Genomic DNA, 72,089 nt, shown 5'->3' with positions numbered 1-72,089 from the left:
CCCAACAAGCGCTATCGTTTAACGCCCCTAGCTAGGCATAAAAGCGAGGATAGATCTAGGTATTGCCATCTTTGGTAGGCAATCCATACGTGGCTCTCATGATGGTTTCATATGGCAATTTTATTTTCTTTCTTGGAAAGTGTTCCATGCCTTTTTTTAATGGAAATTGAAATCTAATATTTCCTTCCTTCATATCAATAATCGCACAAACCGTTCTAGGGAAAGGTCTACCAAGGATAATAGGGCAAGAAGGATTGCAATCTATATCAAGAATGATGAAATCTACGGGCACATAATTTCTATTTGCAACAATAAGAACATCATTAATCCTTCCCATAGGTTTCTTAATAGTAGAATCCGCAAGATGCAAGTTTAGAGAGCAATCATCAAAATTACGGAAATCTAGCAAATCACACAAAGTCTTGGGAATAGTAGAGACACTAGCACCCAAATCACACAAAGCATAAAACTCATGATCTTTAATTTTAATTTTAATAGTTGGTTCCCACTCATCATAGAGTTTTCTAGGGATATAAACTTTCAACTCATGTATTTCTTCATAAGATTGCATCAAGGCATCAACAATATGTTCGTTGAAGGCTTTCTTTTGACTATAAGCATGTGGAGAATTTAGCACGGATTGCAACAAGGAAATACAATCAATTAAAGAGCAACTTTCATAATTAAATTCCTTGAAATCCAGTATAGTGGGTTTAGCAACATCTAGATTTTTATTTCTTCCAGTCCCACTTTCATCAATTTCATCATAAAGATCTAAATACTCCAAATTTTTAGAACGCCTTCTAGGTAAAGGAAGATCATATTCAGTTTCATCAAGATTCATATTGCAAAACAAAGATTTAATAGGAGACACATCAATAACTTTTAGATCTTCATCTTGATTTTCATAGGAATTGGAAGAACACGCTTTAATAAAGGCATCTTTGGAAGCACGCATCCTAGCGGTTCTTTCCTTGCACTCATAAATGGAAATTCTCATGGCTTTGAGAGACTCATTGATATCATGCTTAGGAGGAATGGATCTAAGCTTTAAAGAATCAACCTCAAGAGAAATTCTATCAACGTTCCTAGCCAAATCATCAACTTTAAGCAATTTCTCTTCAAGCAAAGCATTAAAATTCTTTTGTGAATTCATAAACTCTTTAACACTATTCTTAAATTCAGAGAGCATCTTATTATAATTTCCATAATAGTTGTTGTAGGAATTCCCATAATTATTAGAAGGATTACTAGGATATGGCCAAGGATTAAAATTCCCTCTATAAGCGTTGTTCCCAAAATTATTCCTACCAACAAAATTCACATCCATAGATTCATTGTTATTCTCAATCAAAGTAGACAAAGGCATATCATTAGGATCAGAAGAAACATCTTAGTAGCAAATAATTTCATAAGTTCATCCATCTTTCCACTCAAAACATTGATTTCTTCTATCGCATGCACTTTTTTATTAGAAGATCTTTCAGTATGCCATTGAGAATAATTAACCATAATATTATCTAGGAGTTTAGTAGCTTCTCCTAAAGTGATTTCCATAAAAGTGCCTCCCGCGGCCGAATCTAAAAGATTTCTAGAAGTAAAATTCAATCCGGCATAAAAAAATTGTATAATCATCCACAAATTCAAACCATGAGTAGGGCAATTACGTATCATTAATTTCATTCTCTCCCAAGCTTGTGCAACATGTTCATGATCAAGTTGCTAAAAGTTCATAATATCGTTTCTAAGAAAGATGATCTTAGCGGGAGGGAAATACTTAGAGATAAAAGCATATTTGCACTTGTTCCAAGAATCGATACTATTTTTAGGCAAATACGAAAACCAAGCTTTAGCACGATATCTAAGTGAAAAAGGAAATAGCTTCAATTTAACGACATCATTATCGACATCTTTTTTTCTTTTGCATATCACATAAATCAACGAAGCTATTCAGATGAGTAGCGGCGTCTTCACTAGGAAGGCCGGCGAATTGATCTTTCATAACAAGATTCAATAAAGCAATATTGATTTCACAAGATTCAGTATTGGCAAGAGGGGCAATTGGAGTGCTAAGGAAATCATTATTATTGGTATTGGTGAAGTCACACAATTTGGTAGTATCTTGAGCCATCGCGACAAACAAGCAATCCAACACATGAGCAAACAAAAGGCAAGCGGGTAAAAAGAGGCAAATAGAGAGGGAGGATAGAGAGAGAGAGAGGGCGAATAAAACGGCACGGGTGAAGTGGGGGAGAGGAAAACGAGAGGCAAATGGCAAATAATGTAATGTGAGAGATATGGATTGTGATGGGTACTTGGTATGTTGACTTTTTGCGTAGACTCCCCGGCAACGGTGCCAGAAATTCTTCTTGCTACCTCTTGAGCTTGCGTTGGATTTCCCCGAAGAGGAAAGGATGATGCAGCAGAGTAGCGTAAGTATTTCCCTCAGTTTTTGAGAACAAATGTATCAATCCAGTAGGAGGCCACGCTCAAGTCCCTCGTACCTGCACCAAAACGATAGCTACTCGCAACCAACGCGATTAGGGGTTGTCAATCCCTTCACGGTCACTTACAAGAGTGAGATCTGATAGATATAATATTTTTGGTATTTTTGGTATAGAGATGCAAAGTGAAAAGTAAAAGGCAAAGTAAAAAAGCAAAGTAAGATTAAAGTGATGGAGATTGATATGATGAGAATAGACCCGGGGGCCATAGGTTTCACTAGTGGCTTCTCTCAAGAGCATAAGTATTCTACGGTGGGTGAACAAATTACTGTTGAGCAACTGACAGAATTGAGCATAGTTATGAGAATATCTAGGCATGATCATGTATATAGGCATCACGTCCGTGACAAGTAGACCGAAACGATTCTGCATCTACTACTATTACTCCGCTCATCGACCGCTATCCAGCATGCATCTAGAGTATTAAGTTAAAAACAGAGTAACGCTTTAAGCAAGATGACATGATGTAGAGAGATAAATTCATGCAATATGAAATAAACCCCATCTTGTTATCCTCGATGGCAACGATACAATACGTGCCTTGCTACCCCTTCTGTCACTGGGAAAGGACACCGCAAGATCGAACCCAAAGCTAAGCACTTCTCCCATGGCAAGAACTACCAATCTAGTTGGCCAAACCAAACGGATAATTCGAAGAGACTTGCAAAGATAACCAATCATACATAAAAGAATTCAGAGAAGATTCAAATATTATTCATAGATAGACTTGATCATAAACCCACAATTCATCGGTCTCAACAAACACACCGCAAAAGGAAGAAGATTACATCGAATAGATCTCCACAAGAGAGGGGGAGAACTTTGTATTGCGATCCAAAGAGAGAGAAGAAGCCATCTAGCTAATAACTATGGACCCGAAGGTCTGAGGTAAACTACTCACACTTCATCAGAGAGGCTATGGTGATGTAGAAGCCCTCCGTGATAACGGCCCTCTCTGGCGGAGCTCCGGAACAGGCCCCAAGATGGTATCTCGTGTATACAGAAAGTTGCAGCGGTGGAATTAGGTTTTTGGCTCCTGTTCTGATCGTTTGGGGGTACGTAGGTATATATAGGAGGAAGGAGTACGTCGGTGGAGCACCGAGGGTCCCACGAGGCAGGGGGCGCGCCCTAGGGGGGTGGGCACGCCCCCACCCTCGTGACCGCCTCTTTGACTCCTTGAAGTAGGGTCCAAGTCTCCTGGATCACGTTCGGTGAGAAAATCACGTTCCCGGAGGTTTTATTCCATTTGGACTCCGTTTGATATTCTGTTTCTCCGAAATACTGAAATAGGCAAAAAAAAACAGCAATTCTGGGCTGGGCCTCCGGTTAATAGGTTAGTCCCAAAAATAATATAAAAGTGGAAAATAAAGCCCAATATAGTCCAAAATAGTAGATAATATAGCATGGAGCAATCAAAAAATATAGATACGTTGGAGACGTATCATCCACCCATAGTGTTGGGGAACGTAGTAATTTCAAAAAAATTCCTACGCACACGCAAGATCATGGTGATGCATAGCAACGAGAGGAGAGAGTGTCATCAACGTACCCTCGTAGACCGAAAGCGGAAGCGTTAGCACAACACGGTTGATGTAGTCGTACGTCTTCACGATCCGACCGATCAAGTACCGGACGCACGGCACCTCCGAGTTCTGCACACGTTCAACTCGATGACGTCCCTCGAACTCCGATCCAGCCGAGTGTTGAGGGAGAGTTTCGTCAGCACGACGGCATGGTGATGATGATGATGTTCTACCGACGCAGGGCTTCGCCTAAGCACCGCTACGATATGATCGAGGTGGATTATGGTGGAGGGGGGCACCGCACACGGCTAAGATATCAAGAGATCAATTGATGTGTCTATGGGGTGCCCCCTGGCCACGTATATAAAGGAGTGGAGGAGGGGAGGGGCCGGCCCTCTCTATGGCGCGCCCTAGGGGAGTCCTACTCCCACCGGGAGTAGGATTCACCCATTCCTAGTAGAACTAGGAGCCCTTCCAATTAGTAGGAGTAGGAGGGAAGGAAAGGGAAGGGAAAAGGAGAAGGAAGGAAGGGCACCCCCCCTCCCTAGTCCAATTTGGACCAGCCCATGGGGAGGGGTGCGGCCACCCTTTGAGCCCTTTCTCTCCTTTCCCGTATGGCCCATTAAGGCCCAATACGAATTCCCGCAACTCTCCGGTACTCCCGAAAATACCCGAATCACTTGGAACCTTTTCGATGTCCGAATATAGTCGTCCAATATATCGATCTTTACGTCCCGACCATTTCGAGACTCCCCGTCATGTACCCGATCTCATCTGGGACTCTGAACTCCTTCGTTACATCAAAACACATAAACTCATAATATAACCGTCATCGAACTTTAAGCGTGCGGACCCTACGGGTTCGAGAACTATGTAGACATGACCGAGACACGTCTCCGGTCAATAACCAATAGCGGAACCTGGATGCTCATATTGGCTCCTACATATTGTACGAATATCTTTATCGGTCAAACCGGATAACAATATACGTTGTTCCCTTTGTCATCGGTATGTTACTTGTCAGAGATTCGATCGTCGGTATCTCAATACCTAGTTCAATCTAGTTACCAGAAAGTCTCTTTACTCGTTCCATAATACATCATCCCGCAACTAACTCATTAGTTGCGATGCTTGCAAGGCTTATAGTGATGTGCATTACCGAGTGGGCCTAGAGATACCTCTCTGACAATCAGAGTGACAAATCCTAATCTCGAAATACGCCAACCCAACAAGTACCTTCGGAAACACCTGTAGAGCACCTTTATAATCACCAGTTACGTTGTGACGTTTGGTAGCACACAAAGTGTTCCTTAGGTAAACGGGAGTTGCATAATCTCATAGTCATAGGAACATGTATAAGTCATGAAGAAAGTAATAGCAACAAACTAAACGATCAAGTGCTAAGCTAACGGAATGGGTCAAGTCAATCACATTATTCTCCTAATGATGTGATCCCGTTAATCAAATGACAACTCATGTCTATGGTTAGGAAACATAACCATCGTTGATCAACGATCTAGTCAAGTAGAGGCATACTAATGACACTCTGTTTGTCTATGTATTCACACATGTATTATGTTTCCGGTTAATACAATTCTAGCATGAATAATAAACATTTATCATGATATAAGGAAATAAATAATAACTTTATTATTGCCTCTAGGGCATATTTCCTTCAGTCTCTCACTTGCACTAGATTCAATAATCTAGTTCACATCGCCATGTGATTTAATACCAATAGTTCACATCACCATGTGATTAACACCCATAGTTCACATCGACATGTGACTAACACTCAAAGGGTTTACTAGAGTCAATAATCTAGTTCACATCGCTATGTGATTAACACCCAAAGAGTACTAAGGTGTGATCATGTTTTGCTTGTGAGAGAAGTTTAGTCAACGGGTCTGCCACATTCAGATCCGTAAGTATTTTGCAAATTTCTATGTCAACAATGCTCTGCACGGAGCTACTCTAGCTAATTGCTCCCACTTTCAATATGTATCCAAATTTAGATTTAGAGTCATCTGGATCAGTGTCAAAATTAGTATCGACGTAACCCTTTACGATGAACCTTTTTGTCACCTCCATAATCGAGAAACATATCCTTATTCCACTAAGGATAATTTTGACCGTTGTCCAGTGATCTACTCCTAGATCACTATTGTCCTCCCTTGCCAAAAACAGTGTAGGGTATACAATAGATATGGTACACAGCATTGTTGGGGAACGTAGTAATTTCAAAAATTTCCTACGCACACGCAAGATCATGGTGATGCATAGCAACGAGAGGGGAGAGTGTGATCTATGTACCCTCGTAGACCGACAGCGGAAGTGTTATGACAACGCGGTTGATGTAGTCGTACGTCTTCACGGCCCGACCGATCAAGCACCGAAACTACGGCACCTCCGAGTTCTAGCACACGTTCAGCTCGATGACGATCCCCGGACTCCGATCCAGCAAAGTGTCGGGGAAGAGTTCCGTCAGCACGACGGCGTGGTGACGATCTTGATGTTCTACCGTCGCAGGGCTTCGTCTAAGCACCGCTACAATATTATCGAGGATTATGGTGGAAGGGGGCACCGCACACGGCTAAGAGAACGATCACGAAGATCAACTTGTGTGTCTAGGGGTGCCCCCAGCCCCTGTATATAAAGGAGCAGGGGAAGGTGCGGCCGGCCAGGAGGAGGGCGCGCCAGGAGGAGTCCTACTCCCACCGGGAGTAGGATTCCCCCCTTTCCTAGTTGGAATAGGATTCGAGAGGGGGAAAGAGGAGAGAGAGAAGGAAGGGGGGCGCCGCCCCCTCTCCTTGTCCTATTCGGACTAGGGGGGAGGGGCACGTGGCCCAGCCCTGGCCACCTCTCCTCTCTTACACTAAAGCCCACTAAGGCCCATACACCTCCCGGGGGGTTCCGGTAACCTCCCGGTACTCCGGTAAAATCCCGATTTCACCCGGAACACTTCCGATATCCAAATATAGGCTTCCAATATATCAATCTTTATGTCTCGAACATTTCGAGACTCCTCGTCATGTCCGTGATCACATCCGGGACTCCGAACAAACTTCGATACATCAAAATGCATAAACTCATAATATAACTGTCATCAAAACCTTAAGCGTGCGGACCCTACGGGTTCGAGAACAATGTAGGCATGACCGAGACACGTCTCCGGTCAATAACCAATAGCGGAACCTGGATGCTCATATTGGCTCCCACATATTCTACGAAGATCTTTATCGGTCAGACCGCATAACAACATACGTTGTTCCCTTTGTCATCGGTATGTTACTTGCCCGAGATTCGATCGTCGGTATCTCATTACCTAGTTCAATCTCGTTACCGGCAAGTCTCTTTACTCGTTTCGTAATACATCATCTTGCAACTAACTCATTAGTTGTAATGCTTGCAAGGCTTATTTGATGTGCATTACCGAGAGGGCCCAGAGATACCTCTCCGACAAACGGAGTGACAAATCCTAATCTCGAAATACGCCAACCCAACATGTACCTTTGGAGACACCTGTAGAGCTCCTTTATAATCACCCAGTTACGTTGTGACGTTTGGTAGCACACAAAGTGTTCCTCCGGCAAACAGGAGTTGCATAATCTCATAGTCATAGGAACATGTATAAGTCATGAAGAAAGCAATAGCAACATACTAAACGATCGGGTGCTAAGCTAATGGAATGGGTCATGTCAATCACATCATTCTTCTAATGATGTGATCCCGTTAATCAAATAACAACTCTTTTGTTCATGGTTAGGAAACATAACCATCTTTGATTAACGAGCTAGTCAAGTAGAGGCATACTAGTGACACTCTGTTTGTCTATGTATTCACACATGTATTATGTTTCCAGTTAATACAATTCTAGCATGAATAATAAACATTTATCATGATATAAGGAAATAAATAATAACTTTATTATTGCCTCTAGGGCATATTTCCTTCAAGCATGGCATATTTTATAGAACCTATGGCCAAGGCATAGGGAATGACTTTCATTCTCTTTCTATCTTCTGCTGTGGTCAGGCTTTGAGTCTTACTCGGTTTCACACCTTGTAACACAGGCAAGAACTCTTTCTTTGACCGTTCCATTTTGAACTACTTCAAAATCTTGTCAAGGTATGTACTCATTGAAAAACTTATATAGCGTCTTGATCTATCTCTATAGATCTTGATGCTCAATATGTAAGTAGCTTCACCGAGGTCTTTCGTTGAAAAAACTCCTTTCAAACACTCCTTTATGCTTTGCAGAATAATTCTACATTATCTCCGATCAACAATATGTCATTCACATATACTTATCAGAAATGTTGTAGTGCTCCCACTCACTTTCTTGTAAATACAGGCTTCACCGCAAGTCCGTATAAAACTATATGCTTTGATCAACTCATCAAAGCGTATATTCCAACTCCGAGATGCTTGCACCAGTCCATAGATGGATCGCCGGAGCTTGCACATTTTGTTAGCACCCTTTGGATCGTTAAAATCTCCTGGTTGCATCATATACAACTCTTCTTCCAGAAATCCATTTAGGAATGCAGTTTTGATATCCATTTGCCAGATTTCACCAAATGTGGCAATTGCTAACATGATTCGGACAGACTTAAGCATCTCTATGAGTGAGAAAATCTCATCGTAGTCAACACTTTGAACTTGTCGAAAACCTTTTTGTGATAATTCTAGCTTTGTAGATAGTAACACTACTATCAGCGTCCGTCTTCCTCTTGAAGATCCATTTAATCTCAATGGCTCGCCGATCTATGGGCAAGTCAATCAAAGTCCATACTTTGTTCTCATACATGGATCTCATCTCAGATTTCAAGGCCTCAAGACATTTCACGGAATCTGGGCTCATCATCGCTTCCTCATAGTTCGTAGGCTCGTCATGGTCAAGTAACATGACCTCCAGAACAGGATTACCGTACCACTCTGGTGCAGATCTCACTCTGGTTTACCTACGAGGTTCGGTAGTAACTTGATCTGAAGTTACATGATCATCATCATTAGCTTCCTCACTAATTGGTGTAGTAGTCATAGAAACAGATTTCTGTGATGAACTACTTTCCAATTAGGGAGCAGGTACAGTTACCTCATCAAATTCTACTTTCCTCCCACTCACTTCTTTCGAGAGAAACTCCTTCTCTAGAAAGGATCCATTCTCAGCAACAAATATCTTGCCTTCGGATCTATGATAGAAGGTGTACCCAACAGTTACTTTTGGGTATCCTATGAAGATGCACTTCTCCGACTTGGGTTTGAGCTTATCAAGATGAAACTTTTTCACATAAGCATCGCAACCCCAAACTTTAAGAAACGACAACTTTGGTTTCTTGCCAAAACACGGTTCATACGGTGTCATCTCAACGGATTTAGATGGTGCCCTATTTAACGTGAATGTAGCTGTCTCTAATGCATAACCCCAAAACGATAGTGGTAAATTGGTAAGAGACATCCTAGATCGCACCATATCTAATAAATTACGGTTACGACGTTCGGACACACCATTACACTTTGGTGTTCCAGGTGGCGTGAGTAGTGAAACTATTTCACATTGTTTTTAACTGAAGGCCAAACTCGTAACTCAAATATTTTACTTCTGCGATCATATCATAGAAACTTTTATTTTTGTTGCGATGATTCTCCACTTCATTCTGAAATTCTTCGAACTTTTCAAATGTTTCAGATTTGTGTTTCATCAAGTAGATATACTCATATCTGCTGAAATCATCTGTGAAGATCAGAAGATAATGATACCTGCCGCGAGCCTTAATATTCATCGGACCACATACATCAGTATGTATGATTTCCAGCAAATATGTTGCTCGCTCCATTGTTCCGGAGAACGGAGTCTTAGTCATCTTGCCCGTGAGGCATGGTTCGCAAGCATCAACTGATTCATAATCAAGTGATTCCAAAAGCCCATCAGCATGGATTTTCTTCATGCGCTTTACACCAATATGACCTAAACGGCAGTGCCACGAATATGTTGCACTATCATTACTAACTTTGCATCTTTTGGCTTCAATATTATGAAAATGTGTATCACCACGATCGAGATCCAACAAACCATTTTCATTGGGTGTATGACCATAGAAGGTTTTATTCATGTAAACAGAACACCAATTATTCTCTAACTTACATGAATAACCATATTGCAATAAACATGATCCAATCATATTTATGCTCAACGCAAACACTAAATAACTTTTATTTTAGGTTTAACACTAATCCCGAAAGTATAGGGAGTGTGCGATGATGATCATATCAATCTTGGAACCATTTCCAATACACATCGTCACTTCACCCTTAACTAGTCTCTGTTCATTCTGCAACTCCCGTTTCGAGTTACTATTCTTAACAACTGAACTAGTATCAAATACTGAGGGGTTGCTATAAACACTAGTAAAGTACACATCAATAACATGTATATCAAATATACCTATGTTCACTTTGCCATCCTTCTTATTCGCCAATTACTTGGGGTAGTTCCGCTTCCAGTGACCAGTCCCTTTTGCAGTAGAAGCACTCAGTTTCAGGCTTAGGTCAAGACTTGGGTTTTTTCACTTGAGCAGCAACTTGCTTGCCGTTCTTCTTGAAGTTCCCCTTTCTTCCCTTTGTCCCTCTACTTGAAACTAGTGGTTTTGTTTACCATCAACACTTGATGCTTTTCTTGATTTCTACCTTCGTCGATTTCAGCATCACGAAGAGCTTGGGAATCGTTTCCATTATCCCTTGCATATTATAGTTCATCACGAAGTTCTACTAACTTGGTGATGGTGACTAGAGAATTCTGTCAATCACTATTTTATCTGGAAGATTAACTCCCACTTGATTCAAGCGATTGTAGTACCCGGACAATCTGAGCACATGCTCACTGCTTGAGCTATTCTCCTCCATCTTTTAGCTATAGAACTTGTTGGAGACTTCATATCTCTCAACTCGGGTATTTGCTTGAAATATTAACTTCAACTCCTGGAACATCTCATATGGTCAATGACGTTCGAAACGTCTTTGAAGTCCCGATTCTAAGCCGTTTAAGCATGGTGCACTAAACTATCAAGTAGTCATCATATTGAGCTAGCCAAACGTTCATCACATCTGCATCTGCTCCTGCAATATGTTTGTCACCTAGCGGTGCATCAAGGACATAATTCTTCTGTGCAGCAACGAGGATAAACCTCAGATCACGGATCCAATCCGCATCATTGCTACTAACATCTTTCAACTTAGTTTTCTCTAGGAACATATCAAAAATAAAACAGGGGAGCTAAACACGAGCTATTGATCTACAACATAGATATGCTAATACTACCAGGACTAATTTCATGATAAATTTAAGTTCAATTAATCATATTACTTAAGAACTCCCACTTAGATAGACATCCCTCTAATCCTCTAAGTGATCACGTGATCCATATCAACTAAACCATGTCCAATCATCACGTGAGATGGAGTAGTTTCAATGGTGAACATCACTATGTTGATCATATCTACTATATGATTCACGCTCGACCTTTCGGTCTCAGTGTTCCGAGGCCATATCTGTTATATGCTAGGCTCATCAAGTTTAACCTGAGTATTCCGCGTGTGCAACTTTTTTGCACCCGTTGTATTTGAACGTAGAGCCTATCACACCCGATCATCACGTGGTGTCTCAGCACGAAGAACTTTTGCAACGGTGCATACTCAGGGAGAACACTTGTACCTTGATAATTAGTGAGAGATCATCTTATAAAGCTACCGCCGAACTAAGCAAAATAAGATGTATACAAGATAAACATCACATGCAATCATAATATGTGACATGATATGGCCATCATCATCTTGTGCCTTTGATCTCCATCTCCAAAGCATCGTCATGATCTCCATCGTCACCGGCATGACACCATGATCTCCATCATCTTGATCTATATCAATGTGTCGTCACATGGTCGTCTCGCCAACAATTGCTCTTGCAACTATTGCTATCGCAGAGCGATAAAGTAAAGCAATTATTTGGCGCTTGCATCTTATGCAATAGAGAGATAACCATAAGGCTTTTGCCAGTTGCCGATAACTTCAACAAAACATGATCATCTCATACAACAACTTATATCTTATCACGTCTTAACCATATCACATCACAACATGCCCTGCAAAAACAAGTTAGACGTCCTCTACTTTGTTGTTGCAAGTTTTACGTGGCTGCTACGGGCTGAGCAAGAACTGTTCTTACCTACGCATCAAAACCACAACGATAGTTTGTCAAGTTGGTGCTGTTTTAACCTTCTCAAGGACCGGGCGTAGCCACACTCGGTTCAACTAAAGTTGGAGAAACGGACACCCGCTAGTCACCTGTGTGCATAGCACGGCGGTAAAACCAGTCTCGCGTAAGCGTACGTGTAATGTCGGTCCAGGCCGCTTCATCCAACAATACCGCCGAACCAAAGTGTGACATGCTGGTAAGCAGTATGACTTATATCGCCCACAACTCACTTGTGTTCTACTCGTGCATATTACATCAACGCATAAAACCTGGCTCGAATGCCACTGTTGGGGAACGTAGTAATTTCAAAAAAATTCCTACGCACACGCAAGATCATGGTGATGCATAGCAACGAGAGGGGAGAGTGTTGTCCACGTACCCTCGTAGACCGAAAGCAGAAGCGTTAGCACAACACGGTTGATGTAGTCGTACGTCTTCACGATCCGACCGATCAAGTACCGAACGCACGACACCTCCAAGTTCTGCACACGTTCAACTCGATGACGTCCCTCGAACTCCGATCCAGCCGAGTGTTGAGGGAGAGTTTCGTCAGCACGACGGTGTGGTGACGATGATGATATTCTACCGACGCAGGGCTTCGCCTAAGCACCGCTACGATATGATCGAGGTGGATTATGGTGGAGGGGGCACCGCACACGGCTAAGAGATCAAGAGATCAATTATTGTGTCTATGGGGTGCCCCCTGGCCACGTAAATAAAGGAGTGGAGGAGGGAAGGGGTCGGTCCTCTCTATGGCGCGTCCTAGGGGAGTCCTACTCCCACCGGGAGTAGGATTCACCCTTTCCTAGTAGAACTAGGAGCCCTTCCAATTAGTAGGAGTAGGAGGGAAGGGAAAAGGAGAAGGAAGGAAGGGGGCGCCCCCCCCCCTCCCTAGTCCAATTTGGACAAGCCCATGGGGAGGCGTGCGGCCACCCTTTGAGGCCTTTCTCTCCTTTCCCGTATGGCCCATTAAGGCCCAATACGAATTCCCGTAATTCTCGGGTACTCCCGAAAATACCCGAATCACTTGGAACCTTTCCGATGTCCGAATATAGTCGTCCAATATATCGATCTTTACGTCTCGACCATTTCGAGACTCCTCGTCATGTCCCCGATCTCATCCGGGACTCCGAACTCCTTCGGTACATCAAAACACATAAACTCATAATATAACCGTCATCGAACTTTAAGCGTGCGGGCCCTACGGGTTCAAGAACTATGTAGACATGACCGAGACACGTCTCCGGTCAATAACCAATAGCGGTACCTGGATGCTCATATTGGCTCCTACATATTCTACGAAGATCTTTATCGGTCAAACCACATAACAACATACGTTGTTCCCTTTGTCATCGGTATGTTACTTGCCCGAGATTCGATCGTCGGTATCTCAATACCTAGTTCAATCTCGTTACCGGCAAGTCTCTTTACTCGTTCCATAATACATCATCCCGCAACTAACTCATTAGTTGCGATGCTTGCAAGGCTTATAGTGATGTGCATTACCGAGTGGGCCCAGAGATACCTCTCTGACAATCAGAGTGACAAATCCTAATCTCAAAATACACCAACCCAACAAGTACCTTCGGAGACACCTGTAGAGCACCTTTGTAATCACCAGTTACATTGTGACATTTGGTAGCACACAAAGTGTTCCTCAGGTAAACGGGAGTTGCATAATCTCATAGTCATAGGAACATGTATAAGTCATGAAGAAAGCAATAGCAACAAACTAAACGATCAGGTGCTAAGCTAACGGAATGGGTCAAGTCAATCACATTATTCTCCTAATGATGTGATCCCGTTAATCAAATGACAACTCATGTCTATGGTAAGGAAACATAACCATTGTTGATCAACGAGCTAGTCAAGTAGAGGCATACTAGTGACACTCTGTTTGTCTATGTATTCACACATGTATTATGTTTCCGGTTAATACAATTCTAGCATGAATAATAAACATTTATCATGATATAAGGAAATAAATAATAACTTTATTATTGCCTCTAGGGCATATTTCCTTCACATAGTGCTATGTCCATGGCTCACGCCCATGTATTGTGTGAAAGTTAAAAAAAAGTTTGAGATTACTAAAGTATGAAACAATTGCTTGGCTTGTCATCGGGGTTGTGCATGATGGAAGCCTTTTTGTGTGACGAAAATGAAGCATAGCCAAACTATATGATTTTGTAGGGATAAGCTTTCTTTGGCCATGTTATTTTGAGAAGACATGACTGCTTAGTTACTATGCTTGAAGTATTATTATTTTTATGTCAATATTAAACTTTTGTCTTGAATCTTATGGATCTGAATATTCTTGCCACAATAAATAATATTACATTAATAAATATGTTAGGTAGCATTCCACATCAAAAATTCTGTTTTTATCATTTACCAACTCGAGGACGAGCATGAATTAAGCTTGGGGATGCTGGACACGTCTTTAATGTATCTATATTTTTTTATTGTTCTATGCTATTATATTATCAACCTTGGATGTTTTATATGCATTTATATGCTATTTTATATGATTTTTGGGACTAACCTATTAACCTAGAGCCCAGTGCCAGTTTTCGTTTTTTCCTTGTTTTTGAGTATCGCAAAAAAGGAAAATCAAATGGAGTCCAATTGACCTGAAATTTCACGGAGATCATTTTTGGACCAGAAGAAGCCCACGGAGTACCGGAGATGGGCCAGAAGAGTCCCGAGGCCACCACGAGGGTGGGGGGCGCCCCCTACCTCGTGGCCGCCTCGGAGACCCCGCCGACTTGTCCCCAACGCCAACACCTCTTATATATACAGAAACCTCCAGAAAATAACCTAGATGGGGAGTTCCGCCGCCGCAAGCCTCTGTAGCCACCGAAAACCAATCTAGACCCATTCCGGCACCCTGCCGGAGGGGGGACTCCCTCTCCGGTGCCATCTTCATCATCCCGGCGCTCTCCATGATGAGGAGGGAGTAGTTCACCCTTGGGGTTGAGGGTATGTACCAGTAGATATGTGTTTGATCTCTCTCTCTCTCCCTCTCTCTCTCTCTCGTGTTCTTGATTCGGAACGATCTTGATGTATCGTGAGCTTTGCTATTATAGTTGGATCTTATGATGTTTCTCCCCCTCTATCTCTTTGTGATGAATTGAGTTTTCCCTTTGAAGTTATCTTATCGGATTGAGCTTTTAAGGATTTGAGAACACTTGATGTATGTCTTGGATGTGCTTATCTATGGTGACAATGGGATATCATGTGATCCACTTGATGTATGTTTTGGTGATAAACTTGCGAGTTCCGTGACCTCGTGAACTTATGCATAGGGGTTGGCACGTGTTTTCGTCTTGACTCTCTGGTGGAAACTTTGGGGCACTCTTTGAAGTTCTTTGTGTTGGTTGAATAGATGAATCTGAGATTGTGTGATGCATATCGTATAATCATTCCCGTGGATACTTGAGGTGACATTGGAGTATCTAGGTGACATTAGGGTTTTGGTTGGTTTGCGTCTTAAGGTGTTATTCTAGTACGAACTCTAGGATAGATCGAACGGAAAGAATAGCTTCATGTTATTTTACTACGGACTCTTGAATAGATAGATTAGAAAGGATAACTTTGAGGTGGTTTCGTACCCTACAATAATCTCTTCGTTTGTTCTTCGCTATTAGTGACTTTGGAGTGACTCTTTGTTGCATCTTTAGGGATAATTATATTATCCAATTATGTTATTATTGTTGAGAGAATTTGCACTAGTGAAAGTATGAAACCTAGGCATTGTTTCAACACATATCAATACCGTTTGTGCTTACTTTTATCATTAGTTACCTTGCTGCTTTTATATTTTCAGATTACAAAAACCTATATCTACCATCCATATTGCACTTGTATCACCATCTCTTCGCCGAACTAGCGCACCTATACAATTTACCATTGTATTGGGTGTTTTGGGGACACAAGAGACTCTTTATTATTTGGTTGCATTGTTGTTTGCGAGAGACCATCTTCATCCTACGCCTCCCACAGATTGAGAAACCTTAGGTCATCCACTTGAGGGAAATTTGTTATTGTCCTAAAAACCTCTGCACTTGGAGGCCCAACAACGTCTAAAAAAAGAAGGTTGTGTAGTAGACATCAGTATTTTACTTGCCCGAGATTCGATCGTCGGTGTCTCAATACCTAGTTCAATCTCATTACCGGCAAGTCTTTTTACTCGTTCCGTAATGCATCATCCCGCAACTAACTCATTAGTCACATTGCTTGCAAGGCTTATAGTGATGTGCATTACCGAGAGGGCCCAGAGATACCTCTCCGACAATCGGAGTGACAAATCCTAATCTCGATCTATGCCAACTCAACAAGTACCATCGGAGACACATGTAGAGCACCTTTATAATCACCCAGTTACGTTGTGACGTTTGGTAGCACACAGAGTGTTCCTCCGGTATTCAGGAGTTGCATAATCTCATAGTCATAGGAACATGTATAAGTCATGAAGAAAGCAATAGCAATATACTAAACGATCAAGTGCTAAGCTAAAGGAATATGTCAAGTCAATCACATCATTCTCTAATGATGTGATCCCGTTAATCAAATGACAACTCATGTCTATGGCTAGGAAACTTAACCATCTTTGATTCAACGAGCTAGTCATGTAGAGGCATACTAGTGACACTCTGTTTGTCTATGTATCCACACATGTACTAAGTTTCCGGTTAATACAATTCTAGCATGAATATTAAACATTTATCATGAAATAAGGAAATAAATAATAACTTTATTATTGCCTCTAGGGCATATTTTATTCAGTGGAAGCCGTGGAGAAGGTTGATGACAACTTCAAGCTGAGGAAGGATTATTTGCAAAAACGTCCCTTCTCTCCTCCACAGTTGCCCTCATGATGCTTACTTATGCTAAATCAACAATTGCAATTGATGCTGAAATTTGGACGGGAGATACCATAGTCCTGAACTCCATGGTGAAATTTTCACGCACTATGGTGAAGGTGTTCGGGTCAAAGTACCTAAGAGATCCAACTGTGGAGGACACAGAAAAACTGTTGGTAGTTGGAGCATCAAGAGGATTCCCAGGTATGCCAGGTTTAGTTGATTGCATGCACCAGCAGTGGAACTGCCCAAAAAGGTTTGCATTGGCAATACCAAGCCACATCAAAGAAGCCACCATCATACTTGAAGCAGTGGCAGCGAAGGACTTGTGGATTTGACATGCTTTCTTTGGCACGCCAGGTTCGTGCAATGACATAGATGTGTTACAACAATTTCCTTTGTTCAAGAGACTTTGTGATGGGGACTCTTCACATATGGCATCTTCATGTGTATCTAAGGTGAGATAGGAAAAATAAGAGCATCACACTGCATGCATGCAGTAGAGGACAAAAAAGTTCAAGATTCTTTCCTATTTGAAAAATTAAAATATTTTATCTCTTGAATGACCAATCTGGTTTAAGATATGTTTTCACCACTAGATTCATCGGGATAGGATCTTTAAAATTAGACCCTTCCGATATAATTTTTGGGGTTGAAAATTCACAAGGTAGAGTACGTGATTTACTAGGCTAATCATCTGTAATTCTAGCTTCAAAAATAGTATGTCATTTGAAATGTTTTTGCAACATTTTTTGAGCTCATAAATTATCACATAGTATTCTGTGAGTCACACGTCACCGACTTAAAAAACTCATAAATACTCACATCCATGCCAAATATAAGGTACCATTAATTTTCGCCGTTAAATTATTATATGCACAAAAATTAGTTAGGAAGTGGAATAATTTTGCAAGACGAATGCAACAATACCATTTATAATTCTCAATACATATCATTTAGTACACATTAGTGGTCAAAGTCGTGCATCAAACACCATGCTAAAAACACACCATATATATTTTCGGACAAGTGGAGTAGTTTCTAGTTTAAAATATCATTTAGAATGTTTTTAGGACATTTTTTCGAGCTTATAAGTTATCACCGCCTAATGTGTGAGTTACCGTACTATTCACACATTGTTATTGGATTATAAAACTTATCTTGGTCAGGTGTATCGGTGACTTTTTTGGTGCTCCGAAGTTACCAAGTTGCAACATGGATAACTGAAGCAAAAATATGGGCCGTAATTGCAACATGGGTAATTGCACCAAACATGGTAGTGCTGTATTTGAGATAGCAAGCCATGGACACAATAATGTTTTCACTGTTTAGAAGACGAATATTCCACCTGGCCTTACTCAACGCCTTCACGATGAAGAAAGGTAGGTCTAGGTCGAGAGGGCTCTCCCTGCACCCATAGGCATATGCATTTTAAGCATGTTTTGAAGTGTCAAAAAATTCAAAATAAAATATCACTCATACATGTTCACAAATGTGTGCACGCAGCACAAAGTTTTGCGAAAGAATGTCTTTCTGTTTTGTCTCCATAAAAAAGACAAATTTCAGTGCTTTTAAATAGTGTTCCACGACACAATTTTTTGTCTTTTTTGCACAGGCCACAAAAAAGTTATTTTTTCATGAAACTTTATGCACGCAAATAGAACATGGAGACATATCCGTGCAACTTCTTTGCAGAATTTTTTAGCATTTATAAATGTGTTTTTCAATGTGGATTCATATGTACCCGGATTCATCCATGCACTTCCTAGTCTAGGTCCCCTTTCTTAATCGAGATCCAGCGACTCGCCAGACCGCATGAGTCTCTAGAAAAGAAACCATAACGTAGAGTTGAGCAAGGCCAGGTCGAAGGCATTTACTCCCACAGTAAACATCTTCAAGTGTTGGCCATAGTCAGCCTGGAACACGGTCGAGAACGAAGATGAGACTCCTTCTGTGCGACGCGCACACACACACCACACTGAGCACCATGCTACCACTTGCACAGCTCACGTTGCTACAGTGTTGATTATTCCTTGTGTCCTCCTCCATTGATTGTGCTGTACTGTATAGTTTCCATTAACTGATACAGATCGATCACGCGGTACGATCTCCTACTTCACTGAGATGTACAGCAGTTTCCATTAAGTCCGGATCGACCTACTAGTGCACTGAGGTGCTTAATACAGACATGGATCGGTCGTATTAGATGTTTTATTATCTGCATGCAAGAGAAAAAAGAGAGTGGAGATGGGGGCTCTCCTCTTCCGGCAGCAGCAGGAACGGCATGGTTCGTCTCGCTCGCCATCCTTGGCGCTCTGCACGTCGCTGCATTCCTCCTCTATGTAGTCTTGAGATACCGTGCAAAGGTAGTCTTCCCAGACCTTGCAACACCATATATGCCAATCACCGAGTAACATGGACTAGTACCCGAGCTCAGTGGTATCTCACGGAGCTTTGCCATGATATTATCACGCAGCACCTCTTGACCAAATACCTTCCAATTGCTATTTCTAATTCCGCTCCTGTTCTTTTTAGCAATATCAATCAGTGCACTCTTACTTGCTGTTCCAAAGAGTAGATACTTCACTTCACTAACGGTGTTTTCTACCTTCTCTATTCTTTTCTTTAAGTTCCGTCTTGGGATCGCAGTAAGGACAAAGTCAAATTCTATGCCATTATCCTTCAAGAAGCAATATATTGAATGAGCGTTGCCAGGCACACCAGGCACATCTTTATTGAATTTATTAGACATAGGTGATTGTAATGCACAAAGAAATAGATACCATGGCGAAACGAAACAAAAACGGCCATGCAGAAGAAACATGTAATAATGATATCCGATATGGTTTATATTCCAAATCTAAAATGGTATGCATAGAATGCTCCCTATTAGAGGCAAATACAACCATTTGGCGACTATACACAAATAAGGTAATTACAATGGTTAGCAATTTAGACAAATACTATAGTGCCATTTGAAAAGCGCATACATATGACATGACATGTTTGCCAACATAAATATACAATTTAATTTTGAACATCTGCTTAGAAAAAATTCAAAAAAAGAAGCATTTTATTATCAAATGTCCACGAAGGGACAAAGAAGCATTTTTTTATGATGTACACAGAGGGCATATATAAAAGAATTAAATCTGCTAAGCTAGCTCCACTCTCATGCATTTGAAGTACTTTGCCTTCAGTGCTTCCCTACCTGGCACGTGTTAGTTTTTATTTAACTCACTATTAGGTTTTTCTTTTTGTGCTAGATATTGCTTTTTGGGTGTGTCTAGGCCTCATCTAGATGTGACATAATTATGTCACATCTAAGTTGACTTTATCATCTATTTGTGGATCTCCGCATTTTTTTTTGTTTGTTGTTTTCTCTTTGAGTGTTTTTTAAGCCAGGCCATGAACTAAATCACAGATCATTTATCTCAGCAAACCCGATTGGCCAATCTAGCATAGCTGGTGCGTGAGTGCATCGTGGGTAATGCCTCGGCAAACTAGCTAGCTAGCTTAGCGTACGTACAAACTACTCAAGCATTCCAGCTCGATAGGAAGCTAACCTGCTATCACGGGGCGTGCGTACAAACTAGTTAAGCATTCCGTGGCTCATAGCAAAAAACACACGGAACTAGAACAGCTCGTGATTAGCTAGTTACTTTCCACCATGAAAAACTAGTTACGTGCCCTTACCTCAGAAAAAGAAGCTAGTTACGTGTCTTCCAGTTAGCAGGTTACGATTAAAGAAAGCACACACAAACTTAATTTTAAAATGTTCATAAATTCAAGATAAAATTACTATGTTTGTGAAGACTTTCCCTTACACAAAGATGTATCTTAATAATGTGAGGGCGTGGATGAAGAAGAAAATGGTAAAAATGACACTGATGCAGGTCCTGCACTACTTTAGGGGGAGGCAGGCTATTGACTCAAGATTCTACTATAAAATTCAAAGTAGACCCAAAAGATACAAATAAAGTCCTATGCATCTTCTCATCCGATGGATGCTCAAGAAAACTATATATTTTTAGTTGCGAGTCGATGATTAACTTGCAATTGGGCCCCTACAAACATACTTACCCCTAGTTGGGAGTCGATGGTTGACTTGCAAATGGGGCAACTACAAAAAAATATGACGTGTCCCAGTTGCGAGTCGATGGCTGTCTTGCAACTCGGTCCGGTACAAACATATGTCCCCCTTAGTTGCGAGTCGATGGTTGACTTGCAATTGGGCAAGTACAAAAAGTACGACGCGTACGAGTTGCGAGTTGATGGTTGACTTGCAGTTGGACCCCTCCAAGCATAGGTGCCTCTTAGTTATGAGTCAATGGTTAACTTGCAATTGGGGAAACTACAAAAAATTACAACGCATTCTAGTTGCGACTCGATGGTTGACTTTCAACTGGGCCCTACAAACATACGTCCCCCTAGTTGCGAGTCGCTGGTTTACTTGCAATTGGGCCTATACAAACATACGCCCCCCCCCCCCTAGTTGTGAGTCGATGGTCGACTTGCAACTGGGCCAACTACAAAAAGGTACGACGCGACCTAGTTGCAACTCGATGGCTGACATGCAACTAGGGCTACTACAAGAAAGTATGACACGTCCTAGTTGTGAGTCGATGGTTGACTTGCAACTTGGGAAACTAAAAAAAGTATGACGCATCGCAGTTGCGAGCCGATGGTTGACTTGCAACCGGGGCTGCTACAAACATACGCCCCCCTAATTGCGAGTCGATGGTTGACTTGCAACTAGGCAACTACAAAAAAGTATGATGCGTACGTTGCGAGTTGATTGTTGACTTGCAACTAGGCAACTACAAAAAAGTACGATGCGCATGTTGCGAGTCGATGGTTGACTTGCCATTAGGCCCCTACAAACATACGTTACCCCTAGTTGCGAGTTGATGGTCGACTTGCAACTGCCCTCCCTACAAACATCCCCCCCTAATTTGCCAGTCAATGGTTAACATGCAGCCGGAGCCACTACAAAAAGTATGATGTGTCCTAGTTACGAGTTGATGGTTGACTTGCTACTGCCCCCTTACAAACATATGTACTCCCTAGTTGCGAGTCGATGATTGATTTGCAACTGGGCCACTACAAACATACGCCCCCGTAGTTGCGAGTCGATGGTGACATGCAACTGGGGCCACTACAAAAAAGTATGACACGTCCTAGTTATGAGTTGATGGTTGACTTGCAACTGGACCCCTAGCTACAAACATATTTTCCCCTAGTTGTGAGTCGATGGTTGACATGCAATTGGGACCACTACAAAAAGTACGACGCGTGCTAGTTGCGGGTAGATGGTTGACTTGCAACTGGGTCCCTACAAACATAGTTTCCCCTAGTTGCGAGTCGATGGTTGACTTGCAATTGGGGGCCCAACAAACATATGCCCTCCTAGTTGCGAGTCGATGGTTGACTTGCAGCCGACCCCCCTACAAACGGAAGTCCTCCCCTAGTTGCGAGTTGATGGTTGACATGCATCTGGGGCCACTACAGAAAAGGTATGACACATCCTAATTGCGAGCCAATGGTTAACTTGCAACTGGGCCCCTATAAACATACGCCCCTAGTTGCAAGTCGATGGTTGACTTGCAATTTTCCCCTACAAACATATGTCCTCCTAGTTGCGAGTCGATGGCTGACTTGCAACTGCGGCAACTACAAAAAAGTACAATGCGTCCAAGTTGCGAGTCGATAGTTGACTTGCAACTAGGCCCCTACAAACATACACCCCCTAGTTCTGAGTCGCTGGTTGACTTGCAATGTGGAGCCTACAAACATACGTCCCTCTAGTTGCGAGTCGATGGTTGCCATGCAACTAGGATTACTACAAAAAAGTACGAAGTGTCCTAGTTGCTAGGTGATGGCTGACTTGCAACTGGGGCCGCTACAAACATACATTCCCCCTTGTTGGAAGCCGATGGTTGACTTGCAACCGAGGCAACTACAAAAAATGTACGACGAGTCCCAGTTCCGAGTCGATGATTGAGTTGCAACTGGGCCCCTACAAATATATGCCCCCCTAGTTGCGAGTCGATGGTTGACTTGCAACTGCCCCCCTGCAAACATACGCCTCCCTAGTTGCAATTCGATGGTTGACATGCAACCGGGGCCACTACAAATCCTAGTTGCAAGTTGATGGTTGACTTGCAACTGGCCCCCTACAAACATATGCCCCCCTTTGTGGTGAGTCGATAGTTGACTTGCAACTAGGCCCCTACAAACATACTTCCCCCTAGTTGCGAGTCGATGGTTGACTTGCAACTGGGGCAACCACAAAAAAGTACAACACGTCCCACTTGCGAGTCGATGACTGACTTGCAGCTGGGGCCGGTACAAACATATGTCCCCCCTAGTTCTGAGTGGATGGCTGACTTGCAACTGGGGAAAGTACAAAAAAGTACAACGCGTCCTCTAGTTGCGAGTCGATGTTGAAAAAACAATAATAAATTTAAAAAATCTTCATGAGTTTGAAAAAGAGTTCAATTTTTTCGAAAAAATGACGGATTCTAATTAGTGTTCGCACACTTCAAAAAATATCTTGTACAAAAATGTTATGGATTAAAAGTGGAAAACGAGAAGAAAAACAAAAAAGAAAATAACAAAAAAGAAAAAGATAGAAACATTAGTACAATATTATCCCAAAAAAGAGAAAAAAATGCAGCTCAAAATGACAGTGTGGCCACGGACACACAAACATAAAAAAAAGAAAAAAAGGAGGAATAAACAAAAGGAAATGGGCTAGCGCATAAATGGATAAGCCCATGCACAAAACACGTAGTAGCAAAAAAATTCATGACTGTAGAACATAGGGACAATCCCATGTGTGTAGACACGCATAGATAATTCTTACAAAAAGTTCAAAAAATATTATGCCTGCATGACAAAAAAATATTCATGACTTTGAAAATATATTTCTTGCGGATCTCGACTGCAAATGTTGTGCCCGCATGAAAAACACACACAAACAAATACCAAAAAATTGAAAGGAAAAAAAGAATCAACAATGCCACTCCTCGTAAAAAGAAACACAAAAATCAAAATAAAATGATAAGAGTGTAAGAAAAAGGGGAATGTGAGAGTGAGAAGATGGTGGTGGATGGGAGCAGAAGGTGCAGGAGATTTAGGATTGACTCAATTTCTAATAAACAATCAAGAATTTAGAATAAAAAGGCTCAGGATAAACAAATGATAAAAAAGAAAAATAACACAAAAAGGCCCAGACGTGAACAAAAAGCAGAACAAAGGCAGCGGGGGCACCATCGGATTTGACAAGATAAAAAAACAAGCCCATATGCCCACGAAGGCTGACCACTGCGTGTGATTGGAAAAACAGGCTAGAGGGACACTAGCGACGGGAAACACATCGACAACACAAACGAAAAGAACTTTGCACCAATCTTACAGCTCCTTATCATGTGGTGGACAAGTTAGATGTGACATAACTAAAAAACATCTAAATGTGAGTTAGCAAATCCGTTGCTTTTTAATACAGTGCAACATAGATGCTCATATATACACACAGAGTTGTTCCTATGAATGCACACATGCACACACTATCTTTTATGAGAACCTTTGAGATACTGAGCTGACACTACATATTGAGAACGACAATGTCACTCACGTGCTTTTGTGGTCGACGGGGACGTCTCGTCCCACTGAATGAATATCACCAGAGAGACTTAAATAAATCCAGGAAATATCAGCCAAATCAAGCCTAATTCTCACAGCATAATGAATGAATATCTCCAATTTGGTTGATCATGCATGCTATTTTTCACGACTAAGGGTTACAGGTTGCAACAGATACTACTCAAAATATCATCTATAAAGGAATCGTCATTGCACTGTAATGCCAAAGGTTCTATCTTTTTACTAGAGTATGTTCGTTCGACTTTTGCTATATTGTGAAGTAAAATTTGTATGCATAACACAAAACAATGACATTATTAGGCTTTTGACAGGGCTGCTGACACTGAGCTTAAAAGAGTTGACCTTTGTCTAAAGGTTAATCCTTTCTATTTTCTAATTCACTTTTGTTTTTTTGTTTTTTTGAAACAAAAAAGGGGCAGTAAAGTATTATCATATCATCGGTCCACTGTAAAAATGAATATGCTCCCCAGAACACAAATCCGAGGAGTTACAAAGCACGGAGGCAGGCGACCGTGGCCACTATGACGACGTAGCACAGGGGAAAATTCTTAATCTTCCGCGGAGTGATCCACGGCCATCCTTTCCTCAAGAACCCTCTCGCCGCGCTCCCTTCATCTCTCGACTAGATCGGTAACGCGCCTTGGCGCGAGGGTGCCTGTCCCGACATTGTGGTTATGCAGATAATGTTCAAGTAAGTAGTAATCCATTCACATTTGATAAAAGTAACAAAATAAAAGTAAGAAGAAACATTCACATTTGATAGAAGCAAAGACATTATGTAGTTCAACATCACCATGAGATTATCACAAGGCAGCATCGAGTTTAGTGATATTTATGTACACATCATTATTGAAGATCAAGAAATCTTATCATTTCATTAGAAATGATAGATATTTTTTTATCCATATGGTACGTGCAGTTAGAGCTATAAATAAGACACAGATCCAGTCTCAGTATCTTTCACACTTACGGTAATCTTCATAATGTCAATACCAAATTTCAATTTTGTGGCAATAACAGTTGGAAAAGAATTCACAGAACATTATCTCCTAAGAGCATAGAGCCCAACTACATGCTGAACCAAATGCAAATTTCCTGAATCAACATATCACTAAACATTCGTGTCCACTAACATCATAGCATGACCACACCAAGCCATAGTGGTAGTGGAGACACTGATTTTACATGGTATAGTAGTAAACTATATTAGATAGATAGATGGATAGATAGTTCCGTCCAGACGCCTTGTCACCCAAATTTCTTGCAAGACTTGCAGCAACCGACTTGTTTTAGCGTAAACACCTGGTGATGCAAACAGTGATATAAAAGAAATGACAGTACCATACAATCGTTATGCACCCAGAACAATAATGGTTCAGTAAAAACATCAAGATACGTCACATCTCTTCACACATATCACAGTGGTTGTGCTTGTCATACCAATCTATGGCATACGGTGCATGTTTAAAAGGTATAACAAAACACAATAGAAGTGCAGACAATAGCAATTCAGTATACTGGAATAAGTAGTGGCTTAGCCCTAGAGAATGTAAAAGGCAGTAGACATATATAATAAAGGGGCATTAGTATGCATTTATAGTAGTTTGTGACACATGATAACAGGCAGTAGATCGCACACATAGCTTTGCTTGCACATTTCACACCAACTGAGCACAAATCAAGGCATGATATGCACAAAAAAACCAGAGAAGCCAGTGAAGGAGAAGGGATGGCTCACCAATGCACCCCCCAGATCCAAGCTCCAACACTTCGAGGCCCTTTTGGATTTTCATGGAAAACCATATAGACACATATAAATAAATAACTACAAAAAGAAGATGTTATATATTGTAGTACTAACTCCAATCGAGGCATGATTATATTATTGGAGGATGTTGAACTCAACGGGTTATATTCGTATTGATTCCTTCTGATTGTTTATTTGCTGAAAGCCCACCGGTCATGAAATCAACTGCAGGTGATTGTTAATTACAATGCTCTAGTAGAACTGATCAGGGTCTGTGAGCACAAAAAAACTCAGCAACCTTCGTGATGACAACTGTGAATAAACATAAAAGGTATATTTTACCTTTATTAATTATTAATTTTGACTTCATATTCACAAAGAGTAATACCTAGTTCCATTCAAAGGTTGATAAAAGGCAGAGTGCTAGCTGATATGAATAAACTCAGCAACCTGGTTGTACTTAAGCTATAATTTATCTTTATTTTTAGTTGTGAAGCTCCAGTTTATACAATAAAACATGTGTGGCAGAAAACGAAAGCCGAGGCATCATTTCATTCATATTTGCTTCGTAATACTCCTATTTGGCAGAGCAATCAGCCCAAGTATAAGCCGAAAAAACACAGGATGTGCCACAATAGAAGGTATTAACTATGTGGCGGTATATACTATTTCCAGTTCTGTTCAAACTTTCTTGCCCCAATTTTCAAGCCTAAGCTTTCAAAGTAAGGGTTGATGAAAAAACTACTGGAAGAATGTATAGTGTAAGTAGTCTGGCTACCGATGATTATATATTTGGTCTGTATCGTTTTACCTCGTGAAAATTGAGAATTTGTAGGTAGCTTTCATTGAGGAAGCAGACTTGCACTCACCAGTTGTGTTATAAAAGTTACTGCTGTGAATTACAGCCCTCTCTCTCTTGTGTGTGTGAATAAAGTATTTGTGGCAATTAAGAAACAAACGCCAATTTGCGTTCATTATTAAGAAATATCCTCTAAACTGGTATGTTCCTTCAGGCCTACTGTTTGCTGATTCTTCAAGAAGTGTTGATCTATGCTATGAAGTCAACATATTTTAGCTATGTAAAAGCTTAAATAGTAGCATATTTTGATAGGGAATTACAATAACGGTGTGCCTATCTTTGTGATAGAAGAGGAGGGTAACAGAATGGTTGGGAACTTGTAAGAAAAACCATCAGAGACAAATCTTATGATTGTCATAAAGCATTACTAATAAGGAGAATCCATCAGAAAAAATAGTACCAAGCTCCTCTTAAATTTGAAGAGATATTCTAGCAAAGCAAAGAGAGACATTATAGCTATATTTAGTGTTCTGAAGCATTTGGAAGAGATCCAGTAATATTCAACCCACTACAAAGTTGCTCACTTCTACCATAGAACTATCGGATATAGCAGGTACAATGTGAAAAATGAATAGTAATGTTAGCCCAAGCTCAAATTATTTACGTAACATAGGAACAGTTCATCCACAAATTTTTGATAGGTATGAAACATATACAACTTCACATTAAACACAAATTTTGGATAGGAATAACACAAATACAACTTCACATTAAAAATTATGAGATGTACCTCAGGTGAGTAGATCCTTTGATCGACTTCTTCCGTCCCTTTGGAAAATTCACCAATCTTTTGCAGAAGAAGTGGAGGCGTTTCAAAATGACAACTTCTGACTACCTCCTCCATCGATAAAAGAGAAGAAGTTATATCACAAAATTACACAGCAAGTCAACTGCAACAAAATAGAAAATTAGGAACCATTAGCAATAGTTTGGAACCCTGGATTACATGATTGTGTAAACTCAACACATGACACCATCAAGATAATTGATTTATTTAGATAGTGGCACCAACAGACATAGCCCTACCGATCAACAATTATTATAATTAAGGATATGAACAAACATGGGACTAAGGAACCAGCAAGGCATCATGTTGTGTTTCCCACAAAGACCATGAAGCATGAGCAACTAATCATAGAAGCAGACACAAACTTGGTAACCTAGACACAACATGGGACGAAAGGAGAGCACAAATCGGCTCAACTTTGGTGGCATCAGATCCAAAGAGAGTACACAACATCCTTTGTTCTTCCCATATCTATCTCCCATTCTACATCCTACTCAATAACAAAAAAAGGTGTCACATAAGCCAATCAGCATATTAGTAGAAGATGACCTGGAAGAAAGGTGAAAATTAGACACATCATACACACTCTATATTGATAATAATATCTCATCACAACTACTTTTTGTTAAGCTCCAAATACGGATACATGTTACTTATTATGTAGGGTCAGTGGGTTACCTCTTTTTTTGGTCCTCTCACACGTTCACTGCACACAACTTTAATCCCTGGCATTCTAGCACGGTGGCGTTTCCGACGGCATCTACCTGAATAGTCGAGCCAACCAGTTTGTCAAACACAACATCATCAACAAAATTTAGAGGCAACGGCATTTGCTACTCAGTGTATACATACATACCTTTGTCATCACTGATGAAAATCGGGTAGTTGATCCTCTTCCCTTTAATAATGTGTCAGCTGTAAATGTACATACATTTGGTCATCCTTAGGTGAAACAAAACCAAGCAAATGCAGAGCAGTAAATGTCAGCTGTGAAAAGGAGCCAAAGCTTCAACAATGTTGTGAAACATATTTTTGATTAAGTAAAATCAATATAAGCATCAACAACATTGATTTATTTCTCAAAGTTGTCCCGGTTTTGAAGGCGATGATGAACTGTTTGAAGTTACTGACTCGAGAACATGTGTGAGGCTTCCGAAAACATCTCAAAACGAGCTGCCATAATCTACGCACATCTAGCAGCACCATGAATTCAGTTGCAGAAAGATACCACAGGGAAGACACAACCGTCCAAGAAATGAAATATGCAGCACCACCATTGATTTATCCAACAAAAGCATACGAAAATAGAATCTAAATAATAATGACAGAAAGGTTCAATCCATTGGTATCATATGGTATTAGCAAAATAAGCAAGATCAGACCTTAAACAACAGAAGATATTAAAGCGTTCAGGGTACTAATCAAGCCTTGTGACTGGCAACTGGTAAAACAAAAGCATGCATTAAAGGCAGATATGAAAGACATGCTAATCTCACACAAGAGCACTCACGACAAATCACTAAGTAAAATGCGACGTGTTGATCCAACCAAAGACATATGTGCAACTGAATCATGGTATTTACAACCCACTGGCACTCATGCCTAGTTTTATTGATCCATACATGACGTAGGTGCACCGCCACTGACCACTGCAACACCGTGCAGACAACCTGCCTAGCGGCATGGCACCCGTGAGCACCGTTGCATGTGCCACTGTCAAACACTATTGTACTCATATCCATATCATAGAGTCGTGCCACCTCTGTTTCCAAAATTGCCAGGCAGGACGCCGACCACAAAAATCTAAGTTTAACTATCTGAATAGTAGCTACAGCCTCAAGTTTGGCACAACTGAAGAAGAAATGGGGAGGAGGAGCGAGCTGTGGTGAGCTATATTAAGATTCATTTACATGCAATGCTATTGGAGGAACAACTAACTAACTGGTCATGATTTTGATCTATCATGACAATTCAATAGCCACCCATTTCTTATTTTGTTCTCTCGTTCATCTTCAGTTGGTACAGGTCACTGATTACTATAGGTGCATCACCCAAAAAAAGTCACAATCTTGTATATAGCCAATAGAAATTAGAAATTAGCAGAAAAAAGTACCATAGAACTACTGGAACTACATGCAGAGAGAGATAGAGAGACATACCACCATCGACACCCAGCAAAGATACTTAAATCCGGGCTCCTTGTCACCGGCGCCACGTTCCTGGCCTTCTTGGTCAGCTGGGCCACGCGCTTCTTGGTCGCCGCTGCGGCGTGTAATTAAGTACAAAGAAACCTAAAACCATGATAACATAGCATGGTGAGGAATCTCAAAACGAAACAACACAATCAGCCTAAGGTGCACACACTTAAGTTAGCCCAGTTGCAGAATTCATCAAAATGTAGCTGTCTGCAATCACGGATTCTTCTCCTATGACATCATGCCATTGCTATAATTCACCAATCACCATACATAGCAGGACCAACCAGACAAGATTAACATAGCACCAGGGATACCAAACAGCAGAACAAGTAAAACAAGTGCAATCAGGGAGATTATCAATACTAACCATAAAGATTTTTAACACAAATACCATCGAACGCAAATGCGATACCCATGATGGCACATTGCATCACGATTTAATCTAATAATCTAATCTAACTATGAACTGTGATGTGCCCAAAACCTGAAGCATTTATTGATTTATGCATCACAAATCCCACTGAATAAGTTTGCCTGACCGCAAATTAGAAACACATTTGATGTGAAAATTGACAAAGAAAACACTACCTTTTGATACACCTGAGCATCTCCGGGCAGACCTCGGCCTCATTATCGCCGGTTTGAATCCTCTTTCGGAGCACCTTGTTCCGCCAGCGGAGCCTGTCCACGGTCATCACCCCGCACCACATGATCCACTTGGCCACGTTCTCGGCACCGGAAGGGTTGGCCCTGGCCACGGCACTGCCGTACTCCTCGAAGTTTGGCGCGACGGCAGTCCAGTACGCGGTGGCTTCGACCTCGCCGAGCACCCCGTCGGACAGCCACTCCTAGCCAGCCATGCAGTGGATGGAAAACCTGGTGTAGGCGCAATGTTAGAACTACGATTCATCAAACATAACAATATAGAGCATATCACGATCATATCCGATCTAACCCAATCGCATCTCAAAGTTATAGGATAATCATTGATTTATTATGGTCTGCGAGATATAATTCATACTCATCTAGGAAGGTCGTGAACAACCAAGCAACATATCCTGAAGTCAACGGTTGCATATATTCCTCCCATAGGACTTCCCTGTGCTGAGCTAATCTAACGAGCATATGACTGCTCGCAGAACCGAAACACTCAACCACACATTCAACAATCTCCGTCCCTGGTAACAAAAGTGGAACCGCAGAAACAAAACGACATCAATTGACTGATCCTGTTCCAAGTCCCAAATTGGTCGAAGGCCGCACTGGCTCTGCTCTCATTCAGAAAGCGCCACCCTGATCACGACCTTGTCATCCTAAACTCGAGCCAATCCAACAACAGCTAGCGAGGCGCGCCGAGGCACAGTATACAGTAGGAGGAACAGGGATCGCATCACAGGACCGGGTTCAGAATCGGAATAAACCGAGCCGAGAAGGGCGGCTCAGACCGCTCACCTTCCAGATCCCGGATGTGTTTGCAACTTGCTCAAATAGGTTGCTACTTACCTTTGGACCTGAATACCGTGTACTGGTATTTTAAAGAGACCAAAAGTTCAATAAAAAATTAACTGATAGCCATTTATATAAGGATCAAGTTTCCGAGATTAAGAAATCAACAACTTGTTGGTCAACCTCTTGTTCGCACACATGTAACTTACCTGCAAATTGACAGACATCAATGCTAAACTTTGGAAGAAAAAGACTGCTACCAGTACTATCAGGTTGTGTGATCCTTTTGCTTGCAAACTCAATCTATGGTGCTTCATATAGCTTTAGGATCTGAACCAAAGCTACAAGAGAGTTCAACCACTGAAGATAAAATAGGTGTGAAGTTTTCTCTGCCCTGTAAATAAGTTTCGGAGATTCTTTCCATGTTCCTATCTAACTTTGGATGCAAGTCTGAATGTGTCATTGTAGAACTGCAATTATTGACTTACTGCAAACTTACACTTGGTTGAACACTTTGAACTGCAGTTTTTTGCAGCTGACACCCAAGTTGTCGTCGTCACTGCAGCTCAAGCTCCACGCCTTCCAGCTCTGGCTGTCCGTTGGCTTCCTCATGCATGTCGGCATCCTACTGAACAGGTTCTCTCACAACATGAAGAGCGCCAAGGCCGTAATTACTCCAAATTTCTTCCTTTGTGAAAAAATGATACTGCAAGGTAGATCATTTTATTGTACAGTCAGCTCTCCAAAAACACCTAAATTTTCAGTGTACAGTCCAAATCCAAATCAATGTAATATGCAATCAATGCACGGTTCAACACCCAAAGCAATGCAGCAAATACATTCTAGCAGTAAGTATAAATGTATGAGAACATGTGTTGCAAAGAATTGCTATTATAGCCTAACATTTCTATAGTTGCACACATCACATGTTACAGATAGATAAGATGCCCACATACAATAGAACAAAAAATAATTAACAGGGACAAAAGCCTTTGATTTTTCCCTAATAGATTGACTTAAGAGCACGGAAATGCTCTATTTGTAATGATAGTTGATGCAGGTCTATGAGGTTGCCAATAGAGTACCTTGTAACTCCACACTTAATCTGACAAAATGATGATGTCCGCCTCACGGCTTCGGTTCCATGTCTCAACAGAGCTGGCAGAATTGAGAATCACAAATCACGAGAAAGGGAATACACGGAAGACGTCGTGAAAATAAATTGGTCAAAAGTATATACAGGGATCAGTGAATCTTCTATGGAACAGAGAATTACACACCACTTAGTTTGTCAGAATCTTCTATGGTTTATGCATTCATGATCAAAGCTTAATTGTCAGTATACATCTACATAGTACACGGATGAAAACATGGGAGCATACCTCAATATCATTTCAAGTATATTAATAGAAAATAGCCGCCCATTATATTAGAATTTGTGATTAATCGATAAACTGAATTTGTTATTTATTTTACAGAACCTGTAGTGGATGTTCATACATCCAGTCAAAACCTGAAACCTCAGCTCATCAGAATCAGATTAGCTTTACTCTCGAAAAGAATCAGATTAGCTTTGTCCTAATCAATTGAAACGACCACAAATCCCAGCAAAAATATTAGTAGAATAAATCTAGTCACAGAATGGAGCACAGGCAGGATGAGGATCAGACGCAGCTTACCCCTAAACCACGACTGATTGGGCTTGCTCTACATGTGTCACGAAAAGAGACAGATCGGGAGGGAGTGGGATGCAGGGAGTGGCTGACCTTGAGCGGCATTGGCGTAGCAAAAGGGTGTGCCGGGTGTTCCGGTCTCCCCAACCCTCGTCTCTAGTCTGCTCTCCTGGCCCCAGCCTGCATCTCGCATCTGTCGCTTGCTCCCCAGGCCCAGCACGCGGCCGCAGCGCCGTTCCCCTTCTCCCTTGGCCGTCGCCGTCGCCGTCGCCCGCTGCCCCGCTCGTCGGGGACGAGCTCGCGGACGGGGAGGGCGGGCGCCCACTCGCCGTCGCGTCGCACGGTGGCGTGGTCGGACTGGATCTGGCGCAGTGCCTCGAGCGCCTTCTCGGTGTTGGTCTCCTGCCAGACGCCGACGGCGGCGTTGACAACGAGGGACTCACGAGGGTGAGGAAGATGACGAGCGGCTCGACGAAGGCCGAGAGCGTGAGCGCGCCCGCCGCCGACGAGAGTGTGGGCGCGAAGGACACGGCGGCAGCGGCGAGCAGGATGCGCACCAGCGTGTCCTCGAACTGCTGCGCCACGAGCGGCAGCACGGACGGCCAGCGGCGAGAGGAGGCCGAGCAGCGGCAAAATCCAGAGACGAAGGGGCGAATGGGAAGAGGAAGAGCTACCAGGCCAAGAGCTCCTGGTCGGCCTCCGATGCGGCCTTGGCAGAAGCCGTGCCCTTGCACGACGAGCCCCGCGACGACGCGATGGCCGAGGGCGACGCCATGGGCTGCGTGCGACTGGCTAGGGTTCCGGGAGAGAAGGCGGTCGCGGTGGGTGGGTGAGGAGCGGCGACGCGGAGCAGCAGCGGCCGCGGTGCTTCTCCGAGGGCGGCGGCGCGAGGGGAAGGGGAGGGGTCGGCGGCATCGACGCGAGAGAAGGGGAGGGGGTGGCGGCTTCAACGTGAGAGAGATGCGAGGGAGAGAACCGGTCCTAGCTGTCTCGCTGATTGGGGAGGGAGCAACCATTGGTAAGAAGCCACTTGGCATAGGATTAAGTGAAATGTCACAAATACCCTCGGCGGGGCACAGGAATTTCGGCGGTGGCATGAGATCTTTTACCGGTGGAGCACGCCAACGGGACGCGTCTCAGCCACAGCAAATGACATGCGGGGCCCACTAGAGGGTTACCCCACACGTCAGCGAGATAAGACAGAATCTGCAGAGTGAGAGAGACCGGGAGAGGGCGGTAACTATTCATTTCTATAGTGCTCCTTCCAGATCCGACGGCTGAGCTCTTCCACGCGTTCGATCCGACGACCCAAACTCCATCAAGCAAACGAATCTGACGGCCCACGATCATTGAGCTCTGAGGAGGTTTGTAGGAGCTTCCTTCTCTTATTTCTGGATGCCTTGGTAGGATCGGTAACTGGGAGGGCAATTTCCGAAGGCTTGGACCTCGCACATGTTGGCCCAGACCCGCCGTCGACGGTATTGCCGAGTGCTTTCCGGCAATACACAGCGACGCAACTCGATTACTTTCCGAACTGCCGGATCGACGGAAGACGCGCACAGACACGTACAACTAGTCTAAGCTGGCATGCATAGGAGGAGACGCACATAGGGTACAGCTATCTTATATCTTATCTTATATTTACTAATTGAAGGCACCATTCGAACCTCCATGTTAATCCTAGAAACCAATCTATAAATAACCATTAGATCTTAATTCTACATCTAGGATTAGACGAGATATGTAAGCCTACGTATTTTTAGGGGAGCAGTCCATACGTTACAAGGGACACTGGATATGCCCAATAGACCATGCGTGTTAGAGTAGGAGACGTGGAAAGTAAGGCCATTTAGAAAATAAAAAATTATTTTTTCGGCAACGTACTACTACACATGCATGCGTGACATGCATGCCTACATCTAGGCATCTATACTAATTTTTCTCTTCCAAAGCTCACCGTGCACACTACCACAAAGCATATATGTATGTATTATAATAACCATGTCTGTAAATCACGGATACATATATACTCCCAAATTTGTACGTGATGCATATAGTGTTTTCTGAAAATAAAAAAACAGTGTAAAAATATTTTTAAATCTATATTCTAAGAACGTGCAAAAATATCCATAAATATAGTAAAGAATCAAAATTGCTCAAACAAATATATTTTAAAAATTAAAATTTACTAACTTTGCAAGTGCGCATCAGGGGTCCGCTAATTTCATAAGTAGAGGCATGCAGTTTAAGTTTCATATTTAAGATATCTAAAGGATAATAGATAAATAATGCGAGAAACACTTAATTATTTATAAAAATGTAATTTAGCAGTAGCCAAATAAAATTCGCACAAAATGTATTTCAAAAAATTAAAATTGCTAAACTTTGCAACTGCATCAGAGCTGCTCTAATTTTACATGTGAGGACATGCAGTTTAAATTTCATATTTTAAATATTGAAGGAATAATTGCACAACAATGCAAGGACATTTAAGTAATTAAAAATGCAAATTAGTATTAGCCAAAGAAAAAACATTTTCATTACTTTTCCCAACGACTCTATTGGGATATCAAAATGATCAATTTGCAAAAATGTAGAAACCAACATCTAAAATCTTATAGGTCAGCAACCGATAATTTAGCTCAACTCCTAGAAATGTGAAGTGCAAGCTTCGATAAATTTATAGGAGATCTTAAAAGTTTATATGTGTGTGTGCGCGTGTGTGACACTAAGAGGGAAGGAGAGAGAGGTGCTTGAGGGTGATCACATAAACTAACTCCATCGAGAATGGTTGTAGGTCACCAATGTTTTTGATGGAATATTTTAATCGCATATAGCAAGTAAATGCAAGGAGTAACTGTGTCGCTAAAGACGGTAGAGTGAAAAATCGATGTTATATGTATAATAATATTAAGTAGCAAACATATTCATATGTATTTATTTACTAGAGTTACGAGCCGTTAAATACATATAACTGTGTCTCCACTTATTGTTCTGGCACAATGCTTAATACAACATTTTCAACAATATAAAATTGTCCACTATGTTCTGACTATATTTATAATGGGAAGTAGCGAAATATAACATGGCATACGCTAAGAAAATACTAAGTAGCAAAGATATATAAAGATCTAATTCTGTTTCTATCAGATTTAAAGAAAACAATATTTATATAAACTTCCCATGTATAATTTTTTTTTCAAAACTTGCTAGCCCGTGCAGGAGCATGGGTTGACGACTAGTATTTATACTAGTACAAAGCTAGCTAACCCAAACCTACTCGGATGATTGCACCAAGTCACCCCCCCCTCCAACCACGATGTCCTCACTTCACAGCTTGGAGGCCGATCCTTCCCCGCATCTCCGTGAATTTCTGTCGGCCCAAAGACTTGGTCAGGATATCTGCAAGCTGGTCATCGGTGCAAATGTAGTTGACTTCAATCTTGCCTTCTTCCACGCAATCTCGTATGTAGTGATACCTTATATCAATGTGCTTACTTCTATCATGATGCACACTGGATTCTTACATAGAGCAATCGTGGACTTGTTGTCAACGTAGAGCACCACTCCTTCCGGTTCCTTGTCAGTGAGGTCACCGAGTAGCCTTTCTAGCCACACACCTTGACCTGCCGCGGTTGCAGCTGCAATATACTCTGCTTCACAGGATGATAATGCGACCACCTTCTGCTTTTGTGATAGCCAACTCACTATGCTTCTTCCCAAGAAATATGCCACGCCCGAGGTACTTTTACGGTCGTCAATATCTCCTGCCAAGTCGCTATCACTGTAGCCAAGTAGCTCCACCATCTCCTTCCGCTTCTCTCTCAAATAGACACAACCGAAGTTAGTTGTTCCTTTGATGTACCTGAGTATTTGTTTCACATCTGCCCAATGTTCTGTCGTGGGTGCTTCCATGAAGCGACTCACTACCCCAACGGAATAGGCCAAGTCCGGTCGTGTATTCACAAGATACCTTAGGCTTCCGACCACACTTCTATACTCCGTTGCATCAATCGCAGGTGCTTGGATCCTCTTGCTAAGTTTAAGTCGAGGCTCCATTAGAACATGACTTGGATTGCAGTCCTCCATGCTACAGCTTTCAAGAATCTTCTTTGCATATGCCTCCTGGCATAGTGTGATTCCCTCCGGCTTTTGATGTACCTCGATCCCGAGATAGTAAGTCAAGAGCCCTAGATCACTCATCTTGAAAAGCTCCTTCATTTGTAGCTTGAATCTAGCAATCTCCTCCTCATCTGCTCCAGTTATCAAGAGATCATCAACATAGATGCCCACTAGGAGACGATCCTTGCCTTTACCTCGCTTATACATAGCATGCTCCAGTGGACGTTTCTCAAAACCAAGAGAAACTAGTGTACGATCAAGCTTGATGTTCCACGCCCGAGGAGCTTGGCATAGCCCGTACAATGCCTTGTGTAGTTTCAATACCTTGTGCTCCTCTCCTTTTTTGATGTAACCCGGTGGTTGCTTCACATATACTTCTTCTTTCAACTCCCGGTTCAAAAAAGCGGATTTTACATCCATGTGATGTAGCCTCCAAGATTCTTGAGCCGCGAGAGCTATAACTAACCTCACCGATTCCATCCTTGTGACTGGAGCAAACACTTCCTCGAACTCTACACCTTGCTCTTGCACGTATCCTTTGGCTACGAGCCTTGCTTTATGCTTCACCAAGTTTCCTTCGGCATCTTTCTTGACTTTGTACACCCACTTGAGCCCTATGATTTTATGGTCGTTGGGTGGAGGATCCACGAGCTCCCATGTTTTGTTGTCTTGGATCGATCCCAACTCCTCGTCCATAGCACGACGCCAACACTCCTCCGTGTTTGCATCTTCAAATTTCATCGGTTTCTCGACGCTAAGCAAACAGTGTCGACCTCTTCTTTTAATTTTCACCGAATTTTTCTTCGGATATAAATCCACCACTGGTCGAAGACGTACTGGTGTCGGCGGACGTTACCTTGTCTCCTTTTCAGTCGAAGACGAGGGATTTTCATCCGGAGTTGCCAAACTCCCAATTTCTGGTGAATCATGTTCCTCTGAACTGGCTGCATCTCCATCAGATGAACAATCCAAGGCATGTGTATCATCTTCACGTACATGGCCTTCTCGTATGTGGCCTTCATGTCCAGGGACGGAGCCAGGATTTGAACATAGGGGGGGGGGGGGGGGGCGAAACAGATAACAACCACACACATAATATATACATATCGTCTCACATAAAATCACATTGTATATAATAATTTGTGTATGAGAAAATAATGCATGTTTTGCAACTGTGGGTGTAAATGTACCTCTACAGTTACCTATATAATCATATGATTAGCGAGTTGAATTCAAAGTTTTAGTGTAAAGCGTTTTAACTTGAAGCAAATGGCTTGAAAAGAGCAATGTGTTTTTTTATTTTGTCCAGAAAAGTACAGCTAAACCGAGAGAAAAGATAAACTAGATCTTTATCTATCGTCGAGTAAACACATGTAAATACATCTGCTACTAACTAATGCTTTACGGATTACCATATCAGACCATATTAATAATATGTTGATGTCAAAATAATAATAATAATAATAATAATAATAATAATAATAATAATATGTTAATACCTCATGAAACGATCCATTCCCGCCATGGAAGATGGCACATGCTTGTGGCAAGCCGGCAACAGAGATCAGCGGCGGCCATTGCAACGCCACTGTTTACTCAAGTTTGGATGGGGAAGAGAAGCAACGATCACAAATAATTGTGCTTCCTGATGGTGGCTGAGACCAAATCGTGTGAGCTAATTTTTAATTCATGTAGTTCTACAATTACAACCTCTAGGGTTTGAGTCTTTGAGAGACACCTAATCTAATGCTGAAAAGTAAAAACTAACCTTTTTACCCTCGCTTGGTTGCTCGTCCGTGCGGCCGGCCGGCAAGAATGCGCGATCGACACATCGATACTTCTCCTGTCCTTTTCCCTTCTGGAAGGACAGATTTGATAGAAGATCTAACAGATGACCGGCGGCAGGCTCGATCAAGGAGCAGTTTTCTTAGCAGGTTGCCAAGAAGCGATTAGATTTACAGGAGATTGGTTCCTAGCCTTTTTTTTGAGGGATTACTGCTTACTAGCTTGGCCCCTTTGTTTCCATTGTGGGCTACCTTCCATTTCATTTTCCTGGAATTTAGGCCTTTAGGCTGCAATCGCTTGTGACAGCAGTACATGGGCTTTGGCTATGCGAGGCACCGGGGGGGGGGGGGGGGGGCGAAGCATGTCACGGACAGTTGTCTACTAAGAAATATTAGCGACAAACAGATCGCTATTAAGGTGCGACACGATCGTTAGGGGGGGGGGGGGTGTCTCGCCCCTCCTCGTCCCCCCTTGAATCCGTCCCTGTTCATGTCCTTGTGTATCATCTTCACGTACATGGCCTTCTTGTATGTAGCCTTCATGTCCTTGTGGTGCAACACGTGGGCTGCTGGAAACACCTCCAGTGGACAGGCTTTTTTCTTCCGGGCTGGCCGGTGCTAGGCCTCGAGGGCCACGAGCAGGGGTGGCATGTTCTGGTCCTGATGGAACAACGCCACCAGGTCGAGCGTTGCGCGCACTCCTGCAAGGCGTGCCGTACGTGCCCTCGGGCGCCTCGGCTGCTGGTTCTTCTTGCGCGTGTGAAGCAGCGGAAGTTGCTGGCGTGTCTCCTTTTTCTGCCGCGCCGCCCACGCCGTTTGTTGCGGCCGACGTCTCCGGTTGATCATCAACGTCTGCATGCTCATAATCATAGTAAACAATGTTGAAAATTTCATCGGAAGACGGGTATACCGGCTTGGTGGAGTTCCAATTCCATGACCTTGCTTCTTCAGAGACCACGCCGCGCGTCACAACCACCTTATTGGTAGAGGGGTTGCACGCACGGTATGCCTTCATACCCTTTTCATAGCCAACCAACACCATTGGAGTACTCCAATCCGCCAATTTGCTAGTATGCCCGGTCACTGCCTTCACATGCGCCACGCACCCGAAAGTGCGAAGATGATCAACCGTGGGCTTGTGACCGTACCATGCTTCGTACGACGCCATCTTGTCCAGTGCGCCCAACACATCGAGGTCCGATTCCTTGTCTCCTCTACGCAGCATGGTCTCTTCCTCTACAGCCCTCATAGGCTTCTTAAGCTCCGGGATGATGTAGACATGGACCAACAGGGCGTGTCACCAACGTTCAATACAAGAAGAAATCAGAGGAGCGCATATCCTTCAATGAGTCCAGCTGGCGGGCGTTCATGATGGGAAAGAGAGAATAAAGGGTGGACACCCTTGTGATAATCACCATAAGGAAGAGCAACCGCAACGACTTTCAGATGCTAGTTGTCGTTGACCATGTTTAGAAATAGGATGCTGATAAGTGCCACACGTGTGGGCGTTAGGGAGTCCGCCCACACATTTTGTGTGGTGTATAAGAGGAACAACCCACACACCTACGTGTGGGCAAAACAAGTAATGCCCACATCTCTTTTTTTCCCTCCCGATCCCTCTCACACGCGTGCGTGTGGGCGAAATTGATAACGCCCACACGCCCGTATGTCAGGCCTCGTACCTCCTGGTCCCGCACGCCACGCGTGACGGTCACGGCACGCCCGCAGTTGCCATGGTCCAGACCCTTGTCCATGTTCGTTTAACTGCAGTTGCCATGTCGCTGAACTACGGTTGCCATGTTGGACAACTGCAGTTGCCATGGTTGCTCAACTGCAGTTGCCATGTATGGTCTGATCTAATGTAGTTGCCATGATTTCATAACTTTAGGAGTTGCCACATACTAACACTAGGCAGTTGAGAGAGTTGCCATGTGCTCACAAGCATGCTAGGACAGTTGCCATGTAAAAAGAAAGAGTTGCCATCTGCTTACGTGCACGTTAGGGCAGTTGTCATGTACGTGCACGTTAGGGCAGTTGCCATGTACCATGCAAAAACATATGGCAACTCGGTAAAAGAGAGTTGCCATCTGCTTACGTGTACACTAGGAAGTTGCCGTGTACCCTGCAAAACACATGGCAACTCGGATAAAAAAGAGAGTTGCCACCTGCTTATAAAGCACACTGGGGGCAATTGCCATGTGCACTGCAAAACACATGGCAACTAGCAGCTTGGGTGTGGGAGAGGAGACGGGCGTGTGGGCGAGATGGCAAATGCCCACATACTAGCCCTTGTGTGTGCGTGCAAAGTGGCGTGTGGGCGAACTGCTGAACGCCCACACACCAGCCCCTCCTGTGTGGTGAAACGGCCGTGTGGGCGACCGGGTGAAAGCCCACACACCAGGCCAGTCCTACGTGGCACTAGAAACATGCCAAGATTCGTGCGCACACGAACGGACGCGGATCCACGCATGTGGGCGAGATGCAAACGCTCACACGTGTGGGCGTTAACATTTTCGTAGAAATAAGGTCTAACTCATGAATATATTAGCCGATAAACTTTCTTCGTCGAACAAATTTGAAGTGTTACTTAATTATTTGGTCATTTGTTTCTAAAATGAATTCACTCTGGTTCATTTATACTGAGAATCATATGACTACACCTTTTGGAGTAATGTGTGTCAATACGCAATGCCAACAATTGGTATACTCTACCAATTTCCCCCCAGTGGCAGGCTTATTTTTCTTTTATGAATCAAGCATAAAAAATGCAATGATAATCAAATACCTATTGATGTTATGCTTAAGCATAGAGGTTTTACCTTGATTACTGCTTGGGGATATCTCATGGTCACCTTGCCGACATAAGTGTGGACTACGTAGAAAGCATTATATTAGGCTCAGTTTTGGCGTGCTCCAATGACCATCATGGCCCTTTCCTCTGACAATGCGCTAGCCACTGCTAGCCGGCACCACTGATGAATTGGTCTGGTGGTTGGATTTTGGATGGGGGTGGATGCTTTCTTTGTAACTGAATGTTTGCCCTATTCTATTTTGGATTGGATCGAGGGAATAACCGTAGCTAGTCTGATTCTTTCCTCTCCTCTGCTGCCAATCCCCATTCTCGTCCGCCCTGCTACTCCTTAACCGCCTGCATTTTTATGTGATATTTTTGTTATATCTATCCAATCTAATAGTACATGAATAAGGCAACATTTACTATTATTGAAGGTAATACTAATGAGGGAGCTAATAATAACTCTTTAATTGTACAAAAACATTGGTAATGCCTCCAACAGTCAGTTTTTGAGTTTCTTCTCTGTGTGTGTATAATATATGTATGTGTATGTATTGTCCTTTTTATGCCCAAACTTATATAATTTTTCGTCCTCATCCGTCTGCTCCAGTCCAGGTTTTTATCATGAAATAAGTTTATATTGTTAAGGCTGAATCTGTATTGCTTCAGTTGTTGTCAAGCTGCTCAACAAGCTTATGTTGTTGAGGACATAACTAATAATATTATAAAGCGTTCGTTTCACGAGCTCGGGGACCATTGGAGATTGCCACATTTCCATAGTACATCCAACAAAACCATCCTCTTCATGTCATGGTCAAAAAAATTTATTAAGAGAGAAGATGGCGATGGAGCACCTATTTATACTAAATTACAATATTTTCTAGTTAAAATAAAAAGTGTGTATGATTCACCTATTTATACTAGACCTTTTTACTTAATAACAACTCAGATTTCCATGAAATATGACATTTACTATTAAACGCACATAGTTTAAAATTTTATCTTTGACTAGTTTTTCCTCAATTTTTGCCTTACATCACATAAAATTGTTATGTATTAAAGTACCATTTTCTTGTGTTAAATTGACTATATATTTTTTCAAAATTATTCCAATATGTGCATTATATTACATATACTGATTTTCTATTAAGATATAGTTTTCTTGTGCTAAACTAAAACTTTTTTTTCACAATATGTGTTTACTTCTATATAATTTGAGATATTCTAGTTCATGCTTCACATTTTTTTAAGAAAATGCTATATGAATAACTTTAGTCGAAAGTTGTTATCTTTCTATACACCACTTTTTACATATTTTGTATGTTTTGTAGTTTTACATATAAATCGAGAACACTCTTACATTTGCTTTTTCATTAGTTTAGTTATTTTTATAGCACCAATTTGTACATTACTTTTAATGAGTTTCCCACGGCAATCCGCGGGATATCATCCATTGTCTTATAATGAGTTGTATGTGCTATTAAATATCTTAAAAAATGGTAGAGTTTCTTAGTGCACATGTATCAAATAATTTGGTAGATCCTTCAAGAATATAAGGTTGCGTTTATTTCATTGACCCATATTTCCCAACTTGGCCACAATTATTACAACTACATATGGTCAATTTTTGTTATCACTGCAACAACTATGAAAATGTCGCACCTTCTTATCAACATTCCCTTATTGTCCGACTCATATTTTTCTGCCAAACGCTGCAACATTTCTTGAGAATAATTTTGCAATTATATATTTTATGGCTTACCACAACATAGTAGGAAAGTATGGCAAAATTCTGCTACAAAAAATGTACTAAGAGATTACCAAGTTAACTTAAGTGCAACTAAATATATGACACTAGAGTATAGTAGGTAATAGTAGTTTATACTCAAATACCTTGTGCTTTCTCTTGTTGGTGGTTCACTTTTCTTGTTCAAGTTTTGTTATTGAAAAGTTTGGGTCGTGGTGGGGTGTAGAAATTATTGCACATTGTTATTTGTTGATCATTGTTGTCAACCGCATCATTGTTGTTGATATCGATTTTCCAGTTAGCCTCTATCTTTCTTTCTCTTCCATACTCCTCCTTCTACTTCCCTATTCAAGTTATCTATGTTTCTCTTCCTTACTTCTTTTCCTTTCATGTTCTAGTTGTTGAACATTATTCATTCAACATAACAAGGAGCCTATATTATGCCAAATTTCCTTTAGATAGTGAAATTACAAGTGGGTTTGTAGTACCGTAGAACTAAAATGTTCATTGCCTTGGCCTGAACCAACATCTCACTTGTTGGTTCAGTGTATAGGTCTGCTAGCATTTGAAAACTCACGGGAACATATTTTATTTAGGTAGCACCTCTTCAATTGATAGTACTCTTTGACACTATCCTCCTCGATCCAGCAATGGATTTCATCCTTCATCGTCAATTATGGAGACAAACCTAACATGTCACTAGTAGCAATCAAGCCAACTTTATTAATTAAAAATAAACTGTAACTACCACTCTCAATTCTTGTGTGTGGTTTACTTGAAGCTGTCAGTTTCTTCGATTTGCAGGAAAAGCATGAGAAAAAGTGGAGCATTCACTGAAAAGATGAGGAACTGGGTCACCACAATCCCCGAGGAGAAGAAAAGGTATGACAACCCACAAGTATAGGGAATCGCAACAATTTTTGAGGGTAGAATATTCAACCCAAATTTATAGATTCGACACAAGGGTAGCCAAAGAATATTTGCAAGTATTAGCAGCTAAGTTGTCATTCAACCACACCTGGAGATTAAATATCTGCAGCACAGTGGTCAGTAGCACAATAATATGGTTGTTCTGAGTAGTGGTAACAGTACCAATAGTAATGGTAACAACAGTAATAGTATTGCAGCAGTTGTAACAGTAGCAATGGCAGTAGTAACTTAGCAAGAGCAATATGTGAGAAATTCGTGGGCATTGGATCGGTAGATTCGTTGGATGATATTCATCATATAGCAGTCATAATCTAGGGTGATACAAAACTAGCTCCAGTTCATAAATGTAATGTAGGCATGTATTCCGCAAATAGTCATACGTGCTTATGGAAAGAACTTGTATGACATATTTTGTCCTACCCTCCCGTGGCAGCGGGGTCCATAAGGAAACTAAGGGATATTAATGCCTCCTTTCAATAGAGAATCGGAACAAAACATTAACACATTGAGAATACATGAACTCCTCAAACTACGGTCATCATCGGAAAGTATCCCAATTACTGTCACCCTGGGGTTTACGAATCATAACACATAATAGGTGAATATGACTTGCAAGATCGGATCTAGAACATATATATATATAAAGGTGAAAACATGAACGGTTCAGATCTGAAATCATGGCACTCGGGCCCTAGTGACAAGTATTAAGCATGACAAAGTCATAACAACATCAATCTCAGAACATAGTGGATACTAGGGATCATGCCCTAAGAAAACTAACTCGATTGCATGATGAATCCCATCCAACTCCTCACCGACCAGCAAGCCTACGAAGGAATTACTCACTCCCGGTAGGAAGCATCATGGAATTGGTGATGAAGGAGGGTTGATGATGACGAAGACCGAAGATTCCCCTCTCCGGAGCCCCGATCGGGCTCCAGATCTGGCCTCCCGATGAAGAACAAGAGGTGGCGTTGGCTCCGTATCGTGAAACGCGATGAACCTTCCTCTCTGATTTTTTCTCCAAAAGTAGGTATTTATGGAGATGGAATTAGGGTCTGCGGGGCCACGAGGTGGGCACAACCCACCAGGGCGCGCCTGGAGGGGTTGACGCGCCCTGGTGTATCGCGCTCACCCAGGGCACCCCCTCCGATGGTTCTTGGTCCCAATATTTTTTATTTATTCTGAAATAAATCTCCAAAAAGTTTCGTTCCAATCCGAGGACTTCTATTTCTGCACAAAAACAACACCAAGGTAGTTCTACTGAAAACAGCGTCAGTCCGGGTTAGTTTTATTCAAATCATGCAAATTAGAATCCAAAACAAGAGCAAAAGCGTTAGGAAAAGTAGATACAACAGAGACGTATCAAGGTACACCATGGAGGCAAGGTGGCTTGAGGTGATGATCAGGTACCAGGAGATGGTGACCAGGCACCTGCCCTGAGGGACCACCCTCAAGGAGAAACTCCGGCTGCCAATGTATTTTGTCCTACTGAGGACACTGTCAGTTTCCTGTACTGTCAGCACCACCCTTCCCGATTGAGCAATGGATTTGGTCCTTGGTTGCCAATTTTGGAGAGAAGTCCAGCCCACCATTTTTTGCAATTGAACCAACTTTATTGATAAATAATAAAGTACAATGATCATTATCATTTTTTGTGTGTGGTTCACTTGAAGTTGCCACTTTCTTCAATTTGCAGGAGAAGCATGGAAGATGAGGAACCGGGTCACAACAATCTCCGAGGTGGAGAAGGAGGAGGAGAAGAAGAAGCGGTCCGCCGTGGAGGTGAGGCATCATGAAGCGATGATCAGGTACCGGGAGATGGCGACGAAACACCGAAAGGGACCACCAACTATCAAGAAGAAAATCATGTTTGGTGTGCAAAGCCCGGGGTAGAAAAAAGGGAGAAATGTTGTTGCGGCATCACTTTCTAAATATAAGTTGGATAAAGATTCATGTTTGATTTTGTAACAGATCATAAAAGTTGTGTTGGAGTTATGTAGGGGATCATCAAATCGATACACAAAGAGCTATAACAACCACTAGATTCATGAGATACACCATAGTCACTGCAGACAGATTTTTAAAACACAACCATACCCACATAACACCCTATAAATACAATAAAGTTTTAAACCACAACCAAGTCGACATGCATGCATAAACTTATATAAAACGTACAAACATTATGATGCCCTCTTCGAACACAACCATGTACCACCAATACGAAGGAAATCATCATTTTGTGTAGAGCTGGCTGGCATCGTCACTGCAGCACAGTACAAAGTTTAGAAGAATACCATGGTTATGGCAGAACTGTTTATACGATAGAATGTTTCAACTTTCAAATAAATGTAAAAAAAAAACTTAGTGAATGTTGTCCACAGCAAAAAAGGAAAAATCTTTAGCACATGAGATATCTGGTGAGTGCGCATGGGATGATGTTTGGATAGTTGGGTGAACTCCTGTTTGCAGAGAATGGCATGGGCTGATGTGGCAGCGACTTTGTCTTGGTGTCAACGGCGACCATCCAGGCGGTTTCGTTCTGGGGGCGGCGTTTTTTCAGCATGGACGTGAGGTAAACAACGTTGTCATTGTCGTCACACAGAACGGGGGTGCACGTTTGCAGGTCCTTCCATGAAACAACTCCGAGTTCATCGGAATGAAGTATGGTTCCTCTTTGCCAATGGCCCCAGGTGAGCGCCCTAAACCACGTGATGAGCCGCCAGCCAACGGCCTCGTATTCGTCTTTTTCTGGAACCATGGGTGATTGGGCATCGAAGAGCAGAAGCAAGACGGAGGGATCGTGCGCGACCGGTGCTGGTTTGTGCTTGACCCTTACCAGCTGCTCGATCTCGACACACCTGATGTGACCATGGTCGAAGGTGACGTCGCGCAGCGAACGCGCCTCGTCGACGGGGTAGAGCTTTTGATTGTTGGGCAGCGGTCTCGGCATGGGGACGAAGCGGGCCATGGTGGGGCCTTTAGCACGCACGTCGCAGACGAGGACCCCCTCCCAGAGATCGACCCATCCTAGCAGCCCGTATTCGAGAGCGATCACCTTGGTGGGATAGAGACGGCCAGGCTTCCTGGCTCGGCCGTAGTCCACGGACAGCGGCTGCCGGGTCCAGGTGGATGTGGCCGACCTGAAAAGGTGGAGGTCGTACTGGGTTGCATCGTCCTGGTTATAGTTGTAGGTGAGAGCAGCCAAGATGAAGTGGGTGCTGCCAATGTCATGGGTCGGCATGAGGCCATAGGGTTCCCTCAAGCGTCCAAGCTCGTCGTCGATGTCCGGGAGGGGCACGAGCGTAGGCGATGCGTCGATGGCGGAGTAGACGAAGTACTGCAGGGGTTTGTAGGTGGTCAAGCCGACCTCGATGAGGGCGAGGTGGTCCGCCGAGGCGACGATCTTGGGCGTGCGGTCGAAAAAGGGGCTGTCGTCGTCGTCGTCGTCATCTTCTTCTTGGGTGTCGGGGCAGTCGCAGGAGATGCACCAGTAGGAGCGGTGCGGGGGGTCGGCGATGAGGAAGGTTACTTGGATGGCGGTGCTGCCGTCGCGCGTCAAGGCTCGTGCGGTTGTGTGGTTAGAGACACCGGGGAGCATGTAGGCGATGGAATCGAGGAGCGCCCAGTTAGAAAGCTTTCCGGTGCCGGTGCCGGAGGAGAGGAGGTGGAGGGCGTCCGGGGGAAGGCACAAGGAGGCCTCGAACCTGGGCTCATCCCTCACGTTCCTCAGCGTCACCGATCTTGGCATGACACACCACACACACGTACAGGAAAGGTGGCAAGATTAATTTTGGATGGATCGCTGATCGCCCTTGCAATGCAAGCTTGGTTGGGATGTCGTCGAGATTATGTGTATATATTAGCTACCAGGGTGGTTCTTCCGATTCCGACAAGACGAAGAGGAAAAAGCTTTTCTTTTGGGCTCGAGTCCGGACTGGAGTCTAATCTAAAGCTAAGGCCACTCTGGCTAATATAGTACGTTTGAAACTTAAGCCGACAGCTAGCTGATAACTGCCGTTGCATCACGCCATCTTGGACCGTTGGACCAGCCCTCTTCCTAACATCACTCGCACGAAGCCGACACTTCACATTAGCTGCCGCCGCCGCAAGGCGCCAACCCCAACGACCTCGCTGTAGGAAGTGATGCTGCATCGGTGACCTGCCGCTTCCCTCCCCTTTGCAGCATCTTATGCCTTTTTAAACACGTTCCCTGTTTGCACCACCACCATTATTGCGTAAGCATAGCCATCGTCCCTCCGTCTTCATCGCTGTCGCAGAAGCACCGCATAAGAGTTGCAGCAGCAGCAATGCAGCATCATAGTCATCACACCGGCCTTAAAGCTGCACCAACGATTGCAGCATGGTGTATCTTGCGTCGAGCGCCATTGCAATCGTCGCCTCGCAACACCGCCGGTGTTGCAGAGCTGCCCCGCCCCTTGAAATGAAATCACGGCTGGCGGCCTCTATTGCAGCATCTCTGGTGAGCCCCCTTTGCAGCATTAAGTTGCAATGGTGGTCCACTTCCAGATATTCCCGCAACACCTTTTGGCGATAGAAATAAGTCTGCGAATGATATTATTCAAGATCTAACTCCATCCTAACTTGGTTCTCACCACTCTAGAATCATGATTCTTCTCTATCTCTTTTTTATTAAAGAACCAGCTAGGCATGGGAAAATATGCTTCTAGAACACGTCAGATGATAGAATGGGGGTTCAGCTAGAAGGCGACACGACAAAGTTCTATGAGTTAATATTTATGCAACGAACAATAATGTTCATATTTGACATCTTTCAACTGTTGGATAGAGCATATCCAGTGACCAATATGAAATGGTCTGTGATACGCGGCGATTGTTCTGTTTATAAGAACATAACCGAACTACAATCACTATTCCCGCTTCATGCGCCTGAGCAAACCTGAACGATCATGTTGTCTAGCTGATATGATTATGCATGCATGCATGTGAGACAAAAAAGCTGACGACAGCAATGATTTTTTTTTTGAAATTCAAAATTCTTTATGTAGCTAAAATCATCACTCCGATTCAAAATCTGTTTTCATGTAAAAAAAAATCGTCAAGACAAGACCTTCAAAACCAAATCTCATGTTGGTATGTTTTAATGACTTTTGTGTCAAAAGTCAGCACCTGGTCTATGTAATTTATCACGCATGTGTTACATATATTACCATACTATTTTGCTATTGCTGTGTTTGTACATAGCTTATCCGGTCTGCGACAGCTCACCTTGAATAAGGAGTAGGATTTCTATCTGTACAGGTATCAATTACCGGTAGTTACCTTGAATAAGGAGTAGGATTCAAGGTAAGCCGACTTGGATGAGGGTGAGCTGTAGTTTTATAGATAGCAATTACCAAGGAGACAAGCTTGGGGATGTACTCAAATGGGATTTGGTTTGCCTGCTCCCTCCCCATGCTTCCATCCGAGCTCCCACTTTATTCTACGGCTGTTTTTTTTTTCTTTTTTCTTTCTAATCTAATCATTCCCCCCCTCCCCTGATTTTAAGGGGGTGGACCCAGGCCTTATTTTGTTTCAATCAAATCAAGCCACGTACGCGGGAGCACGGATGGGCACACGCGCGGGGAGCAGGCAAGTCTCGTCTACTCAAATGGGTTGTCATCGTCTTGGACTTCTTGCTCGGTGTCAGCAACAGAATTGAAGGACATGCACCAGTAGGAGCTGCGTTGGGGGTCGGCAAGGAGAAAGTTTACCTAGATGGTGCGGCCATCGCGGATCAGAGTTTGGGCGGTGCTCTGGTTACAAACACCACCGGGGGGCACCATGTATGCGAGCGGGTCGAGGAGCGCCCAGGAGTTTTTAATTTTGAAAACAAAATAATTTCAGATCTCACTGGAATATGCACATCTCAGAAATTATTTCAGATTTTGAGACTTAAAATTTCACTTAATTTTAATAAATTTTTACATAATTAAAACTTATTTTGAAATTATTTTGAATCTGCATCAAAATTTCAGGGTTAAAAATATTTTTGACCCCACTGTAATATGCGAAATTTTGAAAATTTCACCGAAATTTCGTTGAAATTTTGGAAATTTCACCGAAATTTCATCGAAATTTTTAACCCGGCTTTGCCGGAGGTGAAGAGGTCGAGGGCGTTCGGGTGAAGGCACACGGCGGCCTCAAACCTGGGATCGTTCCACGGCTTCACCATCTTAGTCTTCTTCTTGAGAGCTAGCCTTCTTTCTTCCTTTGGTCGTTCGTTCCTTGTATCTGTATGTATCTATGCGCGCAACCAGAGGTGGGTTACGGGTGCGGAGGTGAGTTGGGACTTCGGATCGGACTAGAAGCATATGTGCGCTTTGCTGCGCTGTTCTTCTCTGTTGGCGATTTTCTCTTTCACTCATTGCTTTCTTTTCTCCTAGTGAATCGATATATATTTGCTAGCTAATTTTGAAGGACTGTTAATTTAATTCTGTGACCACCGTCTTGTTGCACCAGGCATTTTAATTTTAAACAATGCTATTTTCCCTTCTCTTTTTCTAAGAGGGTTGGTTAGTAGGTTGTTCAAGTATATTTGCATAAACCCCAATAGCCTTGTAAAATTCTTCACAGTTGGTGTCCTCGAGGATGTGGATTCATCTAAGCATTCCATCCACTGTTTGCTTGAAGAATAGTAAGATCTTTTAGCACGCTCTCAAAGAAAGAGCATGCTTCAGGGAAGAAGAAAGGTCCGTATTACTCGGCATAATTATATTTAGCCCAGGGGTAAAAGGCCACATGAGTAAAACTACCATTGTTGTGCAATTGCTTGGACAAGTCAATTAAAAGATGCACATGCACATGCTCGCTCCGCTCCCCTCCGCGCTCACAGCCCGCGCTCGCCTGGGCTCGCCGGCCACCGCAGACCCGCACCCCGTCGGCGGAGGGCGCTCGCGTTGCCGCACCCAGTTGTCCCACGCGAGTGCAGGATTGGCGGTGGCGATTCGTCCGAATCCAGTTGAGGCGGACCACTTGGGGGCGGCGGAAATCAGATCTGCCGATGGAGGGAGGAGAGGGGGCGGCGGCGGATCCGGAAATTCGCTGGCTCCTCACGGAGGTGGCCCAACGGGAACGGGCGGCGGATCGTGCGGCAAGGGCGGCAGATCAGGCGTTGCAGGCCTTAGCTGTGGCGCGGATGAATCTCGCGCTACGGGCGATGGCGAACACCACCGAGCTGGAGCGAGCCGCCATCTTCGGTCTGGGGCAGGAACTTTTCCCTGGCCTGATTCTACATTGGGCGGAGGGAGAGGCGACATCTACATCGAGACAGCAGCGGCGGAGGTGGAGGCCATTCCGAAGAACAACGCGCTGATGGAGCTCATCTCTTCTGAGCTTGGATGTAAGTCCCAGTCTCCCTCTGTTGTTTCTGTTTCTTACAAAAGTGAGGCCGCTGCACGTCGGAGAGCGACTTCGCCGCCGCCGTTTGAAGTTGCTCCTCCGGGGAGACTGGTCAACACGGTGGTGGTTGGTGGGTCTAGGAGGGGCCGGGGGGTCAGTGGAGGAAGAGAGAATGACAATAGGACCCGCTACCCTACTGATAAAAGGAGGAGCACTTTCCCCAATCTGCTCCACCCTGCCAAACGCGTGCTAGATCCAAATTCTCCTAGGGTTCGTCGGCGGCCACGACGCCCCCCTCCTCCTCCTTCTCAATTCTGGGTTAGGAAGGACAAATTCTGGAGTGGATGTTTCACTGCTGATGATTGTTATCCTGCTGGTGCTACTGCCAAACACCAAATCCCCATCAAATTTAGTTTCTCGTCTGATTTTTGGGCGAAGCATGAAGGGAGGGAGACCTACGCGGAGGTTACCCGCAAGATGGCTGGAGCTGCTGCAGGTCGGGGTGCTAGAGGAGGTGCGAGGGGCAACGGTGGACGTGGGCGCACCGAGGCACGCCCTCCTCCCCAGCTCACCACTGTGCCGCCTACTGCCCCCCCTGTTCGACCTCCTATGGTCCAACAGCAACAGCAGATTCAGCAGCAAAACCAACCTCCCCCCTTTCCATTTATGCTAAGCCTCCCATTTTCCCTTTGGCCTCTAACTCTCAGATGTTCTATCCGCAAAACATGGGGTCGGGGTTCCCAGGATACCCTCCTCCTGGTTATCGGCAATATCCTGCTATTACTTGGCCTAATCAGCAACATTTTCAATTCCCATTCATGGCCCCTAACCAGATCGCTCCAATGCAATACCCTCAGCCTGGGAATGCTGGAAGTGGCTCTGGATCTGAGAGTGGTCAAGTTGGTCAGAGTAAAAGTAAGAAGAAACAGAGGAATGCTGCTGGGAAGAAAGCTATGAAGACTGATGCTGGGCTTGCTGCTCCTCAAGTTACTGTGTCTACTGATGCTCCTGACTCTTACAACGTAGACCCTAAGTATATTGGGGCTACTTGTTTCAACTGCGGGCTACCTGGACATTATGTGGGTATGTTCCAGATACCTAGGAACTGTTTCATGTGTGCTATTCCTGGTCACCATATGGATGCCTGCCCCCTGTGGTACAAGCCCTACCCAGCTGCTCAGTTCTGGGGAAGTGCTGGGAATGGCTTGGGCTTCTTTCATCTTGAGGCTGGAGAAAAAAGCAATAGCGACTGGCTCAATTTTGGGAATGTGGGTCTGGTGGTTATTGAAGGAGAAATTTCTGCTGAGGAACTGGGTGCTTGCTTCACTAGCATGTGGAAAACCAACTGGCCTTGGCAGATTAGAGCCTATGATGAGTCCCAATATCTAGTCAGATTTCCCCCTAACAAGAAAATCACTGATTTAGTTGCTTATGACTCCATCAACCTCAAGAAGAAAGGGGTCTCAATTTCTTTCAAGAATTGGCATGGAGAGCTACCTGCTTATGACTCCCTGACTGAGATATGGGTGGATATTGTGGGCCTGCCTCCTGTGTGGTGCTCCTGGTCTGTGATTGCCCAAGTTGCTGCTACCTTAGGTGTCATCACTAACATTGATTGGCATGGGATCTTCAGTAGTTTTTATGAGGTGGTGAGAGTTCAGGTTGCTGTTAGAGACCCTGCTTTGATTCCTAGAGACAGACTTTTTGAAATTCAACAAGAGCTGTTCCTACTCACCTTCAAAGTTGAGGAGGGAGAGCCTGTGGAGTCTGATAACCCCTCTGATCCCATAGACCACAAAAATGATGATGATGACAGTAGCAAGAAACAGGAGGGTGAAGATGAGTTCAGCAATGATGACCTGCTGGGAGAGGATATGGAACGTGACCAGGATAATAGTAGGAAGAACTCCAATTTCAGGCCAAGAACTGCCTCAGCTCCTAGTGGGACTAGAAACAGAACTCATACTATGGATGTTGTCTTTTCTCCTGCTCTCTCTGGGGTGGAGATGAATAACAACATCCCCTTGGAGAGATCAGTTTTCTTGAAGATTCAGGATGCTCCTCTTACCAAAAGCTACCTGCAAGCTGTTAAGAGAACCCCAGTTGAGAATTGTGGTAATATCCTGCTTCCTGAGTTTGAAGCTGCTTCAAAGGCTGGAATGACCATTTATGATAGTTTTCCTGCTTCTCTTGGGGGGTTAATCCCTTGCCCCTCCCACACAGCTAGCCTTAAAGCTGGGAGAGATAAATGGGGCCCTGTTGTTTCCACTAGGATGAGTGACAGGATCAAGAGAGATGGGAAACCAGCCCTGGTCAAAGCTCAAGAGATTAAGCAGAAGAAGAACTTGGAGATTCCCAGAGGTAATAACCCCTAGGTCTTCCATAATTCTTTTGCTTGTCTAGACAATGATGATCTAATTTCTAAAGCCTTCAATGCTGGAATTGTGATGGGAGATAATCCTTCTCAAGCTAGCAATAATGTTGAAGTTGTTAAGAAATTAGAACTAGAAAGATTAGATAAGTTTAAACAGGATAATCCTGATATTTTTCTTCCTGGAGACATTGATGTCACCGAGGAAGAATACTGCAATATTTACAATTCTGTTGCTACTATTGACACAAAAATTGACCATTATTCTGATCCAAATATGGAAAAAGAGTCTGATGATGCCTCTTCTTGGGTGGAGGTTAAAAGTCAGAGGTCCAAAAAGTGTCAAGCTAAAATTTCCACTAGATTTAGATGATAGGTCTATTTTGGAATGTTAGAGGGCTCAATGGCCCTCATAAGATCACTAAGGTGCAGGAGCTCATTAGAGCTCACTGCCCTGACTTTGTTTGTTTATCTGAAACCAAGAAAACTGAGTTTAGTATTACTCAGCTAGAGGCTATAGACTCTAGAAATGGTTTTATTTGGAATTGGCTGCCTGCTAATAACACTGCTGGAGGCTTATTAGTAGGGGTCAAGGAAGATAAATTTGAGATCATAGCTTGTGAAGTATTCACTTACAGTATCTCTTGTTTGCTGAAGAACAAGTGTAATAACACTGTTTGGAGGCTTATCTCTGTTTACGGTTCTGCTTATGAGGAATTTAAGCTTGATTTTATTAATGAGCTTCATAACCTCCTAAATAACTGGACTGGGCCCACCATAGTGGGAGGTGACTTTAATTTGGTTAGAACTGCTGAGGACAAGAACACTGGACTAGTTATCCAGCATTGGGCTGATCTTTTCAATGACTGGATTAATAAATTTGGCCTCATTGAGATCGAGAATGTTGGCAGAAAGTTTACTTGGGCCAATAACCAAGACAATTTAGTCATGGCTGCTCTAGATAGGATTTTTGTTTCTGCTGACTGGGAAAGACTTTTTCCTGCTAGCCAGGTTAAATCTCTTCCTAGAATTGGGAGTGATCACACTCCTCTTATTTACAATTCAGATGCTATTTCCATTCCTAAGAATAAAGTTTATAGATTTGAAAAGTGGTGGTTAGAAGTTCCTGGTTTTGATGAGATTGTTCACAAAGCTTGGAATGCTAATTGTAAGTACTCCTCTGCTATTTATATTTGGCAGTTCAAGATCAGGAATACTAGAAAAGCCACCAAGGGGTGGAGTCTCAATTATGAGGCTTCTCAAAACAGGACTAAGCAAACTCTAGTTGTTGAATATAATTGCTTAGACATTCTTGCAGAAACTCAGCCTCTTTCTCCTAATTCTAAAGCTAGAATTAAAGTAATTTCAGGTGAGCTAAATGAGATTTGGAAGAAAGAGGAAATCAAGGCCAGGCAAAGAGCTAGGGAAAGGGACATCAGAGAGGGGGATCTGAACTCTGATTACTTCCAAGCCCTGGCCAATCAGAAGAGGAGGAAGAAGCATATTGCTGTACTGGAAACTGTTGCTTGCCCAGTTGAAGACACTAAAGGTATTGTTGCTAATGCAGTAGATTACTATAAAAATCTCTTTGGCTACTCTCCTGCTATTAATCTTAAACTTGTTGATAATTTCTGGGATCAGTCTAGCATGGCTACTGCTGATCATATTGAATTCTTGGAAAAACCGTTTTCTGAAGAAGAAATTAAAAATGCAGTTTTTGACTCGTATGCTGAAGGTGCTCCTGGACCTGATGGTTTCCCTTTTTTATTTTATCAACATTTTTGGGATCTTGTTAAAAATGATTTGTTTGCACTTTTTAGAGATTGGGAGAAGGGGGAGCTAGATTTATACAGACTCAACTTCTCCCTTCTGACCCTTGTCCCAAAGGAACCAAATGTTGTTTCCTTGGACAGGTTCAGACCCCTTGCAATGATTAACTGTAGTTTCAAGATCTTTGCAAAATGTGCTGCTAATAAGCTAGGCCCAGTTTGCAATGATTTAATCTCTCCTAATCAAACTGCTTTTATTAAAGGCAGGTTTATATTGGAGAGTATTGTTTCAGCCCATGAGGTGGTGCATGCTGTAGCTAGCAACCATCTCCAGGGATTTTGTTTTAAACTAGATTATGAAAAAGCTTATGACATGGTGAATAGAGAGTTCCTTTTGGACATTCTTAGAAGGAGAGGCTTTGGCCCTAAATGGATGTACAAATTAGGCTCTCTGCTTCACAATGGATCTGTTGGGGTCATAATTAATGACATCAATAGTGAGTTTTTTATTGCAGGTAAAGGTGTGAGGCAGGGTGATCCTGCCTCACCCTTGCTTTTTAATCTGGCTGCTGATGTGTTCACTAGAATACTGGCCAAAGCTGCTAACCAGAACATGATTGCTGGGGTTTTTCCTCCTTCTAACCCAGCTGGGGTCATAAGTATGCAATATGCCGATGATACCCTCCTGTTTTTAGATAAGAATTTAGAGCATACTAGGAATTTAAAGTGGCTCCTCTCTTGTTTTGAGCAACTTTCTGGTATGAGGATCAACTTCCACAAATGTGATCTGGTTCCTATCAATATTGATAGGGAGGAGGCTACTAGTTTTGCTCAGTCTTTGGGTTGTAAGCTAAGCTCTTTCCCCATTAAATATCTGGGTGCTCCCCTCCACTACTCTAAAATTAGAAGAGAGGACCTCCAGCCTTTGGTTGACTCTATTATTAAAAGAGCAGCTGGCTGGAGGGGGAGACTGCTTTCCTTTGGTAAGAGGTTGATTCTGGTGCAAGCTTGCCTAGCCAGCATCCCTTCTTATCTTATGGGGTATATTAAATTCCCCAAGTGGGCTATTAAGCTTATTAACTCTCAACTGGCACATTGTTTTTGGGATGACTATGAAGGTCATCACAAATATCACCTTGCTAGTTGGGGGTCTCTTACTATGAAAAAGATATATGGAGGGTTAGGGATTACTGATCTCTCTGATATGAACTTATGTCTGCTTGCTTCTTGGGTCAGCGGATATAATAGAGATGAGGGTAAGATTTGGAAAAGCATAATAGATGCTAAGTATAACACCCAGTCCCCTAACATCTTTACTTGCCCTTCTGCTGGTGCTTCACCTTTCTGGAAAGGTGTTCTCTGGGCTGCCCAAGCTACTAAGTTTGGTTACTCCTGGAATGTTGGCAATGGTAAGAAAGTCAGGTTTTGGGAGGATCGCTGGTTTGGGTCGGCCCCTCTCGCTACTCTATACTGGGACTTATATAACATTGCCAATGAACAAGATTGCACTTTAGACCAAGTTTGGGATGGCTCTAACCTTAAGATTACTTTTAGGAGATGTTTTTCTAGTGAGCTTCTCTCTTTGTGGTTTGAGCTAGTAGAGATTGCTAAATCTATTGTTTTTACTTCGGATGAGGACTCACTCATTTGGGACCTTAATCCCAGCGGGGTTTACTCTGTTAAATCTTTGTATAATGTAGTTAATTTTAGGGGTGTGCTTCCCAATAACACCCCTTTTGTGTGGAATATTAAGATCCCTGCCAGGATTCATATTTTTTTGTGGCTGGTGATCAATAACAAGATTTTGACCAGAGATAACCTGGATAAAAGACAGAATGTACCTGACTTATCTTGTGCTTTCTGTTCGAGTGATGAATCTTGCCACCATCTATTTTTTGGATGCGATGTTATGACTGAATTTTGAAGAAACATCTCCAGGATCACTGGCTACAATAGAACAGTCAACATGCTATCCTTGTCAGACTGTTGGCTTAGAGGGGGTAATATGAGTGCCACAAATATTGTGCATTCAGCCGGCCTTTGGGCCATCTGGAATACCAGGAATGACTTAATTTTTAACCGCGCCAAATGGCTTAATATACAGGTGCTATGGCGCAAGACGGCCTCATACGCTGCACGGTGGGAAACGCTGTCTGTAGACCCTGTTAAGAAGCAAATCCAGAACATGGTGCGGGAGCTGGAGATTCTAAGTAAAGCTCCATTACCGTTGATGTGGCCGGATCCAGGCTGAAGAGCTGGGTGCAGTTTTTTGCTTTTAGTTGGTTATTGAGCCTGTGGCTCTGGAGTTAGACAGGGGAGGTGGCTAGTGTTCTATGCTTAATTTGTGGCCGTATTACTTGTAATAGCTGGCTACTAGCCTTTTCTCCTTTTGTTTAGTGTGCGGTAGTGTTACTTCTGTAGTTACTGAGATGTCGTGCTCTTTGATGTACTGAACTGTTGTGATTTCTTTGCTTTGCAATGGAATCGGGGCTGGGCCCTCTTCTTCTAAAAAAAAGTCAATTAAAATGTGAAGTCAACTGTATTTTGAAAATTGAGTAAGATCTACAGAACTCGCAACATGTACACTTTTAGTTTGTAATTAAGAGTTCCTTCATAAATCAATTATCTTGGTAATCAGCAGAATATTGACTGAAAATAGTGCAACTTGATACAATAGAATGCAAGCCCCTGATTCAACAAAACAAGGAGAATGAAAATGAGCCCTTCTAATGACACCTTGCATGGTAAACCTCTTGTGTGTACTTGCACTGGAACCAGATAACATCTGTTGGAGGAGATTCAGAAGTACAACATGATGCATCCACGTTTGATCGAACATGCTTATTATTCCTTTGGTAGTGTGGGGTAACAAACATGGTATTGGAGAATGAAAATGAGCCCTTCTGATGACACCTTGCATGGTAAACCTCTTGTGTGTACTTGCACTGGAACCAGATAACATCTGTTGGAGGAGATTCAGAAGTACAACATGATGCATCCACGTTTGACCGAACATGCTTATTATTCCTTTGGTAGTGTGGGGTAACAAACATGGTATTGGAGAATGAAAATGAGCCCTTCTAATGACACCTTGCATGGTAAACCTCTTGTGTGTACTTGCACTGGAACCAGATAACATCTGTTGGAGGAGATTCAGAAGTACAACATGATGCATCCACGTTTGATCGAACATGCTTATTATTCCTTTGGTAGTGTGGGGTAACAAACATGGTATTGGAGAATGAAAATGAGCCCTTCTAATGACACCTTGCATGGTAAACCTCTTGTGTGTACTTGCACTGGAACCAGATAACATCTGTTGGAGGAGATTCAGAAGTACAACATGATGCATCCACGTTTGATCGAACATGCTTATTATTCCTTTGGTAGTCTGGTATATTGCATTTTATAGATATTTCTTGGGGTACAACCTTCTTGCTGTAACGGAAATCCCGTTTTGGATCGAAATCCAGGGGTAAGTTTATCATACATGGGACATCTGACAGGACACCTTGTGTAGGATAAACAGTTAAATACCCTGCACCATATTGTATAAAAGCTCGGACGGTCTTCCGTGAAACAAATTGGGCTAACTTTGTTGTACCATGCCCTTTGGCAATTCCAGAACCAAATCTACCGTTACTCTGTGAGCCTTATAAACTGGATAAACAGTTAAACACCCTGCACGTCATCTTCATCCTGCACTAGGTCGCCACTTGCCATGGACCCAAATTGGACATATATGTATGCACATACCAAGGAAGCATGCATGGTGCTCTCACTTAAATTTTGGTTGTTCCAGTCACTTCTGAAAGAACCAGTTACACGGTTCCAGTCACTTCTGAAAGAACCAGTTACACGGCACCATGATTGAAACCAACAAGCACACCTGAAACATAGCAGATGGCATACATTGGTTTAGCTGCAGGTGTAAGAAATTATATCTGCAACTTAAATGTAAAAGTAATATATGAAATATCAATCTGAAGCGTTACTCTCGTGCGTCTATCTTCCTTGGATTGCCCTAGCTTCAAGATAGCTAGGCTCAACCCCTTCAATGCAAGCTCCGTCAAACACTAAAAAAAAATCTTTGAACAGATTTATGGTTCATAGGTACGGTGGTTTGCAGAGAAGTGCTACCAACTTATACATAGTAATGTGAGATGTGTGAAGTAATTACAAACATGTTTCCTCTTATTTACAGGACTGTATCCAGCAAAAGGGGCTGCCTGTCGGTTGAAGTCTACAACATATTTTAAAGACAAATTCATAAACCGTTAAGGATCTTCCTAGATAGTAAGAACAAACGAACAACGGACCATGCAATACAATGATTTTGATTTGCAGTTTTACTATTGACACAACCAGATTTACTACTTCATGACAAAAATTCAAACAGAGAACATGTCATCTACTCAGCCATCACAAAAGATTGGTCAAAACATGCATGAAGCAGAAAAAAAGGGATCTGCTTTGTTCTAGTTTAATCAATGAAACTACCACATCTAGATCTGAGCCAAAAGAACTTACAGTTGTTGGAATCGCAGCCCTCTCTCTCTCACTCAAGACTAAAGGTAGAAGGAGACGGATACACTGGAGTTTCACCCGGCTGCACACACAGCCCCGTTTTTCTATTCCAGAATGCAAACTTAAACACAGCACCAGTACATGACTTATATAGCCGGACTCACACCAGGCACAGCCGGAGGCACTAACTCCACGACTTGCATGCACACACACTAACCTGGCCATCACATCCGGCTGCTAACCACACACGCACGCACTAACTACTCAGCCTAGCATGCGCTAACGACTAAGCCCCATGCATGCAACACCGCGTCTCCGCTCTCGCCAGCGCCCGATCCGCACGTCCTAGCCAGCTCGCACGACGTGCTCACACGCGGTTGCTACGGCTTGGACTCCCAACAGATCACCGACGGCTGCAGCAGACTCGGGCACACACCCGCTACACACATACGCCACGATGCTGCGTCCCGCACGTCCCGTCCGTCCCGCACGTTCCGTCCGTCCCGCGCGCCACCGACATAGCGAGTCCGAATGTGATGGTGACACACAGCTTCGACATTGAGAGCAGACTCGGGCACACACCCGCTACACACATACGCCACGATGCTGCGTCCCGCACGTCCCGTCCGTTCCGCACGTTCCGTCCGTCCCGCGCGCCACCGACATAGTGAGTCCGAATGTGATGGTGACACACAGCTTCGACATTGAGCGACGCGGCAACCATGGCGCGGGCGCGACGATCACACAACACGTCGCAGCCGGCGCGGAGGCATGCGGTGGCGTCGAGCGAAGGCTTCCATGACGACGACCATGAAGGCAGCTGCAACAACTCCGGCGACAGTGTGGTTGTGGCTTAGGGGGTGAATGTTAGGACTAAGCCACGGTACCACTGGTGACTCGTATGTGTTACGGGGCGGGCGCATGAGTCAATGCTCATGTTGGAGTCCGAGGCCGTTGGGAGCAGCTGCGTCGTGGGTCAGCGCATGGATAGAGTTTGTTAGTCATGGATGGATAGACTCCAGATAAGTTAGTGCATGTGACGTCTAGTGGCCGGTTCTAGCATTGGTACTCGCCATGCATGTAGCTAGCTTAGTGTGTGTGTGTGAGTCGTGGAGTTAGTGGCCGGGTCGAGTGTGTGTCTCCGGGTATAAAAAGCCTTCCCAGGTAGTGATCAAGATGCGCTGGTCCGTTGCCGCGTCATGGTGATGGTATGTGCCGAGCCGAGGATAGAGGCCTAAGGAAGATGTAGTCTCCATCGGGACCGTGGTACGTGCCCGGTCGATGTGAGAGTTCTTTCAGGGTTTTGCTGCATGTGTGTGTACCTCCATGTATATGTGTTTGAGCCTTTGTGATGAATAGATGCCAACATACAGGCCATTTGTCGGCCGGGGCGTTCGTCACTGGAAAAAGTCTTGGTGTCTCCTTCGTCTACCTGTGTCCGGTGTTTGTCGCCGGAGGGTTTGTCCCAACAATTGGTATACAGAGCCCGGTTCGAGGGGCGGCCGTGGCGCACGGCGGCGTCCGCGGTGCCCGCGGTGCGCGGCGGACATGAAGGTCTTGGCAACGGCGCGCGGCGAGCGCGTGGCGTCGGCAACGCGCGGCGAGTCCACGACGGTGTGGCGTGATGCCGGGCGTGCGGCGAGCGCGTGGCGTCGGCAACGCGCGGCGAGTCCACGGCGGTGTGGCGTGATGCCGTGCGCGCGACGAGCAGCGGCGGTCGCGGAGACGAGGAGGTCGCGGAGGACCTGCGTGGTGTCGCAGAGGCCGCGTCGGTTCGGCGCGACAACCGTGAAGGCGCTGCGCTGCGGTTGACGGCGCAGCGGTGCAGGGCAATAAGCGCGGCAGCGAGCCGGGCGCGACCGGTGCGTGTTATGGGTGCGCACCGGACGCGTCGGGCGCGTCGGGACCGCGGGAGTGGACCACGTCGAGGCGCTGGACCTGGTTGCGCAGATTGTGTACGTGCACGGCGAGAGCGCGGGCCGGGAGCGCGGGGATGTGGGGACTGCGCGCGAAGGGCACGGCGGCACGGTGGCAGGCATGGCAGCGACATCAGGGCAGTGGCGGCTACAACGTCGACGACGACGGACTCCTCTAGGTCGTGGCTTACCGGGTGTGTGTTGGAATAAGCCACGGCGTGTGTGGTAGGGCTCGTCGGGCGTCGGATGCGCGCGGGACGGGCGGGACACACTGGTGCCGTCGGGCTCGTCGGGTTCATCGGGCGCGCGCGGGACGGACGGGACGTGCGGAATGCAGCAACGTGGCGTATATGTGTAGCGTGTGTATGTGCCCGAGTCTGCTGCAGCCGTCGGTGATCTGTTGGGAGTCCAAGCCGTAGCAACCGCGTGTGAGCACGTCGTGCGAGCTGGCTAGGACGTGCGGATCGGGCGCTGGCGAGAGCGGAGACGCGGTGTTGCATGCATGGGGCTTAGTCGTTAGCGCATGCTAGGCTGAGTAGTTAGTGCGTGCGTGTGTGGTTAGCAGCCGGATGTGATGGCCAGGTTAGTGTGTGTGCATGCAAGTCGTTGAGTTAGTGCCTCCGGCTGTGCCTGGTATGAGTCCGGCTATATAAGTCATGTACTGGTGCTGTGTTTAAGTTTGCATTCTGGAATAGAAAAACGGGGCTGTGTGTGCAGCCGGGTGAAACTTCAGTGTATCCGTCTCCTTCTACCTTTAGTCTTGAGTGAGAGAGAGAGGGCTGCGGTTCCAAACAGTTTAATAAGATATCAACGGTTGAAGATGGAGGTCGTTGCCACAGGGGATGAGGAGGGCCATGGTGGTTAGTGGAGCCCAAATCCCGGCCATCCATGGAGAGCTTGAATCTGCTAGTTGTCAGAGCTGGGAAGGACAACCGCATGAATGTTGCTGCAGAGGCGAGGGAGAGGGTCGTGGAGGTTCTGGATTGCTAGTTTGCTACTCAACCGTGCTGGGGACGACTACCACCTGAGAACCACCTCTTCTCCCCGCGGCGACCAGATTTGCTGCACCCCGGGCAAGCACCCCACACGGACTCAACAAGCCCCCAGACGTCGCGCCGTCCGAGAGGCCGCATGTCGCTTCGGTCTGCTAAACCACACACGCGCAAAGCACAGCTGCAATACCATCTCCTCCGCCGCGGTAAACGAATCGGCGCGTCCAGTGCCCTTCATCGATGCATTCCCAGACTCTCCTATCTCTTTAGGCTGGTCATAATGGGAAATAACTTATACTAGTGTCATGCGTATGACACTAGTCTAAGTTACTATCTTTTATAGTACAAAGTAACATAGTAATAGTGTCATATGTGGCTTCATTTAATAACTTGTAGACGCATCTTGTCTTAGAAAATGCTACTATGTTACAGTAATTATCACTTTTCATTAACTACTTGCCATATAAGCAAAAAAATCTTGAAGTGCGTTATGTTACTATCTAAGTTACTCCCATCATGACTAGCCTTATGCCATCCTACACTTCCCTCAATCCAGCAAGCTCCCTTGTCCCTGTCACCGCGGTTTCTCCGTCGTGGCGTTACCTTCGTCGTGGTCTCTGTTCTATAGGCGAAGGGATCTGGACGATGGCGACGAAGGGTGAGGAGGAATCACCGAGAGGCTGCTGCCAGGGATGGGCCCGAGAGGGCAGAGACAAGTAAAAAAAATGGAACCGACTATGGGATGTCAGACCGCCATACCCGGAGAGTGTTCATACCTAACAGCGTTGACCCAACTGCCTCCCAACACCACGCTGCATGAGAGGGCTTCAATTCATGGAAGCTTAGGCCCTGTTTGGTTCATAAGTCCTAGGACTTTTTCTAATCCCAACTAAAAAGTCCCTAGTCCCTAAAAAGTTGCTTCCTGTTTGTTTCCAAGGACTAAAAAATGTTGGGGAACGTAGCAGAAATTCAAAATTTTCCTACGTGTCACCAAGATCTATCTATGGAGTCATCTAGCAACGAGGGAGGAGTGGATCTACATACCCTTGTAGATCGCGCGCGGAAGCGTTCAAGAGAACGGGGTTGACGGAGTCGTACTCGTCGTGATCCAAATCACCGATGATCCTAGCGCCGAACGGACGGCACCTCCGCGTTCAACACACGTACGGAGCAGCGACGTCTCCTCCTTCTTGATCCAGCAAGGGAGAAGGAGAGGTTGATGGAGATCCAGCAGCACGACGGCGTGGTGGTGGAAGTAGCGGGATTCCAACAGGGTTTCGCCAAGCGCCGCGGGAGGAGGGAGATGTGTCATGGGAGGGAGAGGGCGGCGCCAGGGCTTAGGTGTTGCTGCCCTCCTTTCCCCCACTATATATAGGGACAAGGGAGAGGGGGGCGCGCAGCCTTGGCCCTTCCTCCAACGAAGGGTGCGGCCAGGGAGGAGTCCCTCCTCCCCAAGGCACCTCGGAGGTGCCTTCCCCCTTTAGGACTCTTCCTCTCCCTCATCTCTTGGCGCATGGGCCTCTAGGGGCTGGTGCCCTTGGCCCATATAGGCCAAGGCGCACCCCCTACAGCCCATGTGGTCCCCTGGGGCAGGTGGCCCCACCCGGTGGACCCCCGGGACCCTTCCGGTGGTCCCGGTACAATACCGGTGACCCCAAAACTTGTCCCGATGGCCGAAATAGCACTTCCTATATATAATTCTTTACCTCCGGACCATTCCGGAACTCCTCGTGACGTCCGGGATCTCATCCGGGACTCCGAACAACTTTCGTGTTACCGCATACTAATATCTCTATAACCCTAGCGTCACCGAACCTTAAGTGTTTAGACCCTACGGGTTCGGGAGACATGCAGACATGACCGAGATGACTCTCCGGTCAATAACCAATAGCGGGATCTGGATACCCATGTTAGCTCCCACATGTTCCACGATGATCTCATCGGATGAACCACGATGTCAAGGACTTAATCAATCCCGTATACAATTCCCTTTGTCTAGCGGTACGATACTTGCCCGAGATTCGATCGTCGGTATCCCGATACCTTGTTCAATCTCGTTACCGGCAAGTCTCTTTACTCGTTTCGTAACACATCATCCCGTGATCAACTCCTTGACCACATTGTGCACATTATAATGATGTCCTACCGAGTGGGCCCAGAGATACCTCTCCGTTTACACGGAGTGACAAATCCCAGTCTCGATTCGTGCCAACCCAACAGACACTTTCGGAGATACCTGTAGTGTACCTTTATAGCCACCCAGTTACGTTGTGACGTTTGGCACACCCAAAGCACTCTTACGGTATCCGGGAGTTGCACAATCTCATGGTCTAAGGAAATGATACTTGACATTAGAAAAGCTTTAGCATACGAACTACATGATCTTGTGCTAGGCTTAGGATTGGGTCTTGTCCATCACATCATTCTTCTAATGATGTGATCCCGTTATCAATGACATCCAATGTCCATGGTCAGGAAACCGTAACCATCTATTGATCAACGAGCTAGTCAACTAGAGGCTTACCAGGGACATGTGTTGTCTATGTATCCACACATGTATCTGAGTTTCCTATCAATACAATTCTAGCACGGATAATAAACGATTATCATGAACAAGGAAATATTATAATAATCAATTTATTATTGCCTCTAGGGCATATTTCCAACAGTCTCCCACTTGCACTAGAGTCAATAATCCAGTTCACATCGCTATGTGACTAACACTCAAGGTCACATCCCCATGTGACTAACACCCAAAGAGTTTACTAGAGTCAATAATCTAGTTCACATTACCATGTGATTAACACTCGATGAGTTCTGGGTTTGATCATGTTATGCTTGTGAGAGATGTTATAGTCAACGGGTCTGAATCTTTCAGATCCGTATGTACTTCGCAAATTTCTTATGTCATCTTGTAGATGCAACTACTACGCTACATTTGGAGCTATTCCAAATAACTGTTCTACTATACGAATCCAGTTTACTACTCAGAATAATCTGGATTAGTGTCAAAGTTTGCATCGGCGTAACCCTTTACGACGAACTCTTTTACCACCTCCATAATCGAGAAAATTCCTTAGTCCACTAGTTACTAAGGATAACTTTGACCGCTGTCCTGTGATCCATTCTTAGATCACTCTTGTACCCCTTGACTGACTCATGGCAAGGCACATTTCAGGTGCGGTACACAGCATAGCATACTGTAGAGCCTATGTCTTAAGCATAGGGGACGACCTTCGTCCTTTCTCTCTATTCTGCCGTAGTCGAGCTTTAAGTCTTAACTTCATACCTTACAACTCAGGCAAGAACTCCTTCTTTGACTGATCCATCTTGAACACCTTCAAGATCATGTCAAGGTATGTGCTCATTTGAAAGTACCATTAAGCGTTTTGATCTATCCTTATAGATCTTGATGCTCAATGTTCAAGTAGCTTAATCCAGGCTTTCCATTGAAAAACACTTTCCAAATAACCCTATATGCTTTCCAGAAATTCTACATCATTTCTGATCCACAATATGTCAACAACATATACTCATCAGAAATTCTATAGTGCTCCCACTCACTTCTTTGGAAATACAAGTTTCTCATAAACTTTGTATACACCCAAAACTTTGATCATCTTATCAAAGCATACATTCCAACTCCGAGATGCTTACTCCAGTCCTTAGAAGGATTGCTGGAGCTTTGCATACTTATTAGCATCTTTCAGGATTGAAAAAACCTTCCGATTGTATCACATACAACCTTTCCTCAAGAAAATCATCGAGGAAACAATGTTTTGACATCCTATCTGCAAGATTTCATAAATGATGCAGCAATCGCTAATATAATTCCAACAGACTCTTAGCATCGCTACGAGTGAGAAAGTCTCACCGTAGTCAACTCCTTGAACTTGTCGGAAACTTCTTAACGACAAGTCGAGCTTTCTTAATGGTGACATTTACCATCATTGTCCGTCTTCCTTTTAAAATCCATCTGTACTCAATAGCATTACGACCATCGAGCCGTTCTGCCAAAGTCTACACTTTGTTTTCATACATGGATCCTCTCTCGGATTTTATGGCCTCGAGCCATTTATCGGAATCCAGGCCCACCATCGCTTCTCCATAGCTCGTAGGTTCATTGTTGTCTAGCAACATGACTTCCAAGACAGGATTACGTACCACTCTGAAGTAGTACGCATCCTTGTCATCCTACGAGGTTTGGTAGTGACTTGATCTGAAGTTTCATGATCACTATCATAAGCTTCCACTTCAATTGGTGTAGGTGCCACAGGAACAACTTCCTGTGCCCTGCCACACACTAGTTGAAGAGACGGTTCAATAACCTCATCAAGTCTCCACCATCCTCCCACTCAATTCTTTCGAGAGAAACATTTCCTCAAGAAAGGACCCGATTCTAGAAACAATCCCTTATTGCTTTCGAATCTGAGACAGAAGGTATACCCAACTGTTTTGGGTGTCCTATGAAGATGCATTTATCCGCTTTGGGTTCGAGCTTATCAGCCTGAAACTTTTCCACATAAGCGTCGCAGCCCCAAACTTCTAAGAAATGACAGCTTAGGTTTCTCTAAACCATAGTTCATACGGTGTCATCTCATCGGAATTACGTGGTGCCCCTTTTAAAGTGAATGTGGTTGTCTCTAATGCCTAACCCATAAACTATTGTGGTAATTCGATAAGAGACATCATGGTATGCATCATATCCAATAGGGTGCAGTTATGATGTTCGGACACACCATCACACTATGGTGTTCCAGGATGTATTAGTTGTGAAACAATTTCCACAATGTCTTAATTCTGTGCCAAACTCGTAATTCAGATATTCATCTCTATGATCATATCATAGATCTTTTATCCTCTTGTCACGACGATCTTTCAACTTCACCCCGAAATTACTTGAACCTTTCAATAATTCAGACTCGTGATTCATCAAGTAAATATACTCAACATCTACTCAAATCATCTGTGAAGTAAGAACATAACGATATCCACTACACGCCTCAGCACTCATTGGACTGCACACATCAAAATGTATTACTTCCAACAAGTTGCTTTCTAGTTCCATTTTACTGAAAACGAGGCTTTCAGTCATCTTGCCCATGTGGTATGATTTGCATGTCTCAAGTGATTCAAAATCAAGTGAGTCCAAACGGTCCATTTGCATGGAGTTTCTTCCTGCATATACACCAATAGACATGGTTCGCATGTCTCAAACCTTTCAAAACAAGTGAGCCCAAAGATCCATCAACATGGAGCTTCTTCATGCGCTTTATACCGATATGACTTAAGTGGCAGTGCCACAAGTAGGTGGTACTATCATTACTATCTTATATCTTTTGGCATGAACATGCGTATCACTATGATCGAGATTCAATGAACCATTCATTTTAGGTGCAAGACCATTGAAGGTATTATTCAAATAAACAGAGTAACCGTTATTCTCCTTAAATGAATAACCGTATTGCGATAGACATAATCCAATCATGTCTATGCTCAACGCAAACACCAAATAACAATTATTTAGGTTTTAATACCAATCTCGATGGTAGAGGGAGCGTGCGATGCTTGATCATATCAACCTTGGAAACACTTCCAACACATATCGTCAGCTCACCTTTAGCTAGTCTCCGTTTATTTCGTAGCTTTTATTTCGAGTTACTAACACTTAGCAACCGAATCGGTATCTAATACCCTGGTGCTACTAGGAGTACTAGTAAAGTACACATTAACATAATACATCCAATATACTTCTATCGACCTTGCCAACCTTCTTATCTACCAAGTATCTAGGGTAATTCTGCTCCAGTGGCTGTTCCCTTTATTACAGAAGCACTTAGTCTCGGGTTTGGGTTCAACCTTGGGTTTCTTCACTAGAGCAGCAGCTGATTTGCCGTTTCATGAAGCATCCCTTTTTTCCCTTGCCCTTCTTGAAACTAGTGGTTTCACCAACCATCAACAATTGATGCTCCTTCTTGATTTCTACTTTTGTGGTGTCAAACATCGCGAATATCTCAAGGATCATCATATATGTCCCTGATGCATTATAGTTCATCACGAAGCTCTAGCAGCTTGGTGGTAATGACTTCGGAGAAACATCAATATCTCATCTGGAAGATCAACTCCCACTCGATTCAAATGATTGTTGTACTCAGACAATCTGAGCACAAGCTCAACAATTGAGCTTTTCTCCCTTAGTTGCAGGCTAAGAAAATCGTCGGAGGTCTTATACCTCTTGACGTGGGCACGAGCCTGAAATCCCAATTTCAGCCCTCGAAACATCTCATATGTTTCGCGATGTTTCAAAACGTCTTCGGTGCCTCACCTCTAAGCCATTTAACTGAACTATCACGTAGTTATCAAAATTTGTATGTCAGATGTTCCCAACATCTACAGACGACGTTCGAGGTTCAGCACACTGAGCGGTGCATTAAGGACATAAGCCTTCTATGAAGCAATGAGGACAATCCTCAGTTTACGGACCTAGTCCGCATAATTGCTACTATCATCTTTCAACTAAATTTTCTCTAGGAACATATCTAAACAGTAGAACTGAAGCGCGAGCTATGACATAATTTGCGAAGACCTTTTGACTATGTTCAGGATAATTAAGTTCATCTTATGAACTCCCACTCAGATAGACATCCCTCTAGTCATCTAAGTGATTACATGATCCGAGTCAACTAGGCCGTGTCCGATCATCACGTGAGACGGACTAGTCAACATCGGTGAACATCTTCATGTTGATCGTATCTACCATATGACTCATGCTCGACCTTTCGGTCTCTTGTGTTCCGAGGCCATGTCTGTACATGCTAGGCTCGTCAAGTCAACCTAAGTGTTTTGCGTGTGTAAATCTGTCTTACACCCGTTGTATGTGAACGTTAGAATCTATCACACCCGATCATCACGTGGTGCTTCGAAACAACAAACTGTCGCAACGGTGCACAGTTAGGGGGAACACTTTCTTGAAATTTTAGTGAGGGATCATCTTATTTACTACCGTCGTTCTAAGCAAATAAGATGTATAAACATGATAAACATCACATGCAATCAAATAGTGACATGATATGGCCATCATCACTTTGCTCCTTTTGATCTCCATCTTCGGGGCTCCATGATCATCATCGTCACCGGCATGACACCATGATCTCCATCATCATGATCTCCATCATCGTGTCTTCATGAAGTTGTCTCGCCAACTATTACTTCTACTACTACAGCTAACGGTTAGCAATAAAGTAAAGTAATTACATGACGTTTATGTTGACACGCAGGTCATAAATAAATTAAGACAACTCCTATGGCTCCTGCCGGTTGTCATACTCATCGACATGCAAGTCGTGATTCCTATTACAAGAACATGATCAATCTCATACATCACATATATCATTCATCACATCCTTTTGGCCATATCACATCACATAGCATACCCTGCAAAACACAAGTTAGACGTCCTCTAATTGTTGTTTGCATGTTTTACGTGGCTGCTATGGGTTTCTAGCAAGAACGTTTCTTACCTACGCAAGAACCACAACGTGATATGCCAATTGCTATTTACCCTTCATAAGGACCCTTTTCATCGAATCCGATCCGACTAAAGTGGGAGAGACAGACACCCGCTAGCCACCTTATGCAACTAGTGCATGTTCGTCGGTGGAACCAGTCTCACGTAAGAGTACGTGTAAGGTCGGTCCGGGCCGCTTCATCCCACAATGCCACCGAATCAAGATTGGACTAGTAACGGTAAGCATATTGAACAAAATCAACGCCCACAACTACTTTGTGTTCTACTCGCGCATAGAATCTACGCAATAGACCTAGCTCATGATGCCACTGTTGGGGAACGTAGCAGAAATTCAAAATTTTCCTACGTGTCACCAAGATCTATCTATGGAGTCATCTAGCAACGAGGGAGGAGTGGATCTACATACCCTTGTAGATCGCGCGCGGAAGCGTTCAAGAGAACGGGGTTGACGGAGTCGTACTCGTCGTGATCCAAATCACCGATGATCCTAGCGCCGAACGGACGGCACCTCCGCGTTCAACACACGTATGGAGCAGCGATGTCTCCTCCTTCTTGATCCAGCAAGGGGGAAGGAGAGGTTGATGGAGATCCAGCAGCACGACGGCATGGTGGTGGAAGTAGCGGGATTCCAACAGGGCTTCGCCAAGCGCTGCGGGAGGAGGGAGATGTGTCATGGGAGGGAGAGGGAGGCGCCAGGGCTTAGGTGTTGCTGCCCTCCTT

The 72,089-nt window shown here is 43.8% G+C and overlaps 2 protein-coding genes across 2 annotated transcripts; one reads left to right on the top strand and one right to left on the bottom strand.

The window, feature by feature from the left end:
- Positions 1-30,383: 30,383 nt before the first annotated feature.
- Positions 30,384-34,621, bottom strand: LOC125547154 (uncharacterized). Its single transcript, XM_048711144.2, has 5 exons — positions 33,618-34,621; positions 32,937-33,009; positions 32,351-32,557; positions 30,994-31,281; positions 30,384-30,498 (listed from the first exon to the last, which is right to left on the bottom strand). The coding sequence occupies exons 1-2, from the start codon at positions 34,619-34,621 to the stop codon at positions 32,952-32,954; spliced, it is 1,062 nt and encodes a 353-aa protein (XP_048567101.2). The 3' UTR covers positions 30,384-30,498; positions 30,994-31,281; positions 32,351-32,557; positions 32,937-32,951.
- Positions 34,622-51,717: 17,096 nt separating this feature from the next.
- LOC147981349 (uncharacterized) lies at positions 51,718-58,575 on the top strand. Its single transcript, XM_087515941.1, has 4 exons — positions 51,718-52,863; positions 52,974-54,627; positions 56,007-56,186; positions 58,511-58,575. Exons 1-4 carry the CDS (start codon positions 51,718-51,720, stop codon positions 58,573-58,575), a joined length of 3,045 nt encoding a protein of 1,014 aa, XP_087372067.1.
- Positions 58,576-72,089: the final 13,514 nt, after the last annotated feature.

Source organism: Triticum urartu, chromosome 3A, assembly GCF_056163025.1.
Source record: "Triticum urartu cultivar PI428250 chromosome 3A, HENAU_Tu73, whole genome shotgun sequence".
Lineage (NCBI taxonomy): Eukaryota > Viridiplantae > Streptophyta > Magnoliopsida > Poales > Poaceae > Triticum > Triticum urartu.
This window is presented reverse-complemented; position numbering and strand designations above follow the sequence as displayed.

Excerpts from the sequence above, each read along its gene's own strand:
- LOC125547154 (XM_048711144.2), bottom strand. The coding sequence starts at position 34,621 with ATGCCACCGCCGAAATTCCTGTGCCCCGCCGAGGGTATTTGTGACATT. Across the intron at positions 33,010-33,617 it reads CTACGCCAATGCCGCTCAAG|CTCTGTTGAGACATGGAACC; the intron begins GTCAGCCACTCC and ends CAATTCTGCCAG.
- LOC147981349 (XM_087515941.1), top strand. The coding sequence starts at position 51,718 with ATGCACATGCACATGCTCGCTCCGCTCCCCTCCGCGCTCACAGCCCGC. Across the intron at positions 52,864-52,973 it reads TGCCGCCTACTGCCCCCCCT|ATGTTCTATCCGCAAAACAT; the intron begins GTTCGACCTCCT and ends TCTAACTCTCAG. Across the intron at positions 54,628-56,006 it reads GAACTTGGAGATTCCCAGAG|GTGAGCTAAATGAGATTTGG; the intron begins GTAATAACCCCT and ends AAGTAATTTCAG.